Source organism: Gossypium arboreum, chromosome 7 (assembly GCF_025698485.1).
Source record: "Gossypium arboreum isolate Shixiya-1 chromosome 7, ASM2569848v2, whole genome shotgun sequence".
Classification (NCBI taxonomy): domain Eukaryota; kingdom Viridiplantae; phylum Streptophyta; class Magnoliopsida; order Malvales; family Malvaceae; genus Gossypium; species Gossypium arboreum.
In genome coordinates this window covers 28,879,757-28,951,845 of record NC_069076.1, presented here as the reverse complement: position 1 = coordinate 28,951,845, position 72,089 = coordinate 28,879,757, and the positions used below count along the sequence as shown (strand labels likewise).

Genomic DNA, 72,089 nt, shown 5'->3' with positions numbered 1-72,089 from the left:
ATTGCATGCATCATCATCAAGCTTCACACTTAGCATGCAATGGCTTTATCACCATAACAACTTTGGCCAAATACCATTTCCATGGCATAACAAAGATTTGAGCCATGGCTAACATGCACATCAAGTTAGCAACCAAAACATGCATGAAACTCCTAACACAACCTCATACATACCTTAATCTTGATGCAAACTTAGCCAAATCTCCTTCTAGATCTCTTCCAACCCAAGCATGAAGCAAAAATCCTCCCCCTTTTTCCTTAGTATTTTCGGCCAAGAAGTGAAAGAACAAGGATGAACAATTTTTTTCTTGTTTTTCTTTCACTTGCACGGCAATGGGGGAAGGATGAGCTATTTTTTTGATTTTTTTGTTTCTCCTCCAACATCATTAATTATTTTATCATTTAATTCATCATGCATTAACAAAACATGTTTCAACATGTTTTCTTTGCCCATAAACCATGTCATGGCCGGCCACTAGCTTCTTTTGGGGAAATTTGACATGCAAATCCTTTATTTTTGCATGCATGAGCAACTAGTCATCACACATTTCCCCATCATACTTTCAAAGTTCACTACTAGGTCCTTTTTAGTGAAATTTACCTTTATAACTCTAAATCGAAACATCAAAGATGTCACACATGAATACACACATATTATAGGCATCGAAATAAATTTTAAATTATTTTTATGCCTCGGTTTTGTGGTCCCGAGACCACATTCCGACTAGGGTCAATTTTGGGCTGTCACACACTTCCTCGGCCCCGTCCACAGCCTCTTCCACGAGCGGCTCTTGTACTCATATCGTATTATCTGATTACGAATTTTATGCATTAATTCAATATTCCAGTGCTTATTACAGATGTTTTATGAATCAGACAGTAATTCAAAGTTTGTTTTTGCAGAACCGAAGTCTAGCTACAGTTTCAGTCTCTTATCAAATTTTCATAAGGTTTCAGTATCATCCTATCTAGAGTATCCTAGTAGGATTTCAGTACAGACAGATAATTCAAGAAAATATTCAGAGAAGTTCAGAGTAATACTTACAGGCTTGGGCCGGAGATTCGGAATGCCACCTTCTAAAGATCTAAATTTTGAAAATCGAGTTTTTTTTATATATTTTATATATCAAAAATCTTTGTTTTTGTAAACCCATTCCACAGTCGAGTTGTTGCAACCTAACTCTGATACCACTAAATGTAACACCCCAAACCCTGCCTAGACGTTATGGCCGGATTCGACATGCCACATCAAAGCGTTTAAAAACATTTCAGGTCGTTGTTCTAGAAAACTTACTTAGTGTTTTAAAAGATAATTTTAATGCAGGTTAAGGTGAATGGAAGCTGAGCACCAGGTAGGAAACTGGAAAGGATGAGGTGAGTCCATCAGACTGCTTAAGTACCAAGCTCCCTTCGGATCCAATCCTAGACATGCACACCGCCATTGCCACACCTTAACGTCATGTATATTTCCAGGAAACCAATTTGATTAAGTCCTTTTTAGGAAAAGTGATTAATTTTGGTAAATATTTTCATTGCAGAAGCTTTACTTGTTGTCGTATTATTTTGAAATCAATTGCTATTGTTGAAAACACGTCCTAAAGTTATCCAATTCCAACAGTTAAATATAAGTATTACCTACCTTAACAAAACATATTAAAACCATCAAAAATAATTAAGCGGCCTTATTACAATTTAAAAAAAAACCAAAACCTTAAACGTAAAATAAATGTCCAGTTCACCGGAAGAGAGTCAAACTTGCAGAACGTGTGGCCACTCCGAATCCCTCACAGCTCCAAGCCCACTATGGTTGGGGATTCCCTGCGTAGATAGAAATAAAGAGGTGAGTTTGGGGAAACTCAGTGTGTAAATTAACCCAACCATAGCCTATATCAGCTCAACCACAGAAACAAAATAAGTTGGCCTTAGCCTGCAGCGAAGTCGAAATAAAGCCCATAGGCCCATAATGTAACGTAATGTATATTACATGTCTATGCAAAACCCAACCCATATCCAACCACACGCACCCTCATACCAACCTTTCACCATGTGGGGAGACTACACGACCAATCCAACCGCTACACGCCACAGAAATATGCAGCATTGCTGTCAGAATAGATAATGTGACAGAGTCACCAGAACAGATAATTGTGGCAGAGCCACCATAATAGATATATGTGGCAGAGCCACCAGATCAGAAAAATGTGGCATAGCCACCAGGACGCTTTCTCCATAATATAACCCATGTCCCCATGCAGCAGATATACAATCATGGCATACATCATACAGAATTAAATTATCATGCTTTTCGGTCAAAAGTAACCCTAGGGGTATAATGGTAATTTTGCACCTAGGGTATATTCGTAATTTCCATACATAGTGGTATTCAAGTAATTTAACTATTCTTAGGGTTTTCATGCATAGCATAGCCATTTACATACGACCAGAAACACTTACCGCTTTTTTTCAGTATTGGGCTGTTGGCCCACTATCCCGATTTTGGCCCAATAAGCCCAAAACATCGAAATGCATGTAATCGCACTCTACGCCTTATCACTTTAATCTACCATATACATCAAACTACTAATCTCACGAGCATTCGCACACTCGCATGCTCTTAAAATGCCGGCTTTTCGGTATTTTGGCTTTTCAGCTTTTGCCGATCTAGTCTATAAGAGGGTGTCAATTACACACCTGATTGCAATGATATGCTGACGAGATCCACACACGTACTACCTACAGTTGAATTACTAACACGTTAATCTAACTTATCAAAAATGAACTACGTAATAACCCCTTACCACATTCGGCTAAAAGCACCTTAGGCACTAGCGATCCTACCTTTGCCGAAGTTAGCGATTATGTCTAGATCCAGTCACTCCGCTTGTCCAAGCCTTCGATCAGCAGCCTTTAGATCCCACTATTATCAAAATAAAACAGTTATAACATCCCTTAGAGCTACATGCCCAAATCGACAACCCCCCTAACCTTTAGAGGTTTCGACTTTTCTAAAACCCGAAATAAGGATTAAGTAAAAAAAAACTTACCACCGGTTCCTTCAGTCAATGACTCCAATTAACTCCTACTTGATTCTGACGTAGATCTACCCTTCAAATTATAACAAAATTCGAGCCTTTAGTGATATTAAAATTCGGCTATGACCCTATGGCTATGCGTTTTCGGCTTTTTTGTAACAGTGAAGAAAAGATAAGGTTTTGTAGTGGCTTTGTCGACAGAAACTTAGGGTTCAGAGGACAAGAGAATCGGTCAAGAAAATAAGGGAGAATAAGAGGGTTTTGCCTAGAAGAAAATGGAACAAAAGAAATCAGGCCTTCAAGATTTTGGCTTTTTGAGGCAATCGACTATAGGCTTAGAACAATGGAAAAAAGTAGTGTAGGGTAGAGTGGTGGAAGGATTCGGCTACGGAGAAAAGAAGAGGAGAAAGTAGATGGAGAGAAAAAGAAAAGAAGGGAAGAGGAGGAAGGATGGTTAGAAAAATGGCACAACTTACCCCTAATGCCGAACTTATACTGGCACTTAACCTAGTCAAAATTGCCCCCCTAAAGCACCCCTTGGATGGCCAATTCTTGCTCCTCAAAAGTCCACCATTCGACCAACACTGTTCTCCCTAATCAGCTCCTAAATCCTCTCCCTTATCAGCTTCTACATCCTATCCCTTATCAACTCCTAAATTCTATCCCTTATCAACTCCTAAATCCTCTCCTGATAGACTTTCACTTCAGTTCCACTGCTTACCTTTTCTGTACATAAAAATTAATATCACTAATTTGTGTGACTCGAACCTTAGCTCTCCTCGGTCATCCACACGCCACCTCTAAAGCCCCCCAAGTGGCGTCACATGCCAACTTACCACAGGCTTCCTTGTGTTTTATTTTACCCAGTTAATTCTTAAAAGCCCAGTTAACCAGAACCCCTTTTCTTATGGAACTAGAATTAACTAAAATTACCGAATTTTAACTTACGGTTGGGCCTTCTAGAGGCCCACTAACATAATTAAACCTACACCCACGCAAACAGAACACAAAAATTTTAAATTCACCAACATACACAGAATTCCCGAAAATTGGGGCGTTATAGAAATTTCGAGGACGAATTTTTTTTAGGAAGGGTGAATTGTAACACCCTGAATTTTGGGCCTAGAAGTAATAAGCCTTGAGTTTGGGATTGGTTAGAAGGCAGCTTAAATAAATGAAATGTGTTTAAATATTTTATAATTGCATGTTTAGTCTAATTGTTAAGTGATTTAGGAAGGGTTGGTAGCGTGGAAAAAGTCTTGGGTTCGATCCAGGGCTTTAGCAAAATTTTGTATTTTTTTCTAAAGGACCCTGAGCATTAGCCTAGTGGCAAAAGGAGTTGGTAGCAAGCAGGAAGTCCATGGTTCGAGTCCTGGCCTTGGCAAAAATTTTTATTGCACATATGATTAGTAGGGAAGCAAGCGTTTAGGCCTTATAAATATGTTTGGTGGAAATTCGACACAAAGGATGCATTGGCCCAGTGGTATGATAGCGTTAGGAGTAAGGAGAGGTGCTGGGTTCAAGTTGCGGCATGAGCAGACATTGTGGGTTTTTTTTTAGACAACCTGGAGGTCGGAAGAAAGATTTTATAAATAATTGGCAAGGAAGAACGACACAAATAAGGTAGGTGCCATGGTGGCAAGGGACATATAGTGTAGCCAAAAGATTGGGGTTCGAATCTGAATGATAGCAAATATTTTTAGGATAACCTGGTTACGGGTTGATAGGCCTTAAAAATAGTTAGGGATGGAATATGGCATAAGAGTGCCTGTGGTGCAATGGCAAGAAGCATGTTATAGATATGAGAGGTTGCAGGTTCGAATCCCAAGCCTGGCAAAGTTTAAATTTTTATTCCTTAAGAGAACTTAGGCTTAGGCACATAAGCCTTATAGTTAATTGTGACCGAATGTTAGCACAAGACAAGTAGCGGTGCAGTGTCCAGCGGCGTGTTGGGAAGTTGGAGGACAGGAGTTTGAGTCGTTCCATACAGAAAAAGGAGATTTAATTTTGCTACTCAACGTAGGGAAGGATGGCCAGTTGGTGGAAGCAATTTGAAGGCAATTCAAATTGGAATTTTTGGCTAAAATCAAGGAAATAAGGATGAGGATTAAGTGTAACACCCCGAACCCGAGACCATCGCCGGTGTCGGACACGAGGGGTTAACAAGCCAAATCCACATATTTCACCCACCAATTTGACATTTCCAGACAGGCTGGAAATCTGCATCACTGTCACCTTAAAAATCATATCTCGAGTTTCAAAACTCGGAAACTGATTCCGTAAATTTTCCCTGAATTTAGACTCATATATCCATCCATGGATTTAATTCTAGAATTTTTTGTCAGGCCAATTGGTACAGTTTATTAGTTAAATTCACCCATGTTACAGGGATAGACTGCTCTGACCTTCGCGCGTTACAACTTGAATATCTCTCTGTACAGGGCTTTAATACTGGTGCCATTTGTTTCTAATGAAACTAGACTCAAAATGGAATCTGTACATATAAGGCATGACTCCTAATTCTTTCTGGATAATTTATAATAAATTTTTAAAGTTGCGACAGGGGACCCAGAAACCGTTCTCGCCCTATCTCACAATAGCTTTAATATCTCTTAACATGTAACTCCTATGACCGTTTCGATTATTCCACATGAAAGTAGACTCATTAAGGTTCATTTGCATAATTTATTCATTATTTAATACCATTCCTACAAATTTTGGTGATTTTTCAAAACCATACCACTGCTGCTGCCAGCATCTGTTTTCAAAGTAACCATTACCTATTTCATGATTTCCACGATTCAAATGGCCCTTTTTGCACCATAGCACAAAGTGTGATTATGATTAACCATTCCAATGGCTAATCCTTTCAGACAATTTCATACCCCATAATGATTATCATACAAACTATTATAGAATCATACTAAAAACATATATAAGCCATTTTCGCATGGCTATCCAAGCTTACACAAAACCGAAAGGTACATGACCTTCAACATTAGGGTAGTCCTATACATGCCATTTCAAAGTTCAACCAAAATTATACCAAAATGGAGGCTTTGATAGTGTAGATGACTTCGACTTTAATGATCCCGAATCCGATCGCTAACGAGCAAAATCTATAAAACAGAGAGCCAAAGCAACGGGGTAAGCATTTTTATGCTTAGTAAGTCTCAAGCAATAAAATCAGCTTTAACTAAAGCATTACATTCACATAGCCAAATGAATCATTTCATTAATACACATTCACATAATCATACTTACTTCACACTTCATCATTATACACTTTCACAAGATATCAACCAATTCAATAGCTGAAAACTCGTTAGTCGATTGAGCGAATGTTACTCAAACATATCAACTTTTCCAATGCACATATAAACATACCTTATTCTTTGGGCTTTTCGAGCGTACTAATTAAATTTATTACAGCAACCAACGCTCACCTCCAGCCCAAGCTTCTTCGGAATACAACCGGATATAACCACATGCACGAATGCCTTCGGGTCTTAGCCCGGATAGAACGACTTGCACAAATGCCTTCGGGTATTAGCCCGGATTTAACAACTTGCACGAATGCCTTGGTCTTAACCGGATATAATTACTAGCATAAATGTCTTGGGACTTAGCCGGATATCATTCAATTGCTCATGCACACATATACATCAATAATCATTACACATCCATATTTCATTTTCGTTACTAAGGCTCAAACACAAACATATCACTAGCATAATCGCCTTCGGGACTTAGCCCGTATCATTCAAATACTCATACACACATAAATCAATAATCATTACACATCCATATTTCATTTCACATAATTCGAGTAGGGTCATTTCTTGAGGACTTACCTCGGATCTTTGTCGAACGGCTTCAACGGCTATTCGATCACTTTTTCCTTCCCTTTATCGGATTTAGCTCCCTTTGCTCTTGAGCTTAACGAATGCAAGTAGAAGTATTCAATATTTTTCTCAATAATGTTTACTTGTTAATCACATTCAGCATCTCATATCAACTCATTTTATTATAAACTATCAATCGACTTTTTAAACCAAAACGCCATTATAAGGCCGATTGTTCTTGGTCATACATACACGAAATCAAAAATAAATTCCAAGGTTTTCACATTATAAGGTACTAAGTCGAATACACTTGCTAGGTTCACATACATTCTTCATCAATTTCTTCTTTAAACAAACACATTTAAGCATTCCTTTCAGATTATCAACTCCAACCACATTCATTACTCAAGTATAGTAATTTCACATTCGGCAATAGTATTACATACAATAGCCGATTCTTCTTACTTTGTATTTGTGCATCTATTTGATCATTAGTTTAGTTCAAACACCCATACACCAAGATTCATCAAGTTTAGCATGAAACACAAACCTTAATCCTCAATGACCACTATGGCCAAAAATCCTAGTCAACCCAAAATCACAATTTCTAGCATGGGTTACCTAGAGAACTTGGTAACTAGCTCAATTTCATCTAACGCTTCAAGAATTCACATGAATTTCTCACTTTATTTATAGCTTAGAAACCGAATGGTTGCTCCTTAGAATCGGCCAAGAAGAAACAAGAAACAAAAACTTGTTTCTTTCACCCATCCACCATTTCTCCTTAAAACACAAGACAACAATCATTTTCCTCCATTTCTTCCATGGCCGATTACCCACTATCACCACACAATCAAGATCTTGACAAGGCTAAGTTGAAAACTTAGTAACTAGCTTGATGTATGCTAATATTTCAAGAACTAACATGAAATCACTTACCTTGTTCCAAGCTTAAGGGTGACCGATTGGCTATCTCCCCTTCTTCCTTTGAGGTTCGGCCAAGCTAAGAAGGATGAACACTTTTCTTCCTTTCTTTTTTTTTTTCTTTCTTTGTTTTTTTTTTCTCTCATGTACGGCAAAGGGGGGGGGAAGCATCCACACTCATTTTTTTTTTCATTCCTTTACCCATGCTCTTATTTTATTATTTCTAACATCCACCACTAGCAAAACATGTTTAAGACATGTTTTCTTTTGCCCATCTTCATTACCATGGCCGGCCACTTCCTTTTCTTTGGGTAAATTGACATGCAAAACCATTCTTTTGCATGCATATACTATTAGACCATTGAAAGATTAGCCTATCACCTTTCAACAATGTTTCATATAAGTCCATTTTAATAAATTCACATAGAAATGATCAAATTAATGCATGCAACTTTCACACATGCATTTACTAACATCATAAACATAGAATATAACTTTTAATTACTTATAAGACTCGGTTTAGTGGTCCCGACACCACTTTCCGACTAAGGTAAAATTAGGGATGTCACAACTCTCCTCCACTTAAGAAATTTTCGTCCCCGAAAATCTTACCGGTAAATAGGCTCGGGTATCGCTCTTTCATAGAGTCCTCAAGCTCCCAAGTGGCTTCTTCAATTCGTGTTTATGCCACAACACCTTCACTAACAGGATTTTCTTATTGCGCAACTCTTTCGCTTCACGCATCATAATGCAAGCCGTTCCTCTTCATAGCTCAAATTAGGTGAATCTCAATCTCGGACGGAGCGATCACGTGCGATGGATCGACCTATATCGTCAAGCATCGAGACATGAAAACGTTGTGGATCCTTTCAAGCTCGGGGTAAAATTAATCGATATGCGATCGCCCAACTCGTTCGGATACTTCATATGGCCCGATGAACCTCGAACTCAATTTGCCTTTACGACCAAATCTAAACACCTTCTTCCAAGGTGAAACTTTGAGAAAGACCTTGTCTCCAACTCCGATATTCGATATCTTTTCTTTTCAAATCCGCATACGACTTTTGGCGATCCGGCGACTTTCAAACTATCACGAATTACTCGAACTTTTGCTCGGCATCCTTAACCAAATCAACCTCAAGATTTTTCCTTCACTAAGTTCACCAGAATAATGGGTACGGCATTTACGATCGTATAAAGCCTCGTAGGGTGCCATCTTAATACTTGATTGAAAGTCGTTGTTGTAAGCGAATTCAATCAACGGCAAATACCGCTCCCATGAACCATCGAACTCGAGGATGCAACATCTCAACATATCCTCAAGTATCAGATTATCCGCTCGGATTGACCATCGGTTTGGGGGTGAAAGGCGGTGCTGAAATGCAACTTGGTACCCAAAGCTTCTTGCAACTTTTTCCAAAATCGCGAGGTAAATCTCGGATCTCTATCCGACACGATGGAAATAGGCACCCCGTGCAATCTCACAATATGAGAAACGTACAGTTCGGCTAGTTTGTCCATTGGAAAGTCCGTGCGTCACGGGACAAAGTGAGCCGACTTAGTCAATCTATCTACAATGACCCAAATCGCGTCCTTCTTACTTACTGACAATGGCAGTCCGGATACAAAGTCCATTGTGACTTGATCCCATTTCCACTCGGGTATCGTGATCGGTCAAGTAATCCTCAAGGCACTTGATGTTCCGCTTTCACTTGTTGACATATTAAACATCTCGAAACAAAGTCAGAGATGTCTCGTTTCATACCACGCCACCAAAACCGACGTTTCAAATCGTTGTACATCTTCGTACTCCCCGGGTGGATTGCCATTCGGCTACAATGGGCTTCGTCGAATTATCGAGATAAGTTCAATTCTTTGGAACACATGACGATTTTGAACCTCAAACAATCGCCATCGCCGATTTGAAACTCCGAGTCCTTGTTCGGAACACACTCAGCCCGTTTTGCAGCCAACTCGTCGTCGACTTTCTGAGCTTCACGAATTTGATGTATCAATAATGGTTTGGCTTTCAATTCAGCTACTAACTCACTGTCGGATCGAACAGACAAGTGCACATTCATTGCTCGTAAAGCGAATAATGATTTACGACTTAAGGCATCCGCAACCACATTCGCCTTTCCCGGGTGATAGTCAATGACCAGCTCATAATCCTTTAACAGTTCGAGCCAACGTCTTTGTCGCAGATTTAAGTCTCTTTGGGTCATCAAATATTTGAGACTTTTGTGATCCGAGTACACATGGCACTTCTCACCAAATAAGTAATGTCGCCAAATCTTTAAGGCGAATACGATGGCAGCTAATTCGAGATCATGGGTCGGATAATTTTTCTCGTGTGGCTTTAATTGGCTCGACGCATAGGCCACAACTCGACCTTCTTGCATCAATACGCAACCTAACCCAAGGAGGGAGGCGTCACTATAGATGACAAACTCTTTACCGGATTCGGGTTGCACTAGAATTGGGGCTTCAGTCAAATAAGTTTTCAGTTGATCGAAACTTTTCTGACATTTCTCCATCCATTCGAACTTAACATCCTTTTGGAGTAGCTTCGTCATCGGCGTGGCTATTGTTGAGAAACCTTTACAAATCGTCGGTAATAACCTAAGCCCCAAAAACTCGAACCTCGAATATTTCTGAGGCTTCCAATTAAGTATGGCTGAAATTTTATTCGGTCGACTCGAATACCCGATCAGATACCACATGACCCAAGAAGCTAACCTCTCTTAACCGAACTCACACTTGTTGAACTTAGCATATAATTGCTTATCCCGTAAAATTTGCAAGACTAACCTCGGTGTTCAAAGATGTTCGGTCTCATTTCTTGAATAGACCAAGATGTCATCAATGAACACGACTACGAACCGATCCAAATATGGTCTCAAGATCCGATTCATTAAATCCATAAATACCGCAGGGCATTAGTAAGCCCAAACGGCATCACTAGGAACTTATAGTGACCATATCTCGCTCAAGGCGGTCTTGGGTACGTCCAATCTCGAATTCGTAATTGATAATAGCTCGATCTCAAATCTATTTTCGAGAACACCGAGGTTCTTCAGTTGATCGAACAAGTCATCGATACGTGGTAACGGATATTTGTTCTTTATCGTCGCTTTATTAAGTCGACGATAGTCGATCTACGACCTCATGGTTCCATCCTTCTTTTCACAAACAACACCGGCGCACCCAAAGGCGAAAAACTCGGCGAGCAAAACCTCTATCCACCAATTCTTGCAACTGAGCTTTCAACTCCTTTAATTCCGTTGGTGCCATACGATACGGAGCTATCGAAATTGGAGTGGTACCAGTACCAATTCGATGCCAAATTCTATTTCCGAACAGTGGTAAACCCGGCAACTCTTCGGAAAACATCCGGGTATTCACAAACCATCGCATCGATTCGGTTTCTTTTCGATTCCTTGTCCTCGAGCACATACGCAAGGTACGCCGCACCTTTTCTTACATATTTCCGCCAACATTGCGATATTACGGTGGCAACCCTTTTAAGTCCGTAGACTCAACCCGAATTATCTCGTTATTCGCACCTCAAATCGATAGTCTTGCTTTTGCAATTTACAACCGCATCGTGCATGGTCAACCAATCCAAACCAAGAATAACGTCAATTCATCGAACGGCAAAAGCATCAAGTCCGCGGAAAATAAGAACCTCGGAACACTAGGGGACTTTTCTTGCACACTTTGTTGACAAGCACGTAATGACCCAAGGGTTTGACACCGAATTACAAACTCAGAGACTCAATAGGCAAAGTCTTCTTCGATGCTAAGGTTTCACATATATAAGAATGAGTAGAACCGGGGTCAATCAAAGCAATCACATTAGTATTGAAAAGAGTGAAAGTACCGTAATGACATCCGGAGGCAAGATCCTCGCGTCGCGTATGGCATAAGTCCTAGCAGAGCCCGAGCCTCGGATCGATGGTAGCATCTCTAGATCCTCTCGACCGCCACTAACATTGCCCATATTTCTAGGTGGCCTACCTCGAGTAGTGGTAGCACCGGGTTTCCACTCGACTTACATTTTGTTCAAGCAACCTCGGGCAATCCTTCATAAGGTGGTCGGCCGATCCACACTTATAGCGAGAGCGATCACGGAACCAACAACTCCCGAATGCCATTTGCCATAATGCGACATTCCGCCTCTCTCGGCGATCATTTCCACCATCAAGCGATCAAGTGACTCAGATGGTCACAGGGTCGATCGTGTCCTCGTCTAGAAAAGCCCGGCGCCTCTAGACCGGCTCACATCATCTCAAAATCTCTTCGATGCTGTTGAAGAGACTTTCCGAGACCTTTTGAATTCTCCGGTTCCCACATCAACTTTTTGTTTCTCCTTTCTAAGCTCTTCTACTTTACAAGCTCGCTCAACAAGTACTATGAACTCTCGTATTTCGAGAATGCCAACGAACATCCTTATATCATCATTCAGCCCATCCTCGGCGTTTACACATAATAGCTTTGGACGAAATGCATTCTCGCAGCATCTGGCTAAGCCTCACAAATTTTCGTTTGTAGTCAGAATCGACATAGAACCTTGCTTAAGATCAAGAAATTCCTTCGCTTTTGGTCGATGAATCTCGATCGATATACTTTTTTGAACTCGGTTTGAAAGAATTCCCAAGTCACTTGCTCTCTAGGCACCACAAGTCGAGTACTCCACCAATAATAGGCGGAATCGCGTAGCAAGGAGATGGTACACTTTAAGCACTCATCGGTGTACAAGATAGCTCATCGAGCACCGGATAGTGTTATCCAACCAAAATTCAGCTTGCTCGGCATCGTCGCTATCCGTAGCCTTGAATTCAAGTGGCCCCATGTTTACGAATTACATCGACGGGGGCTTACTTGACCTTATTTGGTCGGCTACGAGGTATTGTAGGTGCGGGGTTGCATTAGTCGGGAATGGAGGTTGTGGAGCAGTAGTGTTAGTTCGAATGTATTGGTTGAACCAATCATTCATCACACTATAAAAGGCTTGCCTAGCCTCATCATTCGGATTGTCGGCCATAGGTTGAGAGTCCGCCATGTCCCTTGCGCGGAGCAGCGCCACACTCTCCACATCATCAACTATTGCTCGGTTGGGATCGGGATCCATTGCTATAAACAAACACAAAGTCAAATTGTCAGAAATCACCACACTATCAATTCATCATTTAATGGCACGTATAGCTAGACCCCAAACATATCACGGTAGTCCTAGAATCGACTAAACCGTGGCTCTGATACCAATTTAATTTGTAACACCCCGAACCCGAGACCATCGCCGGTGTCGGACACGAGGGGTTAACAAGCCAAATCCACATATTTCACCCACCAATTTGACATTTCCAGACAGGCTGGAAATCTGCATCACTGTCACCTTAAAAATCATATCTCGAGTTTCAAAACTCGGAAACTGATTCCGTAAATTTTCCCTGAATTTAGACTCATATATCCATCCATGGATTTAATTCTAGAATTTTTTGTCAAGTCAATTGGTACAGTTTATTAGTTAAAGTCACCCATGTTACAGGGATCCACTGCTCTGACATTCGCGCGTTACAACTTGAATATCTCTCTGTACAGGGCTTTAATACTGGTGGAGTTTGTTTCTAATGAAACTAGACTCAAAATGGAATCTGTAAATATAAGGCATGACTCCTAATTCTTTCTGGATAATTTATAATAAATTTTTAAAGTTGCGACAGGGGACCCAGAAACCGTTCTCGCCCTATCTCACAATATCTTTAATATCTCTTAACATGTAACTCCTATGACCGTTTCGATTATTCCACATGAAAGTAGACTCATTAAGGTTCATTTACATAATTTATTCATTATTTAATACCATTCCTACAAATTTTGTGATTTTTCAAAACCATAACTCTGCTGCCAGCATCTGTTTTCAAAGTAACCATTACCTATTTCATGATTTCCACGATTCAAATGGCCCTTTTGCACCATAGCACAAAGTGTGATTATGATTAACCATTCCAATGGCTAATCCTTTCAGACAATTTCATACCCCATAATGATTATCATACAAACTATTATAGAATCATACTAAAACGTATATAAGCCATTTTCGCATGGCTATCCAAGCTTACACAAAACCGAAAGGTACATGACCTTCAACATTAGGGTAGTCCTATACATGCCATTTCAAAGTTCAACCAAAATTATACCAAAATGGAGGCTTTGATAGTGTAGATGACTTCGACTTTAATAATCCCGAATCCGATCGCTAACGAGCAAAATCTATAAAACAGAGAGCCAAAGCAACGGGTAAGCATTTTTATGCTTAGTAAGTCTCAAGCAATAAAATCAGCTTTAACTAAAGCATTACATTCACATAGCCAAATGAATCATTTCATTAATACACATTCACATAATCATACTTACTTCACACTTCATCATTATACACTTTCACAAGATATCAACCAATTCAATAGCTGAAAACTCGTTAGTCAATTGAGCGAATGTTACTCAAACATATCAACTTTTCCAATGCACATATAAACATACCTTATTCTTTGGGCTTTTCGAGCGTACTAATTAAATTTATTACAGCAACCAACGCTCACCTCCAGCCCAAGCTTCTTCGGAATACAACCGGATATAACCACATGCACGAATGCCTTCGGGTCTTAGCCCGGATAGAACGACTTGCACAAATGCCTTCGGGTCTTAGCCCGGATGTAGTCACTTGCACGAATGCCTTCGGGTCTTAACCCGGATATAATTACTAGCATAAATGTCTTTGGGACTTAGCCCGGATATCATTCAATTGCTCATGCACACATATACATCAATAATCATTACACATCCATATTTCATTTTCGTTACTAAGGCTCAAACACAAACATATCACTAGCATAATCGCCTTCGGGACTTAGCCCGGGTATCATTCAAATACTCATACACACATAAATCAATAACCATTACACATCCATATTTCATTTCACATAATTCGAGTAGGGTCATTTCTTGAGGACTTACCTCGGATGCTGTCGAACGGCTTCAACGGCTATTCGATCACTTTTTCCTTCCCTTTATCGGATTTAGCTCCCCTTTGCTCTTGAGCTTAACGAATGCAAGTAGAAGTATTCAATATTTTTCTCAATAATGTTTACTTGTTAATCACATTCAGCATCTCATATCAACTCATTTTATTATAAACTATCAATCGACTTTTAAACCAAAACGCCATTATAAGGCCGATTGTTCTTGGTCATACATACACGAAATCAAAAATAAATTCCAAGGTTTTCACATTATAAGGTACTAAGTCGAATACACTTGCTAGGTTCACATACATTCTTCATCAATTTCTTCTTTAAACAAACACATTTAAGCATTCCTTTCAGATTATCAACTCCAACCACATTCATTACTCAAGTATAGTAATTTCACATTCGGCAATAGTATTACATACAATAGCCGATTCTTCTTACTTTGTATTTGTGCATCTATTTGATCATTAGTTTAGTTCAAACACCCATACACCAAGATTCATCAAGTTTAGCATGAAACACAAACCTTAATCCTCAATGACCACTATGGCCAAAAATCCTAGTCAACCCAAAATCACAATTTCTAGCATGGGTTACCTAGAGAACTTGGTAACTAGCTCAATTTCATCTAACGCTTCAAGAATTCACATGAATTTCTCACTTTATTTATAGCTTAGAAACCGAATGGTTGCTCCCTTAGAATCGGCCAAGAAGAAACAAGAAACAAAACTTGTTTCTTTCACCCATCCACCATTTCTCCTTAAAACACAAGACAACAATCATTTTCCTCCATTTCTTCCATGGCCGATTACCCACTATCACCACACAATCAAGATCTTGACAAGGCTAAGTTGAAAACTTAGTAACTAGCTTGATGTATGCTAATATTTCAAGAACTAACATGAAATCACTTACCTTGTTCCAAGCTTAAGGGTGACCGATTGGCTATCTCCCCTTCTTCCTTTGAGGTTCGGCCAAGCTAAGGAGGATGAACACTTTTCTTCCTTTCTTTTTTTTTCTTTCTTTATTTTTTTTCTCTCATGTACGGCAAAGGGGGAAAGCATCCACACTCATTTTTTTTTCATTCCTTTACCCATGCTCTTATTTTATTATTTCTAACATCCACCACTAGCAAAACATGTTTAAGACATGTTTTCTTTTGCCCATCTTCATTACCATGGCCGCCACTTCCTTTTCTTTGGGTAAATTGACATGCAAAACCATTCTTTTGCATGCATATACTATTAGACCATTGAAAGATTAGCCTATCACCTTTCAACAATGTTTCATATAAGTCCATTTTAATAAATTCACATAGAAATGATCAAATTAATGCATGCAACTTTCACACATGCATTTACTAACATCATAAACATAGAATATAACTTTTAATTACTTATAAGACTCGGTTTAGTGGTCCCGACACCACTTTCCGACTAAGGTCAAATTAGGGTTGTCACATTAAGTGTGGATATGATGAGGATAAAAATTGGAGAAATTGAAAGGAATTTAACTGGACGAGTTTAAGTCGACTAGGGAGTGTATGTTTGTATTTTTATTTATCATTTTATTTAATTGTTTTTTTAGTATATATATATATATATGTGTGTCGTATGGGCAAGTAAGGGCATTTTTTGTTTTTGTGTGCTTCAGTTGCATATCATCTCCTCTTTTCTTTAAACCAAACTCTTGATCTTTTCTTCCTTATTTTAATCGAATCAACCTCTTCCCTCTTCAACTGAGCCGACTGTTTCTTTTTCATTTAAAAGTCGAGTTATACATTTTAGGGGTTTGATTTCTTGTTGGCAAGCGATCTCGCAATCGGTAGGTGAATTATATTTTCTTCGAATTTTGTTAAATATTTCTAAGTTCTTTCATTTCTACACTCTTAAAAGTTTATTTTTCTTTATTCTTTCCAATACTTTCGTTAACCTATGGTTTTTCCATTTATTTCTCTTTCTCCCTCTCATTCAAGAGTGTGATCGCTGGCTAAGTATTAGTTGATGGAAGAAGGAGGTTCTATCAGAGAGGTTGGGATAGAGGCTCCCAAGTTTAAGCAACGTAAGGTGTCAGCCATTAGGGACTTTCCACCTGGATGGGGAAGGGGGACTATGTTAGATTTAGAGTTACGTAAGTAGATCACAACCGATCAATCTAGTCAAGGTTCAGACGATTATGAATACTTAGTACTCCAGGTGATAAGTTGTGTACTTGTACCCTATGATAGCTTGATATAAAGCCGAAGGTGTATACATACACGGCACACACAAGTAGATCAGCAAAAGCCGAAATGCCGAAAAGCCGAAAGTTTGGCTACGGCAGTCTTGCGAGTGCGCGAACACTCGTAAGAGGGAAACCAATAGGTTTTCTGAGGCCTATGGGCGATTCCATGGACTTGGGCTGTAAATTGGCCAACCCACCTAGAATGGGCTAAATAGGCCGATGGGCTGTTGGGCCCATAATAGGCAAAAATTGATAATTGATGCTATGTGATGGAAAATTGTATGTGAGCATGACTGTAAATGTGATTTGGGCCTAATGGGCATATGAATGTGATTTGGGCCTAATGGGCCATATAAATGTGATTTGGGCCTCATGGGCCATATGAAAGAGATTAGGCCTTGTGGGCTATATACAGGTATGTGGATTTGTCTGGGCTTTGTAAGGGGTTTTGGGCCTAGTATCTAATAACTGCTTAAACAGACATAAAACTTAATTAATTAATTAAATATTGTGGAAAAGTTATAGGGTTAAGGTGTGGTAACCGGTATATGCATGTCTAGGATTGGATCTAGGGAAAGCTTGGTACTTAAGCGGTCTTAATAACTCACCTCCTCTTCTCTGGAATCCTACCTGGTGCATAATATTCGTTCATCTTAGCTCACGGGATTTGTTAACGGGCCAAGGTAAGTAAAAACCCCTAATTAAAAGAAATTATCGAAATGCCTCTAAGGGTGAAAATGACTAAAATACCCCTATGTGTTGAAGGTAAAATTTATGGATGTTACATGTATACCTGCTGCATTCATATGCACTCATATGATATTCTGTTTAAGTTGTATATGGGTTGGAAATTATGGAACGGAGGAAGTATATGAGGATCACATGGTTGCTTAACAATCGTGGATCCACCGACGGCTTTTAAGCCCAATATGTGATTGGCAGCTTGCTGTAATGAAGGTAGTACCACAACCGGGCTACCATTGATGTGTATCGGATGGGTGGTCAATATTTATTTCCCTACATGATGTATACTGGGGGTCGGAGTTGGTGTGTAGTGGTTGGATTATTGGGTGTGTTGCACAGCATTGCGCGTATGATATTATTGTGATTTATTGCGATGTAGGCTTCGGTCCAACTGAAGCTAACATGGGCTAAGGCCCAAAGGCCACCGTTATTGAATTGGGCTCAGGCCCAAAATGACTGATGATTGCTTTATACTCGTTGAGGGTTATACACACTAAGTTTTTGAAACTCACCCCCTCCTTTTAAATTTTTCAGGTGATCCTCAGTAGGCGGTTCGACGGATGGAGGGACTCGGAGGTGGCCAACTAGCATAAAAAGTTTAGACTTAGTCTTTATGTAATTTTTAATATTTTGATTTTAAATTATTTCTATTTGATTTGGGTTGTAACAAGGTCTTTCCTCTGGCTAATATTTCAAATTAGGATTACTATCATTTTTATGCTTTATATTTATTAGAAGTAGAACGTTAAACCATAACTGTTTTTTTAAATACTACATTTCCGCAACTAAATTTTTAAATGAAAAGTTACATTTAAATTAAAATTTTTAAATAAAGCTTCCGCAACTAAAAAGAGATTTTACAAAGCAATTGAGGTGTATCATTTTAAAGAAGGGTTTTCAATGAAAACAAGGTTTTTGCTAAAACACTTCAATGTGACACGCCAGATTCGGCCATAACGTACGAGCTGGGTTTGGGGTGTTACATCTATAATAATTAGCAAGTCCTAGAAAACTTCAGACTTCAAAAACATTTCTCGAAGGTTTCTTGTCAAGTATTGCTGAAATCTTACTCGGAACCCCGAATACCTGATGCTGAAACAACATGTCCCAGAAAGCTAACTTCGTGTAACCAAAACTTGCATTTACTAAACTTCATATACAACTGTTTTTCTCGCAAAGTCTGTAACACAAGTCTCAAATGCTCAGCATGTTCGGTTTCATCATGGGAGTAGATCAATATATCATCAATGAACACAACCACAATCCTATCAAAATACTATCTAAATATTCGATTCATCAAATCCATGAAAACAACAGGTGCATTAGTATGTCCAAAAGGCATAACCAGAAACTCATAATGTCCGTACCTCATTCGAAAGGCAGTTTTCGGCACATCAGAGTCTTTAACTTGCAACTGATAGTAACTTGATCTCAAATCTATTTTCGAAAACATTGTAGCCCCTTTCAGCTGATCAAATAGGTCATCAATACTTGGCAACGGGTATTATTCTTTATAGTCACCTTATTGAGCTGACAGTAGTCGATACACATTCTCATAGTTTCATCTTCCTTTTTCACAAATAGAGCTGATGCACCTAGGGAGAGAAACCCGGTCACACAAAGCCTCTATTTGTTAACTCTTGTAACTATGCTTTCAATTCTTTAATTCAATAGGTGCCATTCTGTACGGAGTTATAGAAATCGGAATCGTCCTAGACACCAATTCAATACCAAACTCTACCTCACAAACAGGTGGCAAACTCGACAATTCTTCAGGAAACACATCCAGATACTCGTATACAATTGGTACGGATTCAATTTTCTTTCAGTCACTTTATTATCAAGCACATATGCAAAGTAAGCTTCGTAACCCTTTCTTATATACTTTTGAGCCAACATCAAGGATATCACTACTGGTAAATCATTCAGATCATTAGATTCGATTCGAATAATCTCATCATTCTAGCACCTCAAATCAATAGTCTTTCGTTTACAATTAACAATAGCATCGTGCAAAGTCAGCCAATCCATACCCAAAATTATATCGAATTCATCAAATGGTAACAACATCAAATCAACCGAAAAGCATGAATTATCAACGGACAATTTTTACATACTTTGTCAACCAGAACACACTGGACCAGAGGGTTCGATACTTGAATCACAAACTCGGTAGACTCAGCAGGCAAAGTCTTACTGGATACTAATGTTTCACACACATAAGAATGAGTCGAACCAGAATCAATCAATGCAATAACACTAGTATCATAGAGAGCGATGGTACCGGTAATAACAATTGGGGAAGAAGCATCCTCACGAGCGCGTATAGCATATGATCTGCCAGGTACACAAGCCTTAGATTGAACTGTTATATCTTTCATCCATCTCTGACTATCACTCACATTACTCAAATGCCTGGGTGGTCTACCTCGCACTGACATATTACTTGGTCTCGCATTTTGAATAGTGTTTTGCTCAGCTAACATCGGGCAATCTCGAATAAAATGATCCATCGATCCACATTTAAAACAAGATCGATCATGCAATCTGCAATCTCCGGAATGCCATTTACCACAATGCTTACACTCTAGTCTATTCTGCCGAACATTGCCAACACTAGCAATCAAAGTGGCTCGTGAACTCACAGGAGGTCAGTCTCGATCTCGTCTAGAAAAGTCCTAAGTATCCTTAGATCGACTAGAATCATCTCTGAACTTCTTTGATGCTGAGTGAAAAGCCTTACCCGGTGATCTTTAACGGGAATCTCTGGCTTAAAAATCAACTTTTCTTTTCTATTTTTCGAGCTCTTCGGCTTTGCAGCCTCTCTCAACCAGTACTACAAACTCTTTTATCTCAAGTATGCCAACAAGCAGTTAATGTATTCAGTCAAATCGTCTTTGAATCTTTTACACATGATAGCTTCAATTGAAACACATTCACAGGCATATCGACTGAGTCTCACAAATTTTCGCTCATATCTGTCATAGTCATCCGACCTTGCTTTAGCTCTAGAAATGCTTTGCGTTTCTGGTCGACAAATCTCTGGCTGATGTATTTCTTACAGAACTTAGTCTGAAAGAATTCCTAGGTCACTCGCTCTTTTGGAACCACTGATACTAGTGTATTCCACCAGTGATATGCAGTGTCTCGTAATAAAGATATGGCACACTTTAAACATTCATCCGTAGTACAAGATAGCTCATCGAACACGCTGATAGTATTATCAAGCCAAAATTCAACTCGTTCAGCATTGTCATCATTAGTAGCTTTGAACTCTTCGGCCCCGTGTTTTCTGATTTTATCAACAGAAGGCTTATGTAATCTCAACGGATCACTCATTTGTGGTATAACAGGTATCGAAGGAGGATTAGTCGGGAGTGGAGGTTGTTGTACAGCCAGATTAGTCTGAATATATTGAGTAAACCAATCATTCATCATTTGAGAAAAGGCTTGTAACACCCCGTACCCAAGACCGTTGCCAGAGTCGGACACGAGGGGTTAACGGGCTTAATCCACTTATTTTCACAGTCCATTTGAAAATTTTCCGCACAAGTTTGATTCTTGCATCACTGTCGCCTTAAAAATCATATCTTGAGTTTCAAAACTTGAAAACCAGTTTCGTAAATTTTTCCTGAAACTAGACTCGTATGTTCATCTACAAATTTTTTTCTACAATTTTTGGTCGAGCCAATTAGTACAGTTTATTAGTTAAAGTCTCCCCTGTTTCAGGGTTCGACTACACTGACCTTTACGCATTACAACTTGGATATCTCCCTGTACAGGGTTTCAATACTGATTCCGTTTGTTTCCATAGAAACTAGACTCGAAAAGGAATCTATACATATATGGCATGACTTCTAATTATCTCTGGTTAATTTATAATGAATTTCCAAAGTCGGAACAGGGAATCCAGAAACCGTTCTGGCCCTGTCCATTTTTTTTCATCACTCCACCTTTTTGCATTACTTTAATCCTAACCCCTTTTTTTATTCTTTCTAACATAACTCACTAACACAACATGTTTACAACATGTTTCCACCCATAGCATGGCCGGCCACTATGCTTTAATTTTGGGTAATTTGACATGCAAACCCATCATTTCACAACATGCATTATTAGGCCACTTTACATTTGCCTAGCACATTTCCAAATTTTCTCACATAAGTCCTATTTGATAAAATTCACTTACTATTAACAAAATTCAAACATGAAATTTTCACACATGCATATGTACATATAATGAGCATCAACTATGACGGTTAATTATCTTTATGACTCGGTTTAGTGGTCCCGAAACCACTTTTCGACTAGGGTCAATTTAGGGCTGTCACAAGGCTTGTTTAGCCTCACTTTCTTTATTACTCGAAGTCGGTCGAGAATCAGCCGGCACTGTCCCTTACGCTAGAGCAGGTGCTACACTCTCGACATCATCAGCTACGGTTCTTTCGGGATCCAATTACTATATGAAAACACATTTTTAAATATCAGGAGTCATCACACTATCACAGTATAAAATATGGCATGTATAGCTAGACTCACATGCGCTACGTTAGTCCTAGAATAGACTAAACTATAGCTCTGATACCAATCAAATGTAACACCTCTATCCTGTGTTTATCATCGGAATGGGTTACAAGGTATTACCAAACAAGACGCAGCTTCCAGACTATCACAAACATAATCAAGCATATAGTTCAATTACAAAGAAGATTTACATATAATTAATCAACTTAAAAACTTTACTAACCATATTATAAAATTTTACAATACGAATATTCTATGTAATCACGAACAATTCATGTCAAAAATATATATATTTCACCATATAGCTTATTCATCACTTTTTTTTTTTAAATTGCTACCCATTTAAACCAATTACAAATGAGCATGATATAATACATTTCTCAAAAGCATAAAAATTTGTGCGCATAAGTCAACATTGCATGCTAACAAATATGCATATTTAAACCAAAACACTATTCATTTGGTACTTTACAAAATACTTAGCCAAACTTAATTATGCATATTCAATGACCATTTTCAACTTGTTCATTCTCATTCCAAGCATATAATTTTTTTTTTTGCATTAAGCCAATTCATATATTATACAAAGATTTCATGTCACATAAAAAAATACCAAGCATAGCCATACATATATTTATATCACAACCGAATCAATCAAACCACAACCACACACAATCATCAAGCCAAAGCATAAATTTCAAGATTTACAAAATGACAAGCCAACTTTGCATGGCTTATTATATACATATCCAAGATCAGACAAAATACATATTAGCCTATACAAGCCATAAGTTCAAATTAAAACTTTTAAAAGTACCGAAGGTTGACGATAGTGTGAATGACTTCACTGACGATCCCTGAGCTTGTAACTAACTTCCAAAATCTATAAGAACAAAGAATAAACATACACACAGTAAGCTATCGTAGCTTAGTAAGTTATAAGTAATTTAAACAAATTAATGATGTAGATAGATCAATAAAATAAAACCAAATCATACTATCAATTTCATATATATATAGACATTTCCATTCTTAAAAAAATAAACCATATCATGTAACACCCCGTACCCGAGACCGTTTCGGGAGTCGGACACAAGGGATTTGCAGACTTAAATCACTTATTTGCACAGTCCATTTTAAATTTCCAGACGAGCTGGCTAACTGCATCACTGTCACCTTAAAAATCATATCTCGAGTTCCAAAACTCGAAAACCAGTTCCGTAAATTTTTCCTGAAACTAGACTCATATTTCTATCTACAAATTTTTTTTTAGAATTTTTGGTCAAGCCAATTAGTACAGTTTATTAGTTAAAGTCTCCCCTGTTTCAGGGTTTGACTACACTGACCTTTGCGCATTACGACTTGGATATCTCCTTGTACAGGGCTTCAATACTGATGCCATTTGTTTCTATAGAAACTAGTCTCGAAAAGGAATCTATACATATATGGCATGACTTCTAATTATCTCTGGTTAATTTATAATGAATTTCCAAAGTCGGAATAGGGAATCCAGAAACCGTTCTGGCCCTGTTTTGCAAAAACTTAAATATCTCATAATATACTGTTCATATGATCGTTTCGTTAATTTCCTATGAAAATAGATTCATCAAGGTTCGATTACATAATTTATTCACTATTTAATTCGATTCCTACTATTTTTAGTGATTTTTCACATTCACGTCACTGCTGCTATCAGCATCTATTTTTAAGGTAGACTTTACCTATTACATAGTTTCCATGATTCAACTAGCCCTTTAGCATATATAGCACAAAATATGATCATGATTAACCATTCCAATGGCTAATCGTTCCCAAACATTTCCATACCTCTTAATGAACATCATACAAGATGATTATAATACTAAGCTCAAAGTGTATATAAGCCATTTTCGCATGGCTATCCAAATTTATACAATACCAAAGGGTCCATGACCAACAACAAAAAGGGTAGTCCTATACATGCCATTTCAAAGTTCAACCAAAAGTGTACCAAAGGGGGCTTTGATAGTGTGGGCGACTTCGACTTCAATAATCCCGAGTCCGATAGCTGACGAACCAAAATCTATAAAACAGAGGTTCAAAGAAGCGGAGTAAGCATTTAATGCTTAGTAAGTTTTGAGCCATAAAATTAGACACAACTAAAATGTAGCATTCATATGGCTAAACGGATAATTTCATATGCAAAATTCTCAATATCATACTTACTTCACATTACCAACCCTTATATTCACACACAAAGATCAACTTAGCCAAAGGCCTAAGTTCATTAATCGATCGAGTGAATACTACTTAAAAGGAATCAATTAATCCAATGCATGTACAAAACATACCTCATTGTTGGGATTTTACGAGCGTATTAATTGAAATTATTACAGCAAGATCGCTCATTCCCAACCCAAGTATCTTGATTTAGCGGATATAACCACTCGCACAAGGCCTTGGTCTTAGCCGGATATGGTCACTAGCATAAATGCCTTCGGACTTAGCCGGATATAGTCGCTAGCACAAATGCCTTCGGATCTTGGCCCGGATATAGTAACTCGCACAAATGCCTTCGAATCTTAGTCTGGATATAGTCACTGAGCACAAAAGCCTTCGGGACTTAGTCCGGATATCATTCGAATAACCATGCACATATATCAATAAATCATGACACATCCATATTTCATTTTCATTACCAAAGCTCAAACACAAGACACTTATCACACTTACAAATTTCGGCTTAATAGCCACATACAAAGAGCATGATTTTGATTTGCTTATGACATAATCTAATCGAATCATAATCTAAGTTCCATTACTCGAAAACTTACCTCGGAGGTGGTTGAACAATTTCGGTGGCTATTCGATCACTTTTTCCTTTCCCTTATCCAACTGTGGTCCTCTAAGCTCTTTAGCTAATTCAAACAAATTTAACTTATTAAAGTCTCATTATGCTTGCTTATGGCCGAATATGACAAGGAGTTTGATAGGTCATATGGCCACCTTTAGCTCAAATACAAAATGGTCATAGGCATTTTTAATCACATTGAGCAATTTAGTACAATTAATCAAACATTTCCTCATGTGCACCTTTATGACCAAATACACACATCATTAACCTAATATCAATTAACTAAGCACTTAACAAATTCTCCTTGAGCCGATTGTCTAAGTCAAGATAGGATCATTATTATGCTTACCTATAGCCGAATGTACAACGTCAATCTATGCATTCATTCGTGTGGCCGAACATGCATGTCTATGTTGAGGCCGATTGCATACTTAATACATTCTACAAGTATGGTCACTTGTATTGACCGAATACCATTTTGTTTCAAGTTCAAAACTTGGCTAATACACATATGTGCACTATTAAAGCATCCTCTCCATTCCATCAATTCAACACATGCATTACTCATTAATATACAAAATTATATTCGGCCTTAGCACACATCTTGTGGCGAATTTTTCTCCATCTAGCAACATTTTATGTACTATGCCGAACCAAAAAGATCAAACACCTAGCTTAATCATTTCCAAAACACTTAACCGGCCTTTGACCAAGACTTTAAACAAAGTCTATGTTCGGCTATCACACATATGGGCATTATTAGTTCAAAGTTTTAACAAGATTAATTTCTTTGATCTTAACCTAAATGACAACCCCCATTGTTCATCTAGATTTAGCATGAAACAAACACCAACCAAGAAAACAACACCCATGGTCGAGTATCATCTTCATCACATAGCAAGATTTAAACCATGGGCTAGGTAGAAGTCAAACTAACATCAAAATATGCATGAATCTCATGGAACAACATCAAACTTACCTTAACCTAGCTACAAGCATGGCTGAATCTCTTCAACATTTCCTCCTTTCTTTCCTTTTGAATTTCGGTCAAGAAGAATGAAAAAGGATGGACATTTTTTTTTTCTTTGTTTTCATCATTTTCCTTTTTCCATTTCTTTATTACTAGCTTTTTTTTTATTTTATTGTTTCCTACATACCACATTAGCACACCATGCTTAAAATATGCTATGCCCCATAGCATGGCCGGCCACTAGCTCAAATATTGGGCAATTTGACATGCAAACCCACCATTTTCACAACATGCATTATTAGGCCACTTTACATTTGCCTAGCACATTTCTAAATTTTCTCACATAAGTCCTATTTGATAAAATTCACTTACAATTAACAAAATTCAAACATGAAATTTTCACACATGCATATGTACATATAATGAGCATCAACTATGACGGTTAATTATTTTTATGACTCGGTTTAGTGGTCCCGAAACCACTTTTCGACTAGGGTCAATTTAGGGCTGTCACATATCAAACATATATTTATACTCAAAATATACCATGGCCGAATAAACACATATATAAATTATCAATATATATTCTCCAATTTCAAAGTCATAATATCATATATAATCGATTATATATATGCATTCATATATACATACTCATAAATCAAGCTTTTAAAATATACTTATACCTATCATAAGACCGAATACATCACTCATAATTACATACATTTTCAATAGCATCACATAACATTTTTATCACATATCTTTCAGTCAATTTACCTTTATTTCAAATAAGTAAACCACATTCACATACATGGTCACTTTAGCTTATTTAACACATTTGATTACTTTTACCGTTACTTACATAAAATTTTCTAGGCATAAAGCCTAGTATAATACACCAGAAAAGAGCCTGCTAGGCAATAAGCCTGATATAATACACCAGCATAAAGCCTGCTAGGCAATAAGCATGATATAATGAACCGGCATAAAGCCTGCTAGGCAATAGGCTTGATATTATACACCAGCACAAAGCCTGCTAGGCATAAAGCCCGAATATCACTGATACAAAGTTGGTCTTACACATAAGTCATATTTCAGAAATCCTAATTAGTCCTTAAAGTTCATACGAAGCTTTTCAATCATCATATCTCAATTGAATCGAACTTGTTCCCAAATCTCATAAACATTTATACATTCGGCTTTAACTAATAGAAATTCACACAATTAAATTCAGCATAAAAAGATCATAAACATTCAAATTTAACGACGTTTATTGCTTATAGACTTACCTCGGATATCTACGAACGATGTAAATCGACTATTCGACTATTTTTGTTTTTCCCCGATCCAAGTCTGATATCTTTTGTTCTTGATCTATAAAATTTCAAATTAATCTCATTCAAACACAATTTCATTCAATTTAATCTAAGAACACATAAATGGAAAAATTACCATTTTACCCCTGATATTTCATACTTTTACAAATTAGTCCTAATCGCATAAAACACAAAATACACAAAATCTCCATGCAACATGCATAGGCCAAATGCTCCTCTAGTACATACAAATACATACATTTCATTTATTTTGCATTTTAGTCCTTCAATTTATTATTTTTGCAATTAAGCCTTAATTATTCAAATTTATCGAAATTTCCAATAAAATACATATTAACCCAAAACTTATCTTCCATATTTCATTTTCAAATACCACAAAACATAATTATTCATCAATGGAATATCTTAAAATATTCATAAAAATAAAAAATTCAAGCATGGGTCGGATAGTACTCGAAGCAACGATCTCAAAAACATAAAAATTATCAAAAATTGAGTTAAATACGCACCTTAATCAAGCTTGTTAATGGCCAAACCCTTTAAAGCTCTTTTTTTTTATGTTTTATTATTACTAAATAATTTGTTTAATACCGAAAATAACCTTTGTAATATTATTTCAACTCCACTAACCCATGACCGAATGTGTCCATGCATAAAACCATTGGTTTAATTGCATCATAAGCACTTCAATTTAAAAAGGCAACATTAATTTGGTCTACATTAGACCACCAGATTTTTAATTTATGCGATTAAGCCCTTTTTTATTAAATCAGACATCCAAATGATAAAATTTTTATATTAAAACTTAGAACACACAAATTCACACATTAAAAACACCGAAAATATTTTTAAAAATATTTTATAACTCAGATTCATGGTCCCGAAACCACCGTTCCAATTAAGGTTAAAATCAGGCTGTTACAAAGAGATTGAGTTTCAGGTCGGTGATAAGGTATTCTTGAATGTGTCTCCGTGGAAGAAATTCTTAGATTTGGCCAGAAGGGCAAGTTGAGTCTGTGTTTTATTAGACTGTATGAGATTACTGAAAGGGTAGGGCCAGTGGCATCTGAGTTGGAAAGGATTCATGATGTGTTCCATGTGTCTATGTTGTGCCGATACCGATCAGACCCTTCATATGTGATTTCACCGAAGAGGTTGAGATTCGACCGAATATGACTTATGGCGAAGAGTCGATTAAGATTTTGGCTCGGGAAGTCAAACAATTGAGAAATAAAAGCAATTCCCTTGTGAAAGTTTTGTGGCAAAGACATGGGGTTGAAGAGGCTACATGGGAACCTGAGGAAAGCATGAGAAAGTAATAACCAAACCTTTTTACCGGTATGATTTTCGGGGATGAAAATCCCTAAGGGAGGAGAGTTGTAACATCCCGATTTTGCACCTAGTCAGAATAGTGGTTTTGAGACCACAAATTTGAAGTAGAAATAGTTATTTTATGAATGTGTTGAGGTCTATGATATGTTTACGTGATTGTATGAAAGTTTTGTTAAGAAATTTTGTTAAAAGAGTGTCCAATTTGATTTTTAGGACTAAATTGCAAAAGTTGCAACATATGTGATTCTAGAAGCTTTAAGCATGAAATAGCTATGGAATATTAATTAGAGGTCCTTAAATAGCAATTTGACCAACTTCTACTTTTATGGACAAAAATGGGCATGAATAGGTAAAATTTGAAAGTTTAGTAAAAGAACATTTTGGTTATTTAGTTAATAAAAGAATTAAAAGGGAAAATGAAGTAAAAATCTTGTCCATCTTCTCCATCAAGTGCCGAAATTTCTAAGGAGCCATAGCTAGGGTTTCTTTACTTTCCAAGCTTGATAGTAAGTGCATCCTAGCCCCGTTTTTAATGTTCTTTACGTTTTTGAAGTTGTTATCAACTGATCTATCCATTTCTACCATTTATTTGAGATAGGGTTGATGTATAGGGTTTGACCCATGTGTGATATGCATTTATTTTGGTGTTTTATGATAGATTATGAAAATTTGATGTGTGATAAACAACTTTGACTAAGTGATTTTTCATGAAAACACATAAAAAGGACCTATTTGTAAAAGTTGTAAAATGTGTTGTAAAAATCTAATTTGATGAAAAATGTGGGCTGATATGAGCATTTGTGTGGGTCATCTAGGCTTGGGTAACAAATAAAATGAGTACATTTCATTTTACAAGCCTAAGGACTAATTTGTAAATATGTGAAAGTTTAGGGGCAAAATTGTAATTTTTCCAAAGTATGGTTTTTGGACTGATTTGAACAATGTGGTAATTCAATAAGCTAAATTTATTATTATAGATCAAGAAAAACAGAGTCTGGATCTAGACCGGGGAAAAAAAAGTTATGGACTAAATCGAATTAGTTAACTATGTTTTGTACCGAGGTAAGTTCATATGTAAATTATAACAGTCTGATTTAGACCCTAATCGAAACGATGGTTTTAAGACCACAAATCCGAGTCAAAAAATATTTAAATATTATTTTTCGTGTTTATTATATCTGAATTTGCATGTGTGAAAGTTTCGTATGAAAATTTGATTGTTTGTGTGCTTAATTAAATAAAAGGGCTTAATCGCATAAAATGAAAACTTGATAGTTTAAAGCATAAGGACTGCAGTGTTAGTGGCTTTATAATATGGAATATTTATGTTGCAATTATGCCTTTTAATTATAGCATGGACTGTTGAGGACAACCAATATAAAGTTTCTTATTATTTTATAAAGGTTATAATTGTAATTGAAATATTAATATGTTATTATAATAAAACATAAAAAAATAATAAGGCATGCGTTCATAGTTTGAAATAGCCGAAAGTTGTAAGAAAGAAAAGAAATAAAAACTTTGAGGTATTCGACCATTGTTGATTCAAATTACAAATCGAGAGTATTTCAGTAATTTCACAATCGAGGGTATTTCGGTAATTTTACAAATCAAATGTTTTTTAGTAATTTTACAAATCGAGGGTGTTTCAGTAATTTCAAAAATTGGGGTATTTGGGTAATTTTACAAATTGAGGGTATTTCGATAATTTCACAATCGTGGGTATTTCGGTAATTTTACAAATTGAGGGTATTTTAGTAATTTCACAATCGAGGGTACTTTGGTAATTTTACAAAGTAAGGGTATTTCGGTAATTTTACAAATCGAGGGTGTTTTGGTAATTTTACAAATCAAGGTTGTTTCGGTAATTTTACAAATCGAGGGTATTTCAGTAATTTCTCTTTATTATGGGTTTATTACTTACCTTGGCCCGTTAACAAGTTCTCGTTGGCTAAAGTGAACAGATATTATGCACCAGGTAAGATTCCAGAGAAGAGGAGGTGAGTCCTTAAGACTGCTTAAGTACCAAGCTCTCCCTAGATCCAATCCTAGACATGCATATACCCATTGCCACACCTTAACCTTATGACTCGTCCACGGTCGCAGTTAATTAATTATTTAAGTTTTATGTCTACTTGAGTAGTTACCAAAAACTAGGTCCACAACCCCTTTACTAAACACTAACAGATCCACACTTATTCATTTGGCCCCTTTAGGCCGAATCTCGGTCACATGGCCCATCAAGCCCAATCACATTCATATGGCCCATTAGGCCCAATCACATTCATATGGCCCATCAGGCCCAACTACTTCCCACCTAACTGTTAGATTTACACAAGCAGGCCCACGGGCCTATCGAGGCCCAGAGTAGCCCCAGCACACGAGAACGCTCATGGCGGCTTTCAACCTTTGCCAATTTTTAACAAAAAGGCGTGAATACACACCTGTTTATGAGAACGTGCTGAAGTCCACGATCACCAACCTTGGTGCATCCTACATTGGGTCTTAATCACCCTTTTCTTTTTCACCAACTTATCTGGTTCGCTCTATTTAAAGCCAGCTTCTCACCAATATCCATGTTAGATTCCCGATGTGGGGATTACTTTCAACCATTAGGAAAATTCCTTATTTTCTTATGACCACCTCAACCATAGAGTTCCAGTCAAACTCCACCTCCTACACAGCTCAAATAGCAAAATAAATACTCCATTGCGCATTCCAAGACTTGAACATTAGACCTCACAGTTACACAACACGCCACCTTGCCACTCCACCACATACTCCACCTTGCCACGCAGACATTTAATTGTGTCATTTCCTTGTAAAATTAAAAAAATTAAATACTTATATACAACATCCTTACAGACCCATACTAAAGGCCCAATACTTCTAGGCCTAAATTCGGGATGTTACAATTCTACCCCCTTACAGAAATTTTGTCCTTGAAATTATTAACTATCTGAACAAGCTCTTAGCTCAATCTACACCACTACGCTCTAGCTGCACACTCTAGTTCCAAACTACACGAATACACTTTTAACTTAATCTCAAAAGCTCTCACACCCAACCAAAACATCTAACCACATAAGCAAACAGATATTTACCATACATGCCTACAATTTTTGTATTCAAACACCACATCCAAACAAAACAATCCTGACTTAAAAGGAAATGTGATCCCTCTTCCTACTGCACTCCAAGTGCCTAGCCTGAAATGTTTCACCATACGCCTTAACTCTTGCCTCGAATACTTCTTCTAGCACTTCACTTACCAACCAGATCAGTGCTCCATACCAAGCATCGGGCTATTGTTACCTGAAGTTAGCAGACTTACCTTGACTACAGTTTCCTGAACCATCTCATGTTCCGGAGAGACGGGCAACTCCTCACGACCTTGCTTCGTTCGAAATCCATCACAGTATTGTTGCTATCTAAAAAAAAAGAATCTAATTTCCAGAACATACACTGAATAAATAAAAAATCTAACTTTAAGTATAATCTAACAGAAAACTTAAGGATTCGGTGCCGGAGACTCGGTAACCACACTTTCAGGAAAATACTCAAAAAGACATTTCAAATACTTCAAATCTTTTCAAACCTTTTTGAAACAACTCTTTCAAAAATCCAATTTTAAAAGCCATTCCACAGCCAAGTTTTGCAACTTGACTCTGATACCACTAAATATAACACCCCGACCCGGCCTAAATGTAACACCCCAAACCTGGCCCAGACGTTATGGCCGAATTTGACGTGCCACATTGGAGTTGAAAACCCATGTTCTGTTTTAGTGTTTTAAAAACCATATATTTTATTGAGTTAACAAAGTGTATGGAAGCTGGGCACCAGGTAGGTATCCGAGACAGAGGAGGTGAGCCATGAAGGCTACTTAAGACCAAGCTCTTTGATTTGATCCAATCCTAGACATGCCCACAACCATAGCCACACTTTGTTATATCGAGTTTAAGTTTGTTTAAGTGGACGTCTTTGATAAATCGATTAATCGTGGTGTTGTGATATTTTGAAATCAAATATTGTTTTGAAATCACGTCCTAAGTCTAGCCCTTTTGAATAATTATCAACCAATTTTAAAGTTATTGAAAATAAAATAATCCCGAAAAGAAATAAAAGAAAAGTTAAAATGGCATTATTACAAACCAAAATAAATAATAAAGGAAATTTAATGAAAACCAACGCTTATTTAAAAGTCCAAAGACAATCACCGTGGCCACTCAATCCCTCCTACCAAGTCCCCACATCAAGGTTCACCTACAAGGTTGAGGAAAGGGGTGAGTTTGGAAACTCGATGTGCAACAAGCCCTTCGAGCCCAAAACAATAATCGCCTATTGGGTCTAAGCCCAAATCCAATCTCAAACATGCACGGGCCATAGCCCTTTTCACATTTCACATTTCATAACACCGGGCGAAGCCTTTATCAGAAGCGGTATGGCCCATAGGCCCATTTCAATATCACATATAATGTCAATGAAAGAATGCAACCCATTTGGGGAGACTACTCAACCCACCATCCGCTACTCTCCACTCGTACCAACCAACACACCATGTGGGGATTAACTCGACCCACCCCGCCATAACTCTCCACTGGCAGCATAGCTGCTTTATCATATAACTGGAGGCCTAGCCTCTTTTAATAACTGGGGCAAAGCCCTTTTTAATAACTGGGGCATAAGCCCTTTAATAACTGGGGCATAAGCCCTTTAATAACTGGGGCATAAGCCCTTTTGCACTTCCTCCATCCATATAAATACCCAACCCAATGCATTTATTAACATCTCGTGTGCATATCATACATATCATGTGCATATCATACGTGTCATGTGCATATCATACATATCATGTGCATATCATACATATCATGTTTATCAAAATCCCATGCATTAAGTTCATGTATAAACCCTAGGGGTATAATGGTCATTTTTACCTAGGGGCAAAACGGTCATTTTCATATTATAAGGGTAATCTTGTAATTTTACCAAAAATTAGGGTTTCCATGTTCATTAACGGTTACAACAATTCATGGGTGCAAACAGTGATTCTGGCCCATTTTTTTAGCGAAATCGAGTTATTGGGCCTAAAACCCCTAATGGCCCTACTTAGCCGATTTTGTCATCTAGGCCTATTCAGCCTATATTCCATAATGGTTTTATCAGTCTCTATGCGCAATTTAACAAGTTTCCATATTCTACCAATTTTACTCAAATGGGCAGAATGCCCATCGACCCTATTTCACCCTTCGAGGCCCAACTTACCGTGAATGCCAAGAATCACACTCTTACCTTTTCCAACCTTCCCGATCATCATATCAAAGAATCTAACTGACTAATGAGCGTTCGCTTGCTCACAATTCCTCGAAATGCCAGAGTTTTGGCATTTCGGCTTATCGGCATTTATCACTTTAAGCTATGAAAAAGGGTTCGTTACACACCTGATTTGTGATATTCCTTGACGAGATCTCCTATGCGATTTCTCCTATAATCAACCACTTATAGATTAGACCATGTTAATATTAAACCAAATCGAAAACTACCTATTATCATCACTTACACATTCTGCCACCATCCCCAATGGCCCTTGGGTTCATACCTTTGCCGAAGTTGATGACTAGATTTAGTCACTCCGATGATCCAAGCTTTTCACACACTCCTCGATCGGTAGCCTTTAATCCTCACTAGCACCAACAAACCAAATAACACCAAAACCCTTTTAGCCTTAGTCGACGGAGGGTTTTCACTTTTCTTAAACCACAAGATACAAATGGAAAGAAGGTTCAATACTTACCAAGAGATCTACTCGTTGAAGAACGTTCCAAATACCTTCCTACCCCATATCCGTTGTGAATCCAACTTAAACGTGCGTGAAAATAGATCTAAATATTAATTCCCAAATCACTAAAATATGAAGCTTTGACTTTTCAAAGAAATATTAATCTAAGCTATTACGAGGGTTAGTACACACATTACGGGTTGAAGTTGAAACGTTTCCATAATCAATCACCTACTATAACCACCACCGCACTCAAACTTAACTATTCCAATATCAATATATGTAAATCCTAAGCACATCACCATACTGAAACATAAGGGCATATTCGTCATTTTACCATACGAGGTATTACGGTCACTTTACCCTACAGGGGCTTTACGGTCTTTTTACCTAATAGGGGTATTTTAGTCATTTCATCCTACAAGGGTGTTTTGGTAAATCTACAAACCAAGGGTATTTCAGTAATTTTGTTAACCAATGGTATTTCTATAATTTTTAGAAAGTCAAGGGTATTTCTGTAACTTTGTAAATCAAGGGTATTTTGGTAATTTTACAAATTGAGGGTATTTCGGTAATTTCACAAACCAAGGGTATTTTGATAATTTTACAAATTAGGGGTATTTTGGTAATTTTACAAACTAAGGGTATTTTAGTAATTTTGTAATAAAATAGTAATTCTGTAAATCAAGGGTAAAATAATAATTCTATAAATCGAGGGTAAAACTGTAATTCTGTAAATCGAGGGTAAAACGATAATTACGTAAGTCGAGGTAAAACGATAATTATGTAAATCGAGGTAAAAGCGGTAATTATGTAAATCGAGGGTAAAACGATAATTACGTAAATCGTGGGTACTTTGGTAATTTTACAAGTCGAAGGTATTTCAAGAATTTTACAAATCGAGGTATTTCAAGATTTTTACAAACTAAGGGTATTTCGGTAATTTTAGTAAACTAAAGTATTCTAAACATGGATAACAATACTAATGGCTCTAAAGCCCATTCTCATTAAATGGGCCCACACGCTCGTGTGGCCCTTTTAGCCCAAATCTAGCCACAAATATTAGATTCACCTAGCCTAGCCCAATATTTACTACACAATCAAACAACTTATCCAATTGGGCTTGTAGGCCCATTAGGCCCACATGACCCCTTTCGACCCATCACGGCTCGAAGTAGCCATCCTACAGCTAGAGTAGTAAGAAATACACACCTGATAGGAGACTGGAGTTAATCCGCACTCCGAGCACTCTTAGCTGACGCCCAACCCAAACGAGCACGCCATACAGCGAAAGGGATTAGCCAAGAAAGGTGCCTTTACTCTCCTCATGGTTCCCTCTATTTAAAGCCAGCTTTGTATCCACTCTTATGTTAGCTTCCCGATGTGGGATCCCTCCAACATTAGAGTTTAAATTCAACACCAACTCTTGCCGCCCCCTGTTAGCAAAATAAATGCTCCTTGCTTGCCATGGGATTCGAACCCATGCCTCCCCTCAGATGCTCCACACGCTACTTGCCACTAAACCACAAGGCTTTTTGTGTCATATTTTATCCCCAATTAATTATAAGGTCTAAAGGCCAAAAGTCCAGGTTCCCTTTAAAAAAAACAAAATAAATTGCAAGAGCCAAGGCTTGAACTCAGGCTCCTATACAACTTTAATGACGCCACAACCACTAGACTACAAGCTTCATTGTGTCATTTATTTACCACAATAATTTAAAAACCCTCATCCAAGCATCCAGGTTTTTTTCACTTAATACCAAAATTTTTGCTAAAGCCCAAGTTTGAATCCAAGATTTCTCCAACACTTCTCAAAGTCATTAACCACTAAAGCAAACATTTAATTGTTTCATTTCATTGCACAATTAAATACCTATATACAACCTCCTTACGGACCCACACTCAAGGCCCAATACTTCTAGGCCCAAATTCGGGGTGTTACACTAAAAGTTAGGCTGAATCTGGCATGTCACATTGAAGTGTTTTTTGAAAACCATGTTCTCATTGAAAACCCTTCTTACTACTCAAAACCTCTAGCCATTTTAAAACTTGTGAAACGTTAATTCCCTTAAAACCTTACTTGCTGCGAAAGCTTACTTTTAAACAGTTACGGAAACTAGATATTTTGAAAACCAGTTATTGTTTTAGAAAACCGTGCCCTACTTCTAACATATATTAGGAATACTAAATAAATTTCCCAAATAAAAGGTTAAGAAAATAAAGAGGCCTTAATACAACCCAAATCAAAAACCAAAGTGCTTAACTAAATTATCGAAATAGAAAAACATGTGCAGTTATGTGGTCGTCTCCGTGTCCCTCTACAACACCGATCCACCTAACGTTGGGGATTACCTGCACAATTAATAAACGAGGTGAGTTTAGGAAAACTCGGTGTGTAATCCCCTTACTAGAGTAATAGTTAGTAAATAGACAGAATTCAGAATCAGTTTGGGCCGAAGCCCATTACAGTAACAGTACAGTCCAGTTCAGAGCATACGTCGACCAAAGCCCGTTACGATATCATTTGGATCACAGCCCATATCAGAATCAATTGGGCCTAGCCCATCTTAGCCTTAGTTGGGCTGAAGCCCACATTGCAATAATATCACAATAATATCATACATGCAATGCTGTGCAACCCACCCCAAAAATCCAACCGCTACACACCAACTCCGTCCCCCGGTACACATCATGTGGGGATATAAATATCAACCCACCCATCCGATACACATCAATGGTAGCCCAGTTACGGTACTACCTTTATTGCAGCAAGCTACTAATCAAATATTAGGCTTAATAGCAATCGGTGGATCCACAGTCGTCAAGCAACCATGTGATCCTCATATACTTCCTCCGTTCCATAATTCCCAACCCATGCAATATGTCGTGTATGTCATGCTCAATCATCACACATGTATGTAGAATGGCCAAACTCAGTAACAGTCTTTTAAACATATATTAAGAGCATATCAGTCATACAACCACAGTCAAGTCAATTAAACCGAAGTCATACATTCATAATCAAATCAGTCAAATTCGAAGTCTAAGTCGGTCATTTACCCTCAACGGAAAAACAGTCATTTTACCCTACAAGGGTATGTCGGCCATTTTACACTAGAAGGGTATTTCGATAATTTTACACTACAAGGGTATTTTGATAATTTTACAAATTAGGGATGTTTCGGTAATTTTACAAATCGAGGGTATTTCGATAATTTTACAAATCGAGGGTATTTCGATAATTTTACAAATTGAGGGTATTTCGATAATTTTACAAATCAAGGGTGTTTCGGTAATTTTACAAATCGAGGGTGTTTTGATAATTTTACAAATCGAGGGTGTTTTGATAATTTTACAAATCGAGGGTGTTTCAGTAATTTCACAAATTGGGGGTATTTTGATAATTTTAAAAATCAAGGGTATTTCAATAATTTCATAATTAAAGGTATTTTGGTAATTTTACAAATCGAAGGTTTTTCAGTAATTTTGCAAATCGAAGGTTTTTCAGTAATTTTACAAATCGAGGGTGTTTTAGTAATTTCACAATTTGGGGGTATTTCGATAATTTTCAAATCGAGAGGGTATTTCGATAATTTTACAAATCGAGGGTATTTTAGTAATTTCAAAATTGTGAGTATTTTGGTAATTTTACAAATTAAGGGTATTTCGGTAATTTTACAAATCGAGGGTGTTTCGGTAATTTCACAAATCGAGGGTATTTCAGTAATTTCTCTTTATTATGGGTTTATTACTTACCTTGGCTCATTAACAAGTCCTCGTTGGCTAAAGTGAACAGATACTATGCACCAACTAGGATTCTAGAGAAGAGGAGGTGAGTCATTAAGACCGCTTAAGTACTAAGCTCTCCCTAGATCCAATCCAAGACATGCATATACCCATTGCCACACCTTAACCTTATGACCTGTCCACGGTCGCGATTAATTAATTATTTATGTTTGCTTGAGAAGTTACCAAAAACTAGGTCCACAACCCCTTTAATAAACACTAACAGATCCACACTTATTCATTTGGCCCCTTTAGGCCCAATCTCATTCGCATGGCTCATCCGACCCAATCACATTCATATGGCCCATCAGGCCCAATCACATTCTTATGGCCCATCAGGCCCAACTACTTCCCACCTAACATTTAGATTTACACAAGCGGGCCCATGGGCCTATCGAGGCCCAGAATAGCCCCAGCACACGAGAACGCTCGTGGAGGCTTTCACACTTTGCTGATTTCTAACAAAAAAGGGCATGAATACACACATGTTTATGAAAACGTGCCGAAGTCCACGAACACCAACCTTGGCACATCCTGCATTGGGTCTTAATCAACTTTTTCTTTTTCACCAACTTATCTGGTTCGCTCTATTTAAAGCCAGCTTCTCACCAATTCCCATATTAGCTTCTCGATGTGGAATTACTTTCAACCATTAGGAAAATTCCTTATTTTCTTATGACCACCTCAACCACAGAGTTCCAGTCCAACTCCACCTTCTAAACAGCTCAAACAGCAAAATAAATACTCCATTGCACATTGCAAGACTTGAACCTTAGACCTCACAGTTACACAATACGCCACCTTGCCACTCCACCACAGGCTCTTTCTGTGTCATATTTTATCCTCAATTAAATATAAGGTCTATAGGCCAAAGTCCAGGTTCCTTTAAAAGAAAAACCAAAATAAATTGCAAGAGCCAAGACTTGAACCCAGGCTCCCTTGCAACCTTAATGATGCCATAACCACTAGACCACAAACTTCCTTGTGTCATTTATTTACCACAATAATTTAAAAGGCCTTCATCCAAGCGCCCAGGGTTTTATTCAATTATTACCAAAATTTTTGCTAAAGCCCAGGTTTGAACCCAAGATTTCTCTAACACTTCCCAAGGCCATTAACCACTAAAGTAGACATTTAATTGTGTCATTTCCTTGTACAATTAAATGCTTATATACAACCTCCTTACGAACCCATACTAAAGGTCCAATACTTTTAGGCCCAAATTTGAGGCGTTATAGGAGTTGTACCAGGCAGGAGCTCAATCCCAAACTCAACTTCACGATTTGGAGGTAACCCAAGCAGCTCATCAAGAAAAATATTCGGCAAGTCTTTAACTATAATGATATCCTTAACAGAAGAAACCTTAGAATCTGAAACACCAATGTAGGCTAGATATGCCTCACAACCCTTACGAACCAATTTCTCGGCCCTTAATGCAGAAATCACATTTAACAAGTAATTCCGATACTCCTCAATTACAATTACCTCGTAATCTTCCGTAGTTCTTAGTACCATCCGTTTAGTAGCACAACCCAAGCTCATTCGATGTTTAACCAGCCAGTCCATTTCCAATATTAAATCAAACTCTCCAAAAGGAAGTTCCATCAAATCAGCTAAAAAGATAACCCCTTGAACCTCCAAAGGAACATCTCTAAATAGTTTACTTACCCTCACCAACTGCTCTAGAAGACTCAGTACAGTAACCTCACTTGTAGTGCTGTCAACCAAGATACCTAGAGTCTCAGACATAGTACAAGCTATATAGAAGTAAGTAGATCCTATATCTATCAGTGCAATATAAGGTACATCATAGATAAAGAATGTACTCGTGATAACATCTGGAGCATCTCCATCCTCTCGGCGATGTGCAGCATAAACCAGAGCTGGCTGCCTCGCCTCAGTATGACCCGCACCTTTGCCCGATGCCCTCTGACCACGTCCCAAACCATTACCACCTCTGGCCTGACCACGGCCTCTAGGTGGCTACTAAATACCCCTCAGTGGCTGAACAGTGCCCAAACCTATAGATTGCACCTGATGGGGCCTCTGCGGACACTCTCTGATACTATTTTCCAATGATCCACACCTCAAACAAGCCTCAGTCCTTTTCCAGCACTCTTCCTGATTGCGTCTCCCAAAATTAGCACAGGGCTGTGGTCCAACTATAGTAATAAGGTCCCCAACTCTGAACGACCCATCAACTTTGGCCTTTTTCTTAAGCCTCAAAAAGGAACTCGAGGGCTTCGAGTCTCTTTTGTTCCTACCTCTCTCTTTCTTACAGTTCTAGCAATCAGTGCGCTTCACTTCGTCGATGATCTTTGCCTTATCAACCAATGCAGAAAAATCTCGCTCCCTCTGTGGAGTAATTAGAACCCGTAAACTATCCTTGAGGCTATCCTCGAAACAAACACATCACTCGTACTCAGTTGCCACCATCCCTCACGCATAACGGCTTAATCGTAAAAATTCAGCCTTGTATTCAACCACTGATTTATCCCCTTGAGTCAGATTCGAAAACTCTCTCCTCTAGGCATCCATATAACTAGCACCCACATACTTTCCCTAAAAGTTAGTTTTCAAAAATTCCAAGGTCAATCGATCGGGCTGAGTGCCCTCTTTAACCGTAAACCACCACTTGTAAGCCTCATCTCGCAGCAGTGACACTGCACCCTTTAGTTTCTACTCGAGGGTACAGTCGAGATCATCCATGATGTAACATCCCTAACCCGTATCCGTTGCCAGACAAATAGGAACATTTAACTTTCATTTCACAATCATCAAAGCATCAGAGACCAGCATCAATATAATGTCCCTGATATAGGTCATCGAGACCTTAAACGTGCTTTAGAAATGGGGCATGCTCAAGCCTGACTTACAAATTGTAGGGTACCCTAGGGGACACACGGCCACCCAACATAGTCGTGTGTCATACACGTCTGAGACACACACTCGTGTCTCTGCCTGTGTGGACAAAAATAGGCCATTTGAATAGCCAACTTACCACCCCAATTTGGGTCAACCTACAAACACCGAACCAAGCATATTTACACAATAATTTCATTCAATTTCTAAACCAAACCATACCACATTCATGCCATAACATTATCAACCATTTACATGCTTATAAACTCAACTCAATTGTGCCAAAACATAAGATCAAATCTCATACCAAAACTTACCAAACTTACCATTTCTCACAGCCATTCATGAACACATCAAATAGATCATTTTGCATCACATTTCATGTACCAAAATCAAAACATAAACACAACCATGTCAAGCCATAACACATATCTAAATATAAACATTACAAATTCTATCCAAAGTACTTCTATCCTATACATGCCATACTTTACTATATACATTTTCAAAAGGTACCAAAATGAGATTCGATAGTGTGGTGACGATCCTCAACGATCCCCGAGCTCACGATAGCTTCGATATCTATAAAACAATACAAACACACACAAAGTAAGCTTTCAAAAGCTTAGTAAACCATATACGAATAAATTTATCATTTAAAGCATATCAACATCATCAAATTACTTATACTTTAGAGCCAAATACCAACACAAACTTCATATTCATATTCATATACTTGGATCATAGATCATCATTTACACATATACTTACCTTTTATTTCCAAATATAGTACACAATTCGAACGTACCTGAATCAGATATATATTCACTTATTCATTCATTTTCTCGGAATGACCGTTGAACCATTCAGAAATGTAAGGATACGCGGATAGCTCAGAGAACATATACAATGCCAACGTCCCAGGCGTGGTCTTACATGTAATCAAACATCGATGCCACTGTCCCAGACAAGGTCTTACACAAAATTAGATACGATGTCGATGTCCCAGACATGGTCTTACATGTAACACCCCGAACCCGTGACCGTCGCCGGTGTCGGACACGAGGGGTTAATGGGCCAAATCTTCTCAAGGTACCAACCAATTTGGCATTTCCAGACAGGCTGGAAAACTGCATCACTGTCGCCATAAAAATCATATCTCGAGTTTCAAAACTCGGAAACTGATTCCGTAAATTTTCCCTGAATTTAGACTCATATATCTATCCATGGATTTATTTCTAGAATTTTTGGTTGGGCCAATTGGTACAGTTTATTAGTTAAAGTCACCAATGTTACAGGAGTCGACTACACTGACCTTCGCGCGTTAAAACTTGAATATCTCTCTGTACAGGGCTTTAATACTGGTGCCGTTTGTTTCTAATGAAACTAAACTCAAAATGGAATCTGCACATATAAGGTATGACTTCTAATTCTTTCTGGATAATTTATAGTAAATTTTCAAAGTCACGACAGGGGACCCAGAAACCGTTCTGGCCCTGTCTCACGAGAACTTTAATATCTCTCAATATACTGCTCATATGGTCGTTTCGTTCCATCCATATTAAACTAGATTCATCAAGGTTCAATTGCATAATTTATTCACTATTTAATTCTACTTCTACTATTTTTAGTGATTTTTCAATCTCACCTCACTTCTGCTGTCCGCAACAGTTACTGCAGTAGACTATGCCAATTTCATGAATCTTTCCTTGGCCTTAATCATCCATCAAACATGACACAAATTATGGCCACCTTATCAAAATTAAAGTTTCTAAGACTCGTGGCTATAGGTTCTAGCATCCCACTCGACGACCACATAGGCCATTTTCACATGGCTTAAAGTTTACAACCCACAGTTCAACAAAATATAATAGCCTATACATGCCAAATGTTCTTCAACAACGAAGACAATACCAAAATATTTCAGCCGGTGTGATGACTTCAACGACGGTTCCGAGCACGCAACAATACGAGTCCAAGAGACCTAAAATGGGTGACAAGAAAACACCGAGTGAGTTTATAACTCAGTAAGTCATAAGCACTTTACAATTATCCATTAGCTAAATTCATCACAAAGTGAAACAATGAAACAAGGCTAGGTACTTCATCCATATCGGAACTATACCATAATTCCTCGGACCTTTCGGTTCAATCTCATACCAAGCCAGACATCCACATTTCATATTTATACGATAAGATATTTGAGGCATTTTCACACACTAACTCATTTTCACCACAATCACACAATTGCAATCATCACATAGATTTAAAGCTTACCAAGCTCAACCCCGAGCATGAACATATTGCCTAATCGTCATGAGCTCAAGGTACTTACCCGATTCGCTGTCCGGGATTAACTCGATAATGTCGCACACTCAGTGCCAATTGTAATACAAGAGCATATAGTGAATCCGCACACTTAGTGCTATATATTTTCAGCTCGCACACTTAGTGCTATAGAATCAAACTCGCACACTTAGTGCTGCACAATTTTAAACCCGCACACTTAGTGCCAATCTTGTCACCGTGTCCATTTATACCCGCACACTTAGTGCCGTGACCAATACCTTATGCATTTTGCTGCCTTTATACATTCAACAATGGCATCATTCCATACACATACATTTTCATTTACACATCAATTCATTAAACACAATTGCATATATATTATGATCATTTAAATCAATACCAAATATATGCTTAATGACTTACCTCGGATGTTGTCGCACGCTTTCAATGGCTATTCAATTACTTTGTCTTTCCCTTGTCCAACTTTGATCCTTTGAGTTCTTGAGCTAGTTCACACAAATTTAACTTATTAAAACCTCATTATGCTAGCTTATGGCGAATATGACAAGGAGTTTAAATGGTCATATGGCCACCCTTTTGCTTGGATACACATTGGTCATGCACATTTTATATTACATCAAGCAATTCAATACAATTCATTCAAGCATCAAGGAAAAGCTAAGGCCCTCAATAGGCTACCTAAGGCCGAATATACACATCAACATATGTATTCGTTCATGTGGCGAACATACACATTCATGTTAAGGCCGATTTCCACACTTGATACATTCAACAAGTAAGGTCGCTTGTATCGACTTAACACCAATTTGATTCAAGTTCACAACTAGGCTAGTATGCATATATACACTAGTAAATCAAACACTAACATTTGTACTTCACCTTACTAGCACTTCTCATTCAAATGACATGAACAACGAACATAGTTTCCTTTTATTTCCTACCATGGCCAAATGCCATACAACACCATACCATGCATCATTACAAGCTTTACTTTTAGCATGCAAATAACATCCACAAATCCACCTTAGTTGAACCTTAACTCATCTTCATGCCTCACCACCACAACATCAAACATCAAACATCAATGATACCAAGAAGACAACACCCATGGCGAATATCATCCCCATTTCATAGTAAAGGTTTAGACCGTGGGTTAGGTGGAACTCAAACTATCAACTAAAACATGCATAAATCTCATGGATAACATCAACATACCTTAGTCTAGCAAACTCCCATGGCTGATTTTCTCAAGCTTCCCCCTTTCTTCTTAGTACATTCGCCAAGCAAGGAGAAAATGAGAGAATGAACACTTTTTTTCTTTCTTTCTTTGTTTTGTTTCTCTCATGTACTGCAAGGGGGAAGCATCCACACTTTTTTTTTTTTTTTTTGCTATCATCATTTTCTTTTTCCATTTCTTTAATGCTAACTTTCTTATTTTATTGTTTCCTACATGCATCACTAGTCTAACATGTTGGAGACATGTTTCCACCCATAGCATGGCCGGCCATCATGCTTCATTTTGGCTAATTTGACATGCAAGGACAACACTTTCCCACATGTATTAATAGGCCACCTTACATTTGCCTAGCACATTTCTAAATTTTCTCACATAAGTCCTATTTGATAAAAATTCACTTACAATTAACAAAATCCAAACATGAAATTTTCACACATGCATATATACATATAATGAGCATCAATTATGATGGTTAATTATTATTATGACTCGGTTTAGTGGTCCCGAAACCACTTTCCGACTAGGGTCAATTTAGGGATGTCACATTACACATAAAAAGAAGTCAATGCCAACGTCCTAGACGTGGACTTACACGAAATCACAGATCAGATCCTATGTCATGACATATGTATCCTAACTATTCCTAGGGTTCGTACGGGGCTTTTCGGACGTCGAAACTTTGTCAATACTTTCTTGCATAGCATATATTTATCTCGGACATTCATTCATCAAAATTCAATATCATATGAATAATAAGAATTCAATTCAAACATGTTTATTGTATCGACTTACCTCGTACGGATTCAGATAAACTGAATCGGCTACTCGACGACTTTCAACTTTCTCTGATCTAATTCCGTATTCTTTAGTTCCCGATCTAAATCAATTCAAATTTAACTTATTCAATCACACATTCATTCAAAACAATCCATATACACACAATTAGGGCATTTTGCAAAGTAGTCCTCATATATTTACATTTTGACACTTTAGTCTTTAATTCACAAAATCACAAAATATACAAAATTTGCTTGTACACAAGCTTAGCCGAATTTTCATAGCTCTCATACAAGTCCATGCATTTCATTTATTTTACATTTTATTCCCTCAAAATAACATTTTCACAATTTAGCCCAAATTGCTCAAATTCATTAAAAATCCAAAGATAAAACATGTAAACCCAACATCACACTTTCATATTTCAACATATAACATCACAAAGCTCATGAATTTATCCATGGAACATTTCAAAATCATTAAAAAAAATCAGAAATTAAGGCATAGGTTTGATAGTATACGAAGCAACGATTACAAAAACGTAGAAATTATCAAAAAAACTTAAAACAGACCTTTAATCAAGCTAGATGTTGGCCGAATGCTTCAAACACATAAACCCTAGATTTTGTTTCTTCAATTTCGACAAACAAGATGATAAAATGCACAATTTCCATGTTTTGTTATAATTAATAAACATTTATATTCATTTTACCATTTTACCATTTTAGCCTTGCTATTTTTATTAGAATTCCACTATCTAATGTCCCACTATGTCATTTAATTCATTCAATGGTCAAATAACATCATAAGCACCTCACAATCATAAAGCCAAATCAAATAGGCACTTTTAACATATAACAGACAACTTTTACATTTTATGCGATTAGGTCCTTTTATAAAATTGAGCACACAAACAACCAAATTTTCAGACAAAACTTTCACATATGCTAATTCACACATGATAAGCATGAAAAATAATATTTAACTATTTTTTGGCTCAGATATGTGGTCTCGAAACCACGTTCTGACTAGGGTCAAAACCAGACTATTACACATGATCCTCTTTGTGGCCTCAATCTAATACTCAGCCACATTAGAGGCAACTCCAGCAATACCCCTAAAAATCTCAGCTCTATTAGACTGGAGTCGTTTCGTAACCGGCCCACGGCCCACAACACCAGTATTAGGCCCAACGACCCTCTCCAAAATCCATAACATAGCTTGGGATAGTGCGTTGTCCCCAGTTGCACTATCATGAGACTTAGTCTCAATCACAAGTGAAGCCAGTGCGTCTCTAGCTTCTACATTAGGCATGTGGCTAGATGATGAAGACCCAACTTGAGCACCTCCACAGCCTCCGTCGCGGCCTCTTGTGCCCCTTCCATGAGTACCTCTAGTGCTTATTATGAATTGTGTTTATCTTTACTAATAGTTTTATTTATCAGTTTACAGTTTCAGTGTTTATTAATGGATGTTTTATTGATAATAGTATTAGTAATTCAGAGTTCATTTTTGTTGATCGCAGTCTTACTTCATTTTTGTTGATCGCAGTCTTACTATTGTTTTTACTTTACCCTAAATAGAGTATTTCAGTACAGTCTACTATCTACAGTAGTCTCAGTATTTCAATTTAAACAAACAACAGTTTTAGAAGACTTATAAAACGGTCCCAGAGACTTAGTGTACCACACATTCAGCAAAACATTTCAAAATAATTTAAATCATTTGAAACAGTTCTTTTTAGAAATTCCAAGTTTTAAAAGAAACCCAAATCCACAGCCGAGTTTTGTAACCTAGCTTTGATACCACTAATTGTAACACCCTAAACCCGGCCTGGCCGTTATGGCTGAATCTGGTGATGTGACATTGATGTGTTTTTCGTAAAGTGAGATATCATTGAAAAACCCATTCTATATTTAACCTCTTTGTGATCTTAAAGATGATTTTAGGATGTCTCGTTCATTTCCAAATATAAGTCGTTTGGAAAAAAGTTAACCATATTAAAACGTCATTAATTTTCAAAATGTTATTTCTTGCAAATGCTTCTTAAAATAGGTTGCGTATTTGTGGTACTTTTGAAAAGCATTTATCTTTTTTGAAAACCTGTGTCTTCCTTTACTGCTAGCAGTTATAAATCAGAACAAATAAAAATCCAAATTAAACTAAAAATCTATAAAGGCCTTATTACAATAAAAATACCCAAAATGAAATTACTTATAATTTAAAAATCAAATATGAAAGTATGTGCGGTTGTTCTGCCACCTTTGAGTCCCTCGCAACACCGATCTACCTAAGTCCGAGGATTACCTGTACAGATAAACAGATGGGTCAGTTATGAAAACTCAATGTGTAATCCCATATCAAATAGCAAACAGTGAGCATATACAGTCTGGACCTAAGTCCATTTCAGTATTGGTTCAGTTTCTGTTAGGGCCTTAGCCCATTACAGTATCAATATTAATTTGGGCCTGAGTCCATCTCAGTGACAATAATAGTACAGATATGCAATCAAGAAATCCTACGCAACCAGCCTCTACACTTCATCTCCATCCAACCCTACACTCCAAGTGGGGATATAATCAACCCACCCATCCCTACACTCCAAGTAGTACCGACTACGACACCAAACAGTATTTGCATCAGAGATGCCAGTACAATACACTTCCTGCAATTATATTAAACCCATCCCCATGCCATAAATCATGCAACATGTCATGTGATATCATAATATTACGCATGTATTCAATGTAGTTAACATCGCATGCTAAAATATAGTCATACCTCACATAGGGGCAAAATAGTCATTTTATCAAATAGGGGGTCTAGGTAAACTTACCAACCCAACAGTAAGGCCACAGTCGTCTCGGGCAACCCGTGCAACCTTAACAGTCAAACAGTGAAAATGAGCCCACAGTCCATATTTCAGGCCCATGTGGGCCCACACAGCCCATAATGGCCTTGGCCATATGTATTACACAGCCAAGCCCAACAACTTCCACACGTAGTGTGGTTTACCTGTGTGGGGCCTACATGCCAGTAGAGCCCACACGGCCCAATTTAGCCACATATGGCCCAATACGGCCTCAGACCATGAAACCGCTCATGACCGGCCATGTCGTCAATACGGCCATGTTTAGTCACATGACCTACCTACACGGTCGCAAGCACGCCTGTGTGGCGTCGACATTCACTCATTCCAGCTTTTTTCGATTTCTATAGCCAGAGAGGCGTTTGTACACACCTGATGTGATTTAAAGTTAACCGGACTTCGAATATTCCTATACCTAGATTCAATTAACATGCCATTTAATCAGTTACTTAACTTATGTATCAAATGGAATCTAACGGAGTTCCAAATCGATCATAATAGCCACCTCCTTACCGAAAATGAATCAAAATCCCACCCTTGGTTCTTAGGAGACACACCAATCAACCTTGATCTCCATCTACACGAAAGTCACAAATTTTTTTTATTAAACCTATACTTGAATCATAATACAATCTTGAATGAACTGTACTTACCGCTCAACACTACCTTCATTTAGTAACTTATGATTTGTTACAACTGTAATATCCTAATTTTGGGCCTAGTCGAAATGGTGGTTTTGAGACCACAAATCTGTGATAGAAATAATTATTTTATAATTATTTTGAGGTCTATGATATGATTGCATGATTTTGTGAAAATTTTGTGAAGAAATTCTATGCATAAAGTGCTTAATTTGAAGTTAGGGACTAAATTGAATAAATTGCAAAACTTGTGTTCTAGAAGCATTTTGCATAAAATTGAATTAGATTATTAATTAGAGGTCCTTAAAGAGTAATTTGACCAATTTCTAAAAAAATCTGGACAAAAATGGGCTTGGAAGGGTAAAACTTTAAAGAATAGTAAAAAGGGCATTTTGGTCATTTAGGGGTAAAATGAATTAAAAGACAAATTTTAAAACCCAAATCTGTCCATCTTCAACCCCATGGACGAATATAGCAAGGAGAAACCATGGCTAGGGTTTTTAAAGCTTCCAAGCTCGATTGTAAGTCCGTTCTAGCCTCGTTTTTAATATTTTTTACGTTTTTGGAGTCCCGGTAACTTGATTTAGCTTATGCTAGCAATAATTCAACCTAGGGTTCATAATTGGAAAAATACCCATAGGTGAAATTTGTGTATTTTGGTGTTTTATGATAGAATATGAGGTTTTAAATTATGTTAGACAACTTGTGCTACTCGGTTTTAAGTGAAAACGAGTAAAAGGGCTTAATCGGTAAAAATACCTAATAGCCAGAAGTACATGTTAGAGTGAGAATTTGATGTTGCTATAGAAGGGAAAAACGGTCAGCGTGTCATAAAACATAAGAAAATAGGCTGAAGTTTAATTTACGAACTTTGGGGCAAAAGTGTAAATATGCAAAAGTTTAGGGGAAAAACTATAATTTTTCCAAAATATGATTTTGGGTCAATTTGAATAATGTGAGTCCTAATTAGACTATATTTTAAATGATAGAGCAAGGAAAACTGAAATTCGGGCTAAAATGGGGAAAATACCAAGTTGTGGACGAAATGGTAAAAGTAGCCATTTTTGCATACGAGGTAAGTTCATGTGTAAATGTAGTAGCATAATTGTCATTTTAAGCAATTTAATGTTGTTTATATGATATGATGCTGATTATTATCATGAAATATTATGCTTTGTGGTTATTGTTGAATAATATGTAATTATGTGAATTACTTGATGAGTATGAACTATCACCGAAGTATCGATTTCGATATTCCGTGGAAGACGGCAAAGATATGTGATCGAGGAAAATGCCCGTTTGAACCTTGGGAATAGATTAGAATACAAGTGACATGTCACTAGGATGGTTGAGTTCCGAACTCGTTGAGTTGAGTCCGAGTTCGTGAGATGTAACTAGGCATCCGAGCTCGTTGAGTTGAGTTCGAGTTCACTTATGGATGCGAACGCCCGAGCTCATTGAGTTGAGTCCGAGTTCGCTTATGGGCGGGTTACATGGTAGCTTGGCTACATATGTGGCACTTATGTGCAAACTTTCCATGTATCCGAATTATATTCCGATGTGTTCAACGGGTAAAGTTCTACTCAAATGGAGGAATACTCGAGATGAAAGGGACATTTTGGTAAGTGTTGTGAAATGGATACTTTGAACAGGTATGTACTTAACCCTCGGGTTGAAAACTCAATATAATAACAATATGGTAAGATGATAAATGAAAATATGATATGAATGTCTTGGTGATGATTATGCAAATGATGTTTTATGTTTGCTTATATGGTTATGTTACTTGCTATTTGCATGTGAACGTATTAAGCATTTATGCTTACTCCTCCTTTTCATTCCTTGTAGTTTTGACAAGTCAGCTCGAAAATCGGAACGTAGGAGGCTCGCTCACACTATCCGTATACCATCTTGGCATAATGGCTTGTATATTTTGGGTATGGCATGTATAGCATTATAATCATTTTGTATATATAGTCTTATGATATGGTTATTGAGTGGTATGGAAATGCTTGATAATGATTAGCCATTGGAATGGCTAATCATGATCATATTTGGTGTTATGTATGTCAAATTGCTAGCTAATCCATGGAAACCATGAAATAGATAAAATTTACCATAAAATAGATTCAGACAGCAGTAGTGACGTGAATTTGAAAAATCACTAAAAATAGTAGAAATGGAATTAAATGATAAATAAGTTATGGAATCGAATATTTATGAGTCTATTTTCATATGAAAGAAACAAAATAGGTATATGAGTTATATTTTGTGAGATATTTAAGTTTTGGTGGAATAGGGTCAGAGTGATCTCTGTATCCCCTGTTCTGACTTTAAAAATTCACTATAAATTGTACAAAAACAATTAGGAGTTATATTTTACATGTATGAAATCCTTATTGAGTCTAGTTTTATAAGAAACAAACGTCATAGTCATTAAAAATCTTTACAGGGAGATATCTGATTCGTAATACACAAGGGTCAGAGTAGTCAAACCCTAAAATAGGGGAGGCTTTAACTAATAAAATGTACTAATTGGCCAGACTAAAAATTCTAGAAAAAATTATTAGATATATATATGAGTCTAGTTTCAGGAAAAATTTACGGAATTTGATTTTGAGTTTCGAAACTCGATATATGAATTTTTAAGCGACTATAATGCAGATTTCCAGCTTGTCTAGAAGTTTTAAAAATAAATTGTTTGAGCTGTTAAATTGATGAATTAAGTTTAGTAACACCTCAAGCTTGACTCTGGCGATGGTCTCGGGTGTGAGGGCGTTACAACAACAATACCTGAAACACTTACCAACAACGATAGAGCAGAATGTAATTCAGTGATACAGCGAACCAAGAACCAAAGAAGAGGATTGAATTGATACAGTAAATAGAAAGGGTAATGACAGTAAGAGGAAAAGAAATGGCGCTAAGAAAAGAGAAAAGCCAAAAGGGGAAAAAGTAAAGCAGAGACTTACCTACCAATATTCGGCCAAGGAAATGTGGAAGTAGATGCACAGTCTACTAAAGGAAACGGGGAAGAAACAGAGAAGGAAAATCGACAGGAAAGCAAGCAAAATGAGAAGAGGGATCTGTCTAAAAATAGAAAGACAAGAGAGGGGGAGAGAAGCAATATTCAGCCAAAGCACAAAGGGATAGGGTGATTGTCAAGAACCGATTGAAAGAGTGAAGCAAAGAGAAACGGCCAAAACAACAAGATGCAAAAGAAGGGAAATTGTTAGACCCAAAAGAATAGAGAAAGGAGCAGAGAGAGCATTCAGCCAAGGAGAAAAAGGGAAGAGTCCCTGACAGAATAGTAGGGGAAAAAGAGCAAAATGACAAGCAAGGGACCTGAAGAAAAGTACAAACCCGAAATAAGAAAAAATGAAAGATGCAGCAAAACTCCCTAGCACAATTTGGCCTCCAAAGAAAAGAAAAGAACCAAACGTTGACAACCACCAAAAATGGAGAGCAATTGCCAACCCAAAGCCGAATTCTTGAGTGACAAGAATCCCAATAAGGCACCAACTCTCCCACAACTTCAAGTCCCCATATTTTCCTCCTAAAATTGCTCAAACCATCCACCAAATCCGTTGATCCACTCCTCAAAACTCTCTTCCAATCTCTCTACCATCTAATTTGAACTCCCCCCAAACTCTTTAGAGTTTCGGCTAAGCTGCACACTCCTACGACACTAGCAGCAAAATAAAACACACCTTGAGCATTGCAGGACTCGAACTCAAGACCTTCAGTAACAATGACACGCCACTTATCCCCTGGACCAGCAGGCCTTCCTGACATGAAATACCCATATTTATTTAAAAGCCTACTGACTAGAGACAGAGTTCATCCATTAAAAACAAAACTTTTTGCACAAGCCATGGCTTGAACCCAAGACTTCTCAGACTCTTCCTAGGACACTTAACCACTGAAGCAGACATGCATTTGCATAACACAAACATACAAAAAAATAAATACTTAGGATTTTTGGGGCATTACAGAACCATATTATTTTGATATTGTTTTGGCATGTATTTGGCTAAGTAAATGGTAATGATTTGAGAATTGGAATAGATGAAATTATAATTGTATGAATTGTGCATTTGGTTGATGATTTTGGCTACCTAATTGTATGATGAAATGGTACCATTTTGCCTTGTGTAGGTACAGAAGTTGGGGTGGCAAATTGGCCTTACAAAGGGCCTATTTGTGTCCACAGGGCATGGACACAGGTGTGTGTCTCAGTCGTGTGTGACACACGGTCATGGTACACACCATGTGTCCCCTAAAGCTCTCTTTAAAATCAAGTCAGTGAGTTACATGGCCTAGACACACGCCCGTGTCCATGCCCATGTGTGGCACACAGCTTGGGCACATGCCCATGTGTGGCCATTTCGATTGAGCACACGGGTTGGTACATAGTCGTGTGGACGGCCGTGTGACCCAAGTCAGTATACTCTTCAGTTTTCACACGGCTTGGCACACGGGTGTGCCTTCGGCCGTGTGATGCAAGTCAGTATGTATGCTCTGTTTCTACACGGCTTGATACATGAGTGTGTCTAGAGCCATGTGAGGCACACAGCCTATTCACACGGGTGTGTGACCTTTGTATGATTGAAATTTTTCTAAGTTTCCAAAATTTTTATATGTTATCAGTTTAGTCCCGAATCGCTTCTAAAGCATGTTTAAGGCCTTGTAGGCCCTTATAAGGGACAATGTGATAATGTTGAATGATTTATGAGAATGAATGCTTTATGTTTGGTAAATGTATGCTCTATGTTGTGAATTGATCAGTAATACCTCGTAACCCTACTTTGGCGACAGATATGGGTTAGGGGTGTTACATCAGGTGATTGATACCATGAAAGATACCATACTACTACATAAGAACAAATTGAAAGAGATGAATTTATTGAGAAATTGCTTAGTATTCTTTCTCTTCTTTAATCAATTACACTGTTGATGTTTATATACTTGAATATGAGTAACTGCTCCAAACCAACTATACACCACACTATGTAACTGAATGATAACAGACTAACTAACTGAATGATAATAGACTAACAGTCTCTATATTAACCATCTCTATACTCTAACAGGCGTAATGATAAAATTTGATTTATTGATTTTTTGTTAAATGGAAGAACAATTAAATTTAAGTGGTTTAACCCTAAAGTTAAGTGGTTTTAGAAAATGAGGTACCAGGACCTCATTTCTATAAATAGAGCCGGAAGTATTTTTATAAATATCTACAGAGTGTTATTAGGGTTGTATTAAAGTTTCGTTAAGAAATTTTAATGTTTAAATAGTTAATTAATTAAAAAGGACTAAATCATAAAGGATGTAAAATTTGATTACTATTAGATTTGAATGATTAAATTTCTTAATGAATGGAAGTAAATGGACTTGAGTGATAAACATACCATTTTTGAAAGGTGTTGGATGATCAGTGGAGTTATTTAGTTAAAAATAATGTTTATTAAATTATAAAACATTATATCATATGTTATAATGTTAATTAAATAAGAAAAAGAAAATAAAAAGATGATTCAATCATCTTCTTCTCATTTAGTCGAAAAAAAAATGGAGAAGAAACCTAGCCGATGTCTAGCTTCAAGCAACAATTGGTATGTTGTTTTTGATTGATTTCTTGTAATTTTTATATTTTTTAATCGTTGCAACCAGGTCCAACTAGCCCGTACCTTCATTTTTGAAACTGTTAAAGATTTTAAATGTTTCTATTGATGAATCTTTGTGATTTTAGATGTTAAATGATGAAATTGAGGTATTAGTTGTTATTTATAAGTATTTTGTTAAGTGATTTTGATGAATTTAATGTTTAAGGATTAAATTGTTAAAATATTAAAAATACAAGGACTTGTGTGAAATTGTTACAAATATGGGCTATAATGGATGCTATAAACATTTGAATGGTATGAATTTTCAAGAAAATTGGTCTATTTCCATGATTAAGACATAGAGACTAAATTGAATAAAAATAAAAAGTTGAGGCTAATTTTGTAAAAATGTCAAAAATGATTAAATTGCATAAAATGAATTGTTTTTACCGTCTAAATTAATAAATTGAATTAAAATTTTAATTTAGATCAAGAACGAGTGGAAAATTGAGGAGAAGAGAAAATTACCAAATAGCCCCTATACTTAGTCATTGTTGCAATTTAGCCATGTAAGTTCGTATGAACTATAATCACTTAAGTGTTGATTAAATTGAATGGTTAATGTGTTTTTATAATGTAAATGAATCAATATATATATGTTATTATGCAATTTAACATGTAAAGAAATGATGGAAATCCAATGAAGTTATGACGATTATCAAGTCTCGTTTGAACCTTAAGAATATATAAGATGCAAATGACATGCCACAAGGGCTACCATGTTTTGGGTGCTTGTCCTGAATGCCCTATCGATGGCTGAGGTCCTGCATTTGTTTCGGATGCTTGTCAGCTTATGTGAGTGGCATTGTGTAGCTTACATTTTGACTGTCAACTTGTTTGAGCAGACACATTTTATGGCTTGAGTGAGCAACTATGTAAAGGAAAAGGAAAAGAAATGGTTTTGACCATATGTTCGGCACACTTTATTTGAGCTTTCCCACGTATCTGATATTATTCTAAGTGGTTCAATGGGCCTGAAAAGGGAAGGAACGATAAGTGTTTTGGTGGACTATGTCATAAATCTATGGAAAGGTATAAATTGAAAATGGACAATGAATGTATATATATGTTTATAGAAAGTATGAACTTAAAGGCATTGTGTTCATGTAAATCTAGCTTATCTTGTGATAATTCAATTGAGTTATGTGTTATGTGCCAAGCTTATCATTGGATTATATCACACTTAATTGTAATGTTATACATTGAAATTATAAGAGTGCAAATAAAAGTATGCTTATGTTCATGAAAAGGTGGTATGAATCAAAAATGTATTTTCTAATGAAATGGTTTATCATGTGGTTGATGTTTATGCTTAGGTCTTGAATTTTGCAGATGAAATAGGTAAGAAAAGGTAATGAAATAGTAAGTTCATAATTTAGATGTAATGTGATGAAAAAAAAAAGATTGATGAGTTGAATGACGTACTTATATGTGAGAAATTTACGTATGCTATGGATGATTTTACATATGTCATGCATAAATACACTAATTCATGTTTTGATGTTGTTATTTAAGTTTATGCTAAGTAAATGGAATGGAAAGTAAATAAAGGGAGTAGTTCATAGTCTTAAGAAAAGGTTAATGATAGTGTAATATGTCTTATAAAATCCTATTATGTTAGGAATGAAAAATATATATGATGTTGATAGACTTACTCATTTGTGAGTTGATGGCTATGTAGTTGATAAAACTTGAGGCATTGGTTTAAGTTTTTAATTAACCTATAAAGTTCATTGTTGAAATGAAATGTTATGTTTAAAGTTTATACGAGCTTACTAAGCATTCATTGCTTAGTAATTAGTTTCCTTTACTTTTCAGATTATCGGAAGCTTGATCAGTTTGGAAACTTGTCAGAGATCTATTACACTATCTAGCATAAATATCAGTAGTTTTGATGTGTTCGTTAAGGTTCTAATGGCATGTATAGGTGGACTTATGGTTTATGTTAGTTGATAAGTTTGGCATGTATATGTGTTATTATGGTTGGTACACTTTTTGTACTTATGGTATCTTGTTGATATTTGATATTTGATATTATGGTTAGGTTGATGCATGTCTTCAATAGCCAATTTGCTATGTGAATGAAGTATTTGCAATGTGGCTAAGTATGGTATGTTTGAGATGGAAATAAGGTAAATGTGGTTTAATGAAATATGGTCAATTATGCATAAGTTTAGGTATATTAGTTTGATTGGGATTGAGGTGCCTATATGGCATATTGGTTGAATAGAGTTTGGTCATTTGAATTGGTCATTTTATGCATGTTTTGGTGTGCTTTGATGCCTTGGTTAAGAGTGTAAATGGCTTGTAGTTACATGCTTGAAATGAGTGAAGGAAATGGCTTGATTTTGGCCAATTTCTTGTCCATATGGCCTAAGACACGGGCGTGTGTCTTAGTCATGTGTGACACACGACCATACGACACGGGTATCTGTCCCCTGTAGGTTTTAAAGGTTTCAAGTCAGGAAGTTACACGGCCTAACATATGGCTTGGCACACGGACGAGTGGTTTGGCCTTGTGACTCGACTCAAAGAGTTAAACGGGCATGGACACGGGCTAAGACATGATCGTGTGTCCCAATTTGGAATGTTACAGGGGTTGAGACACGAACGTGTGTCTCTGCCGTGTGAGTCACATGGCCTGGCCACACAGCCATGTGACCTCTGCAGTTCCAGTTTTCTAACTTTTTCTTAAATGTTCTAAATGATTCCGATTTAGTCCTGAATTATTTCTAAAGTGTTTCTAAGGCCTCAAGGGCTCGATTAAGGGACGTTATGCATGTATATGAGTGAAGTATGCCATGTTTATGTTGAGGTATTAAATGTATGTTTTAAAGTTGTGATCTTATGGTAACGCTTTGTAACCCTATTCCAACGACAGATATGAGTTAAGGGTGTTACAAGAATTCTTATTTTTCATTTCGTAGAACCCTAGCATTTTGAAATAAATAATGTTCTTTTCAATCTATCAATCAATTTCGAATCTTTTACAAACTTTTTTGAAAATCTTTATAAATTTGATAAATCTTAAACATCGATAGGTAATTCTTGTGTTTTTGTCGATCGACAGACCCATTTTAGGTGACCCAAATCAAATTTTGATGTGAGGATAGTTGAATGAGACCCAGTAAGTCAGATGTTTTTTATGAGAAAATTGAGGCAAAATCAAACCTAACCTAAACCACACAGTCTGAACCCTTCCACACTGCTATGTGACCTACACGGCCTAAACTCATGACCATGTCTCCCCTAAAATCCAAAAATTACAGTTTTGACCTAGAATTTTATGTTTTGATCAGTTTAGTCCATGAATAGGTTCCACGTAATTTTTAGAGAGTTAAATTATGCAATTAGGTCCTTGATTATATATAGCATGTTAGAATCCATGAATGATTAAATTAATGTGGTATTATCCGTATCTATGAATATATGCATGAACTATAAATTGTATATGTGTTACTCTATATATTTTTTTGATCTTATGGACAATATGCCTTAAATTATTGTCGAGTTGAATGTATGAATATTCTTGAGTTTAGTATTGATTTTCCATGTGTTAGAACATTAAATTCTTTGATATATGATTGAAATCAATCGATTAGATTACATTGCATGGGTTGGGTTGATATGTACGAAGGAAGAACTGATAGAATTTCTACATTTAAATGTTTGTTGTGTACCCATAGTCATAGTAAATTCCAACTGCGATGGTCTCACTGTGTACCCACAGTAATAGCAGATTCCAACTACGATGTTTTATTGTGCATTCACAACTCTCTAATAGCTTTCATCTATGAGTAGGTTGTGTTTCTACAAACGTCGACATATTTCACCTGCAATTAAACTATAAACTGTTAGTGGTTAATCCACAAATTGGAGTGATGGTGGCAGGAGTTCTGGGGAACTCCCAAATATGGAGCGTAGTAGTGGGGGTAGGATAAATTTAGTTAAAATCGAAATTGTATGGCATCTTCAACATCATGTGCATAAATGTCTAAAAGTTATGTTATGAGATTTTTATGCTTGTGAATGATTTCATACTTATAAATGTTTATATTTTTTGTATGATTAACATGGGAAATTTTGAATATTTGATTATCTTGAAATTTGTGATTGTGAATTCTAATGCTTAAATAAGTGGTAGAATCAAAATACTGCTTTTTTAACTGATTTCAAAACTATTTGCAATATTATTTAATGCTTCCTAATAACTATTTGTACTGGTTTTATTATAAAGAAAGTTGCATTGAGCTTTCATAGCTCACCCCCTTTATTTTCCTTTTTTTTATCTAACCCGCAAAGTTAGGATGTGGGCACGACATCCGGAGGGACTCAACCTAATTCATCTTTTTTAATATTTTAAGTTTCAATATTATTCTCTAATTCTGTTAAAGGATTGTATTATTTATTTATGAACTTTGGCATGGGACATAGGATTTAGTTTTGAAATTTTATGTTGCATGGCATTCAATTGTAAATTTAAGTTAGGTTATCAGGTAATTATTATATGATAAACCCCGATTTTACTAAAAACTAAGGAAAATACCATCTTTTCTGCTGCTAGGTAACTAAATAAAAATTGAGCTTAATTAAAACAAGTACTCAAACTAAATCTTCAAAACAAAATTAAATAAACGTTTTAAAAGGATTGTTTTTCCAAAACTCTGATAACTTACCGAGCTACTGGAAACATGAAAATATACACATTTTTTCATGCCCTTTTTAACTTAAATTCATGCAAATCCAAAGTAATTCTTGTCGAAAATATATAATAATTATAAAATAATTAAATTGCACTTAAATTATTAACATGGTGAATTTTAATTAATTTTAAAATAAATTTTAATTAATTTTGAACAATTTTGATAGATTTGCACAAAGGGAAAAAATTGGCTGGGTAGACACTATTAGAAGCGCAAAATCGAGAAGCGATTTTTGAAGCATCGAGGTGAATTAAATTTTCAGCCAAAGATGGTCGAAATTATGAATATTAATTCTTAATATAATTAATTTTAAATTTAATCCAATTTAGTTGGGTTAAATAAATTATTATTAATTAATTATGAAAAGAGGCCCAATTGAGTTGAAATGAGAAAACCAATCCAATCGAGCACTGGGCAGCCCTAAACCATCCCACATGCTAACCCAATCAGCTTGTTTGGCTAATTATTTGGCTTGTAAAATTGCCCTTTTAAAATCCTTGAATTTGCATTCAATCCCCTTCACTATTTATGCCTTACTAGATTTGCCTAGGCTGGCCATGGGGGGACTCTATGGCTGCTAATTTTTGCTATTTTTAGCAGCCTACTCAACCTATAAATACCCGCCTTGGCTGCTCATTTGAAGCACATCTCAAAACCTGTCATCCTTTCACTTCTCTCTCACTTTCTCTCTTTAATTCCCATCCGTTGTTCTTCATTTTTTTTCTCATTCCCTTGCCTATTTCACCTCTTGAAAAAGATTCCTTCAACCACCATTTGGAACAGCATCCAAGTGTTTGTGAAGCCTCAGTTCAACAAGAACAAGCAGAGAAGGAGGAGCAGAGCAAACTAGTCAAGCCTTAGAGAAACACCAGATTTGATTCTTGTTCCTTATCCTTTTAATTTTTTTGTTGTTTTTATGAACATGTCTATGAATAATTATGATGTTGATATGTTTAATTTAATTAATATGGCTTAAATTTAATTCGTGTTAGGTTGATTGCATTTTGTCCACTTACTCTATGAAAATTGTGTTTGTGTTGTTTAGGCCTTAGTAAGATGTTTGATTAAGTAAAACCATGACTAAGTTATTCTTGAATTACAATTGTAAGGTAACTAACGAATTAATTATTTGAACGGATTGAAATTATAATTAATTGACACGATACTTAATCAGTGCATGTTTAATAATATAAGATAGCTGAGGGTTAAATTAGCAATGATATCTAACGATACTTGGGCCTTGCATAACTTGCAAGATTATTGTGATTAAATTGTTTCAAGGTAGGAATACTGTAATAGTCCGGTTTTGACCCTAGTCAAAATAGTGATTTCGAGACCACAAATTCAAGTCTGAAAAATATTTTAATATTTTTTTCTGTGTCTATGATACGTAAATTGATATGTGTGAAAGTTTTGTGCAAAAATTTAATTGTTTATGTGTTTAATTTGCAAAAAAGACCTAATCGCATAAAATATAAAAGTTGTGTGCTAGATGTTTAAGTGCTTATTTGAGTTGGCTTTCTAGAGTAAAGGTCCTTATGTGGTTTTTTGACCACTAGAAGTTTGAATAGACATAAAAGGACATGTGTTAGGTGAAATTATAATGGTTGAATAAAGGTTATAATGGTGAAATGTTTAATAAAGTAATATATGTTATAAAAAAACATGAAAATAGGCATTATATGCCTTGTTTGTACCGAAAATTGAAGAACAAAAAGAAAAGATCAAGAGTTCTAGGGTTCGACTAGTTGGAAGCTTAATTCGAGTATGTTTTTGCTTCGGTTTTGATAATTTCTATGTTTTTGTGATCGTTGTTAAGTGTACTATAAAGCCCATGTCTCAATTTCTGATTTTTGTTGATGATTTAAAAATGTGTCATGGATGAATTCATGAGTTTTGTGTTGTTAAATGATGAAAGATGAAAGATTGATGTTGAGTTTACATGTTTTGTGTTTGGATTTTAGTTGGATTTGAGCAAATTTGGGCTAATTTGTGAAAATGTTATGTTGAGGGACTAAAATATGAAATAAATGAAATGTGTGGACTAGTATGAGTACTAGGAGAATTCGGCCAAGCATAAGTATATGCAAATTATATGTATTTTGTGAATTTGTGAATTAGGGACGAAAGTGTTAAAATGTGAAAATATAAGGGTTAAATTGTAAAATGCCCTAAACATGTGTTTGTAGATGGAATTGCATTAATTGATGAATAAAAGGGTTAATTTTGAAAACCTATAGATCAAGAAAGGAGAAATTTAGACTTAGGTCGAGGAAAGTCGAAGGTTATCGAGTAGATAGTCTGAGTCGACAAATTTCGAGTATGAGATAAGTTCGTACTTAAAATGTGATGTTAAGTAAGTTTTGATGCCTTTATTCTACATGAGTTGTATATAATTGAATTGGATAATATGGTGATGAATCGGAAGCTTTGGTACAAAGTGTGCGATTTAAACTGGCTTTGGCACTAAGTGTGCGATTTAACTAGCTTCGGCTACTTGAGGCACTAAGTGTACGATACCGACTTAGTCTCAGTTATTCGAGATGGCACTAAGTGTGCGGAAATATTTAGCTTCGGCTAACCTTATAGGACTAAGTGTGCTGATGTGTAAAACACGAATAATTTATGGAAAGTGTTATAACATTCATCATGAGGTAAGTAAAAAAGTGAATAAGTACGGGAAGCTTCAGGTATGTATAATGCCTAAGTGGTAGATGATGTTATGTATATGAATCATTGAGTTGATATAGTTATATGGATTGAAATTGTGCAAATACTCATAGGTTATCATTTTATGTTTATATACTATGAATGTTTTGAGTACGAGCTTACTAAGCTTTTGAAAGCTTACACTGTGTAACACCCCAAACCCGGCCCAGACGTTATGGCCAGATCTAACGTATCACATGGACTTACGACTTAGTATGCATTCGTTGGTTTAAGTGATTGGGGTGGTCTTTGTGAAAACAGCGGTTGAATGAAAAGTCGGTTTATCAATCTTTAGGCTATCCATTTGTTGAGATTGTTGAGTCTTGGAAAATGTTCATTAATTTTGAAAACCCGCACAGCCTAACACTAGTAGTTTCGACATAGTATAAATATAATCAGAAAATAAAACCATAGCGAAAAAAGAAATTTAAATAGCGGCCTTATTACAATTTAAAACCCAAAATAAATCGAATATAAAATAATAAAATAAACTAACTTAGAAAACCAACTTTGCGAGATGATGTGGCCACTTGAATCCCTCACGCTCCAAGCCCACTATGGTTAGGGATTTCTGCAGAGATGAAAATAAAGGTGAGTTCGTAAACTCAGTGTGTAACATAACCCAACTATAGCCCAAAACAGATCAAACCTCAGAGTCAGACTTATCTAGGCCTTGGCCCAATACAGAAATCAGAATGAAACCTATAGGCCCATAGCAGATACAAAACAAATATATCATGAATGCAGAAATCCCAACCCAGAGCCATCCATAACACCCTCGTACCAGCCTTACACCATGTGAGGAGACTACTCGATCCACCCAACCGCTACATACAGCAGAAATTGCAGTGAGGCTGCCAGATATTGTGACGAAGTCACCAGATATAGATATTGTGGCTAGGCCACCAGAACATATATATATATATATATATATGGCGAAGCCACCAGATTGCAGCGAGGTTGCTAGATATTGTGACGAAGTCACCAGAACAGATATATGTGGCGAGGCCACCAGATTGCAGCGAGGCTGCCAGAACGCTTCCTCCATCAATATAAACCCATGTCCCATCAATAGAAATAATATGTCATGGCATACATATACAGAAACAGAACATCATGCTTTTTAGAAAAAATATAACCCTAGGGGTAAAATCGTAATTTTACATGCATAAGGGTATTTCAGTAATTATTACCTATTGCTAAGGTTTCATGCTCATTCTAATGTTTACCAAGTAATCAGAAGTACTTACCTTGTCTTTTTACCAAAGTGGGCCCGTTGGCCTATTGGCCCGTTTTCGGCCCATTAAGCCCAAAAATACCATTGTGCATGAAAATGCACACTCTGCACTCTAATCATCCAAATGCACCATATTCATTAACAATCGTTCACGAAGGCCAGACGTCATGAAGTTCACAAAATACTAATGTTTCAGTATTTCAGCTTTTACCGATTCAGTCTAAGGGAGGGTGTCGTTTACACACCTGGTTGATGACGATTGATGACGATATCTCCCACGCGATAATCCTACAATCGATCACTAACATATTAGACTTACGAATTAACGAAAACTAACATAAATCCACGTCAACTAACCCAATCATCTCACAAGTTAGTCATTTACGCACGAGGGGCAACATAGTCATTTTACCCTCTAGGGGTAAATCGGTAGTCCTATCCTACAGGGGTATTTTAGTAATTCTACAACTTATCCACTTGGGCCTACGGACCCATTGGGACCACATGGCCCATTTCAGCCCATCGCGGCACGAAAAAGCCGTCCTACTGCTAGAGTAATGAGAAATACACACCTGTTAGGAGACTACAGTTAATCCGTGCTCCAAACACTCTTAGCTGACGCCCAACCCAAACGAGCACGTCACAAAGCAAAAGGGATCAGCCAAGAAGGGTATGCCTACACTCTTCATGGTTTGCTCTATTTAAAGCCAGCTCTCCATCTACTCTTATGTTAGCTTCCCGATGTGGGATCCCTCCATCACCAGAGTTTAAAACCAACACCAACTCCTGCCATCCCAACATAGCAAAATAATCAACCTTTGCGTGCCAAGGGATTCGAGCCAAAGTCCTCTCACATGCCAACTCACACCACCACCACTAGGCCATCAACTCATTTGTGTCATAAATCTAACACATTAAACTTTAAAGCGCACCTACTTGCTTCCAGATTTATTGAAAAGAAAAACCAGAATATATTGCAAGAGCCAAGACTTGAACCTTGGACCCCTTGCTTCCTCCGTGGCGTCACTTCCTTGTCCCCTAACTGGCGCCACCTTGCCACTACACCACACTCCTTTTTGTGTCATCTTTTACCCCTTTACTCTTAAAAGCCCAAACGCCAATTGCATCACCTGTTCATAAAATTAAAAATTCTGAAGACTACCACGGATTTAACTTAAGTTTGAGCCTTCCAAAGGCCCACTAACCTACTAAAATATATATTTAAACCAACCAGAACACACACAAATTTTAAAAATCACAGAAACACAAAAAACCCAAAAATTGGGGCGTTACAACTCTACCCTCCTTAAAGAAATTTTGTCCTCGAAATTTTACCTGAATCAAATAGATGAGGATATTGTTGACGCATTGCCACTTTTGCCTCTCAAGTAGCTTCCTCTCTGCCATGATTACGCCACAGCACCTTTACTAGCGGAACTGATTTCCTCTTCAAAATCTTAACATCTCGATCCAAAATCTGCACAGGCTCTTCCTCAAAAGTCAAGTCTGTTTGGACCTCAATCTCTACAACTGGAACATATGAGTAGGGTCAGAATGATATCACCTTAACATGGAGACGTGAAAGACATCATGAATCCTATTTAACTCTGGAGGTAGCTCCAACTGATAAGCCACTGGACCCACTCGCTTAAGAATCCGATAAGGCCCAATGAACCGCGGACTTAACTTGCCTTTCCTCCCAAACCTTAATATTTTCTTCCAAGGTGAAACCTTCAAGAAGACCATATCACCCACAGAGTACTCAATTTCCTTGCATTTCAAATCTGCATATGACTTCTGTCTATCAGATGCTTCCTTCAACCGATCTCTAATCAACTTGACCTTATCCTCAGTATCTGCTACCAACTCAGGTCCAAGAACCTGTTGTTCACCCAACTCGGTCCAACAACTAGGTGTACGACATCTTCGCCCATACAGTGCCTCATAATGAGCCATTCAAATACTTGCCTGATAACTGTTGTTGTATGCAAACTCTGCCAACAGTAAGTAATCCTCCCAACTGCCTCGAAAGTCGATAACACATCCCCTCAACATGTCTTCCAGAATCTAAATAACCCTTTTCGACTGAGCATCAGTCTGAGGATGAAAGGTTGTACTAAAGTTCAACCGCGTACCCAATGCCTCATGCAACTTTTTCCAAAACCGAGATGTGAATCTAGGATCTCGATCAGAAATAATCGACACTGGCACTCCGTGAAGTCGCACTATTTCTGCCACATACAATTTGGATAACTTCTAAAGTGAATAGTTAGTGCGGACAGGTATGAAATGAGCAGATTTGGTCAACCTATACACAATTACCTAAATCGAGTCCTTTTTCAACGGTGTCAAGGGTAACCCACTCACAAAATCCATGGTTACCCTCTCCCACTTCCAAAGTGGTACTTTCACTGGATGCAAAAGTCCGGAAGGTAATTGATGTTCAGCTTTCACCTGTGAACAAGTCAGACATTTTCCCACAACTTTCGTTACCTCTCGCTTCAATCCAAGCCACCAATACAACTCCTTTAAGTCGCGATACATTTTACTCCCTCCAGGATGCATAGCACACAGACCTCCATGAGCTTCGTTCAGAATTGCTTGCCTCAAGTCAGAGTCCTTTGGAATACAAACTCTACCTCGGTAACACAGAACTCCCTCACTGTTCAGTCTGAACTTAGACGTATCCCCATTCTTAACCTGTCGGAATCGAGAAACCAGGGACTCATCCCTCGACTATTTTTCCTTAATCTCATCCACCCAGGTCGGCCTAACTTGCAGTTCTGCTAACAGACTACCGTCGTCATATAGACTCAAACGAGCAAACATGGCTCTCAGATCAGATACAGTTCTATGACTTAGGGTATCAGCCACCATATTACTTTGCCTGGGTGATACTCAATCGCGTAGTCATAATCCTTAAGCAACTCTATCCATCTCCGCTGCCTAAGGTTCAGCTCCTTCTGAGTCAGCAAGTACTTAAGACTCTTATGATCTGTGTATATAATACACCTTTCTCCGTACAGGTAATGTCTCCAAATCTTAAGTACAAAGATTACCGCTACCAACTCCAGATCATGAGTAGGATAGTTAACTTCATGTGGTTTAAGCTGTCGTGATGCATAAGCAACCACTTTACCCTCTTGCATCAGCACACAGCCCAACCCTACATGTGATGCATCACTGCATATGGTAAAATCTTTTCCAGACTCCGGCTGAATCAGTACAGGTGCCTCGGTCAGAACTTTCTTCAGCTTCTCAAAAGAAACCTATTGTTTCTCAGTCCAAACAAACGGTACTCCCTTTCTTATAAGCTTTGTCAAAGGCGCTGCCATCACAGAAAATCCTTCCACAAACCTTCTATAGTACCCAGCTAAACCCAGGAAACTTCGAACTTCTGACACTGACCTCGGTGGCTTCCATTCCAGAATCGCTTCAATCTTTCGAGGGTCCACCATGATCCCTTCAGCAGAGACAACATGCCCCAAGAAAGTTACCTCTCTCAACCAGAACTCACACTTACTGAATTTCGCATAAAGCTCCTTCTCCCTCAGCACTTGCAGCAAATACGAAGGTGCTCATCATGTTTCTCCTCAGTTTCAGAATAAACCAAAATATCATCGATAAAAACGACCACGAATCAATCCAAGTATGGCTGGAACACTCGATTCATCAGATCCATAAATGCCGCAGGTGCGTTCGTCAACCCAAATGGCATAACCAAGAACTCATAGTGACCATACCGAGTTCTGAATGTCATCTTGTGAATATCCACCTCCTTAACCTTCAACTGATGATACCCAGATCGAAGTCAATCTTGGAAAATACTGAAGCTCCTCTAAGTTGGTCTAATAAATCATCGATTCTCGGCAGTGGGTACTTGTTCTTAATCATCAGTTTGTTCAACTGCTGATAATCGATGCACATCCGTATTGACCCATCTTTCTTCTTTACGAACAACACTGGTACTCCCTACGGAGACACACTTGGTCTAATGAAGCCTCTATCCAATAACTCTTGAATTTGGGCTTTCAGCTCCACCAACTCCTTTGGTCCCATCCTATAAGGTGCAATGGACACCGGTGCCGTTCCAGGCAACAAGTCGATTCCAAACTCAACCTCTCGGTTCGGAGGCAAACCCGGAAGCTCCTCTGGAAAAACATCTTGAAAATCCTTAACAGTTCTAATTTTATCCACTGTCAGATCCTCAGTTTTCGATTGGCTTACAAATGCCAAATAAGCCTCACATCCCTTTCGAATCCGCTTCTCGGCTTTCAATGCCGACACCATATTAGACAGATAATCCCTACGCTCACCTATCACCAAAACCTCCTCATCCTTTGTGGTCTTTAACATTTTTCGCCTAGCAGTACAATCCAGAGTAGCCCTATGCTTAACAAGCCAATCCATTCCGAAAATGAGATTGAATTCTCTGAAAGGTAGCTCCATCAGATCTCCAGAGAAAACTTTTCCGTGAGTTTCTATAGGCACATCTCTATACAGTTTATCTACCCTAACCGAGTGACCCAAAGGACTTAGTTTAGATACCCCACTCACGGTCTCCTTAGAGCGCACACCCAGCGACTTAGATATAGCACATGCAACATATGAATGGGTAGATCCAACATCTATCAATGCAGTGTATGGCATACTGGAAATCAAAAACGTACCAGTTATGACATCAGGTGCATCACCCTCTTCTCGGCGACGAGCTGCATATACCAATGGCGGTTAACGAGCCTCAGCAAATCCAGCACCCCTGCCAAGCGCTCCTCTTCCTCGACCGTTTCCATTACCACCTCTGTCTTGCCCATGTCTTCTCGAAAACTGTGGTCCACCCCTCACTGGTTGAGCGACCCTCTGCTCTAAAACATGAACCTGATCTGGTTTCTGGGGACAATCCTTAACCCTATGCTCCATAGATCTGCATCGAAAACAAGCACCAGAATGTTTCTGCCACTCGCCCATATGCATCTTCCCACAATTCCTACAACCCTGCGCTCTAACAACATTCATTGGTACTGCTCGAACTGGCTCTATTACCCTTGCTCTCTTAACATTCCTGTTCATACCACCTGAAAGTCTTGAATCTCTCCTGAACGGTTCTAATCTTTCTCACGATTCTGTCTTTCTGTATGCTTCACTTCCTCATCTATCTTAGCTTTCTCCACTAAAGCAACGAAGTTACGCTCCCTCTACGGCGCAATCAGCACCCTAAGTTCATCTCTCAGACCATCCTCGAAGCGTACGCTACGCTCATACTCTGTAGCGACAATCCCAGAAGCATACCGGCTCAGTCTCAGAAACTCAGACTCATACTCAGCCACTAACTTACTCCCTTAGACCAGGTTTAGAAATTCTTTCCGGCGAGCATCCACATAACTGGCCCCAACATACTTTCCTTTGAAGGCTGTCTTAAACAGCTCCCAAGTCACACTGTCAGCAGGAGTTCCATCTCTCACCGTGAGCTACCACTGATAAGCCTCATCCCTGAGTAACGATATAGCTCCCTTCAGCTTCTGCTCCACAGAGCAGTCCAGATCATCCATAATCTGCTCTGTGGCTTCTAACTAATACTCAACCACATTCGGAGCTACACCAGATACGCCCCTAAATATCTATGCTCCATTGGCCCGGAGCCGCTCAGGAATAGACCCCTGAATTCCATTTCCCGTACTTGCCCCAGCAACCCTTTCCAAAACTCAGAGCATTGCCTGGGACAGAGCATCATCCCCGGCATCTCGATCATGAGACTTTACCTCCGTTGCCAGTGGTACCAGTGCATCTGTTGCCGGCACATGTCCTGAAGACGAAGATTCAACTTGAGCATTACCTTGATCACGAGCTGCTCGTGTACTCATTTCGTATTATCTGATTAAGAATTTTATGAATCAGTTTAATATTTCAGTGTTTATTACAGATGTCTTATGAATAACAGTAATTTAGAGTTTGAGTTTGTTTCCTTTTGCAGTAGCCTAGCTACAGTCTCAGTCTACTTATCAGAGTTTCTATGGTTCCAGTGTTACCCTAACTAAAGTACCATGATAAGGTTTTGTACAACAGTATAACAGATATTTCAGAAACAATCAGAAAGCCTTAGAAAACTTACAGACTTGGGCTAGAGATTCGATGTGCCACCTTCTAAAAAAAACCTAATTTTAGAAAATCGATTTTAATCTTTAAAATCATCTATTTGTAAAGAGAAAATATTGGAAACATTCTCGAAAATAATTTATAATCAAGTTCCAGAAAAAAATGATTTTCGAAAACCTTTATTAGTGTTTCTTTACAAACTCCCGTTTTTAGACCTGTTCCACAGCTGAGTTGTTACAACTTGGCTCTGATACCATTAAATGTAACACCCTAAACCCGGCCTAGACGTTATGGCCAGATCTGACGTATCACATGGACTTACGACTTAGTATGCATTTGTTGGTTTAAGTGATTGGGATGGTCTTTGTGAAAATAGCGGTTGAGTCAAAAGCTGGTTTATCAATCTTTAGGCTATCCATTTGTTGTGCTTGTTAAGTCTTGGAAAATGTTCATTAATTTTGAAAACCCGCACCTAACACTAGCATTTTTACATAGTATAAATATAATCGAAAAATAAAACCATAGCGGAAAAAGAAATTTAAATAACGGCCTTATTACAACTTAAAACCCAAAATTAAATCGAATATAAAATAATAAAAATAAACTAACTTAGAAAAACCAACTATGCAGATGATGTGGCCACTCAATCCCTCACGGCTCCAAGCCCACTATGGTTGGGGATTTCTGCAGAGATGAAAATAAAGGGTGAGTTCAAGAACTCGATGTGTAACATAACCCAACCATAGCCCAAAACAGATCAAACCTCGAGTCGACTTATCGGGCCTTGGCCCAATCGTAAATCGAAATGAAACCTACAGCCCATAGAAGATCTGAACAAATATATCATGAATGCGTAAATCCCAACCCAGAGCCATCCATAACACCCCCGTACCAGCCTTACACCATGTGGGGAGACTACTCGACCCACCCAACCGCTACACACCGCAGAAATTACAGCGAGGCTGCCAGATATTGTGACGAAGTCACCAGATACAGATATTATTGCTAGGCCACCAGAACAAATATATATATATGTGGCGAAGCCACCAGACTGCAGCGAGGCTACCAGATATTGTGACGAAGTCACCAGAACAGTATATTTGGCGAGGCCACCAGATTGCAGCGAGGCTGCCAGAACGCTTCCTCCATCAATATAAACGCATGTCCCATGCAACAGAAATAATATGTCATGGCATACATATACAGAAACAGAACATCATGCTTTTCAGAAAAAATATAACCCTAGGGGTAAAATCGTAATTTTGCATGCATAAGGGTATTTCAGTAATTATTACCTATTGCTAAGGTTTCATGCTCATTCTAACGTTTACCAAGTAATCAGAAGTACTTACCTCGTCTTTTTACCAAAGTGGGCCGGTTGGCCCATTGGTCTATTTTCGGCCCATTAAGCCCAAAAATACTGTTGTGCACGAAAATGCACACTCTACACTCTAATCATCCAAATGCACCATATTCATTAACAACTATCTCATGAGCGCTTGCACGCTCGCGAGTTCACAAAATACCAATATTTCGGTATTTTGGGTTTTACCGATTCAGTCTAAGGGAGGGTGTCGTTTACACACCTGGTTGATGACGACTGACGACGATATCTCCCACGCGATAATCCTACAATCAATCACTAACACATTAGACTTACAAATTAACGAAAACTAACATAAATCCACGTCAACTAACCCAATCATCTCACAAGTTAGTCATTTACGCACGAGGGGCAACATAGTCATTTTACCCTCTAGGGTAAATCAAGAGTCCTATCCTCTGAGGGTATTTTAGTAATTCTACAACTTATCCACTTGGGCCTACGGACCCATTGGGACCACATGGCCCATTTCACCCATCATGACCCGAAATAACCGCCCCATCGCTAGAGTAATGAGAAATACACACCTGTTAGGAGACTGTAGTTAATCCGTGCTCCAAACACTCTTAGCTGATGCCCAACCCAAACGAGCACGTCACAAAGCAAAAGGGATCAGCCAAGAAAGGTATGCCTACACTCTTCATGGTTTGCTCTATTTAAAGCCAGGTCTCCATCTACTCTTATGTTACCTTCCGATGTGGGATCCCTCCATCACCAGAGTTTAAAACCAACACCAACTCCTGCCGTCCCAACATAGCAAAATAATCAACCTTTGCGTGCCAAGGGATTCGAACCAAGGTCCTCTCACATGCCAACTCACGCCACCACCACTAGGCCATCAACTCATTTGTGTCATAAATCCAACACATTAAACTTTAAAGTGCACCTACTTGCTTCCAGATTTATTGAAAAGAAAAACTAAAATATATTGTAAGAGCCAAGACTTTTAAACCTTGGACCCCTTGCTTCCTCTATGGCGTCACTTCCTTGTCCCCTAAGTGGCACCACCTTGCCACTACACCACACTCCTTTTTGTGTCATCTTTTACCCCTTTACTCTTAAAAGCCCAAACGCCAATTGCATCACCTGTTCATAAAATTAAAAATTTCAAAGACTACCATAGATTTAACTTAAGTTTGGGCCTTTCAAAGGCCCACTAACCTACTGAAATATATTTTTGAACCATCCCAGAAACACAAAAAACCCAAAAATTGAGGCGTTACACACTTTGTGATT

General features: G+C 37.5%; 1 protein-coding gene across 1 annotated transcript; it reads right to left on the bottom strand.

The window, feature by feature from the left end:
* Window positions 1-39,571: 39,571 nt before the first annotated feature.
* LOC108462257 (uncharacterized) lies at window positions 39,572-69,237 on the bottom strand. Its single transcript, XM_053030969.1, has 4 exons — window positions 69,091-69,237; window positions 40,354-40,642; window positions 39,845-40,143; window positions 39,572-39,766 (listed from the first exon to the last, which is right to left on the bottom strand). Exons 1-4 carry the CDS (start codon window positions 69,235-69,237, stop codon window positions 39,572-39,574), a joined length of 930 nt encoding a protein of 309 aa, XP_052886929.1.
* Window positions 69,238-72,089: the final 2,852 nt, after the last annotated feature.

Excerpts from the sequence above, each read along its gene's own strand:
- LOC108462257 (XM_053030969.1), bottom strand. The coding sequence starts at position 69,237 with ATGAGTACACGAGCAGCTCGTGATCAAGGTAATGCTCAAGTTGAATCT. Across the intron at positions 40,643-69,090 it reads GGGATGATGCTCTGTCCCAG|AACTGTAAGAAAGAGAGAGG; the intron begins GCAATGCTCTGA and ends ACTGATTGCTAG. Across the intron at positions 40,144-40,353 it reads CACTGTTCAGCCACTGAGGG|ATATAGGATCTACTTACTTC; the intron begins GTATTTAGTAGC and ends TTGCACTGATAG.